General features: G+C 40.0%; 1 protein-coding gene and 1 long non-coding RNA gene across 3 annotated transcripts; one reads left to right on the forward strand and one right to left on the reverse strand.

Moving 5' to 3' along the window:
* Positions 1-3165: 3165 nt before the first annotated feature.
* EMB (embigin) lies at positions 3166-42382 on the reverse strand. Of its 2 annotated transcripts, none has more exons than XM_034440843.3 (10): positions 41984-42382; positions 31506-31586; positions 24826-24903; positions 20090-20285; positions 17741-17829; positions 11959-12098; positions 11370-11652; positions 8322-8355; positions 6513-6600; positions 3166-4751 (listed from the first exon to the last, which is right to left on the reverse strand). In XM_034440843.3, exons 1-9 carry the CDS (start codon positions 42060-42062, stop codon positions 6543-6545), a joined length of 1038 nt encoding a protein of 345 aa, XP_034296734.1. In that variant the 5' UTR covers positions 42063-42382; the 3' UTR covers positions 3166-4751; positions 6513-6542. The 2 variants fall into 2 exon arrangements, with proteins under 2 accessions (XP_034296734.1, XP_087741780.1); XM_087885654.1 differs by having other exon boundaries at positions 24826-24900; positions 41984-42141.
* Positions 41885-47148, forward strand: LOC148115051 (uncharacterized). Its single transcript, XR_015732075.1, has 3 exons — positions 41885-41979; positions 44674-44778; positions 47017-47148. It is a non-coding gene; the product is annotated as an uncharacterized LOC148115051 (long non-coding RNA).
* Positions 47149-72089: the final 24941 nt, after the last annotated feature.

Genomic DNA, 72089 nt, shown 5'->3' on the forward strand with positions numbered 1-72089 from the left:
CCTCTTAAGGTTGTAGAAAAAATGCTTTTAAAAGTAAAAAAAAAAGTTGGCCATGCCCACCATCACATTACCCCCCACCACCACCAAGCCACGCCCACAAAACCGGTAGTAACAAATTTTAGATTTCACCCCTGCTCTGTATTAATGTAACCTTGCAATAAATATACAGTAGAGCTTGTAATCCTTCACTTCTTGTCTAGATTGCATTGCAAGATGAACAGATGGTAAATTAGGCTTTGGAGAAAAAGACAGAAGGACAATTACTTTCATATTCATTTGTGTGTGTGTGTATAGAGAGTATATATACTGCTGTACCTTGCCCAAAGTTGTATTGCGATCTAGTGTGGCATATAAAAATGCAACCAATCAAGAACATGGATGTGTACAATGCAGTCACCAGCAGCTTCATGGAAGGAACATTTGTGACAGAAAAACTAGTACTGTACCCTTTTGGGAAACTTTACATTAGGAAAGGAGACAGGCTGCAGGTGGACAGTTTGATGAGTTTCTCCTGATTATCTCAACTGTTTTCCAGCTGCACGGATTTTTTAATGTTCCTATGATAATCATGGTTCCTGGCAGTGCCATTTCCTTATTATCCTTTGTCAAAGAAATCTCTAGATTTTAGGAGTTCCTGGCAATGCTACTTCCTTATCATCTGTCTAAGAAATCTCTAGATCTTAAGGAGTTTCCTCCCCTAGAGTGAGAACTGTAAAAGTGTCAGACATTGGTTTCATGATAAAGACAACTATCTTAGAACAGCATCAGGAAGAATGTCTGAAAATCTTATTTTATTGTTTATTTAGGAAACGTTAATCTCTGAATGTATGAAAGGATGTCATTATTCTGAAAACCTACACCAGGGGTCTGCAACCCTAAATGCTCAAAGAGCCATTTGGACCCGTTTCCCACAGAAAAGAAAACACCGGGAGCCACAAAACCCTTCCTGTGCCAGACTATTTCTTGAGCGGCCACAAAACTAACATTCTTCTTGTGCCATACCCGTCATCGGACGTTGGCGATCATGTTGGCAATCCTATTTTTATCAACAGCCACCTGAAAAAGTGCTGCTGAATTTTGTCCAAAACAGTTCCTTAGGTTTTGAAGCCATGATGTTCTTCTTCTTCCTGGAATTCATTTGCCTTCGATCTTTCCCTGGAGTGAAGGATGCCGTATTTTTCTGGGTGTCGCATGACATGTCCAAAATATTCTAACTTTCGCTTTTTAATGGTTTTGATGATTTTCCTTGGCTTTCCCAGGCGGCTTATCACCTCCTCATTTGTGATTTTGTTAACCCAGTTTATACGTTAACAGCCATCTGTAAATCCACATTTCAAATGCTTCTAGTTTCTTCAAGTGGTTTTCTATCAAGAGGCCAACTCTCTACTCCATAGAGCAGGATAGAAAAGATGTAACATCTGACAAGCCTGATTTTCAGTCTTAGGCTTATGTTGTGATTGCCGAAGACCTTTTTCATTTTGAAGAATGCTGTTCGAGCTTTCTCTATCCTTGTCTTTACTTTACTGATCATGTCCCAAAACTAGCATATGTAGTTGAATTAAACATTGTTTTCTTCTGAAACTTTTCTTTTCTTGGATTTATCCATGATTGGCCTATCAGGGGTTGAAATAAATCGCACGCTGGCGGGTTTTGCACATTAGTGGTTGTGACACATATTTTGAGTGACAGGGAGCTGCAGCAGAGGGGTGAAACAGCCACATGCGGCTTCAGAGTCACAGGTTGCCGACCCCTGACCTACAGACTATTGGTTTCCCACAGTTGTTATATTCACTGAATTCATTTCCATCTTTTTTTCCATAGGAGGGTCAGGCAATCTTACCATTTCAGAAGAAAGTCCAGGGAGAGTAGGTTTTCTCAGCTATAAAAAAAGGTTCTTGAGAAACTAATTCCTAAATTATTATATGATTCTGATCTATTTTACAGTTTGATTGCTCTTGTATTTCAGAAAAACGCTGGTCTTTTACTGTATAATTTGGCCTGCCTATTGTTTACCGATATATAAAAACGATCAAGAAGGAACAAGGCTATAAGATCTAACAAAAATTACAAAAAGGATTTGTAGGAGGTTGTCTGGTTGCATCAAGACAGGTATGATACAACAAACTCACATTTCTAATCCAGATTTGGTCATGTAATTTAATCCAAAATGGGCAGACTAAATTCAGAATTGCACTGGACCATGAATGCATATCTCCCTGCCCCACCTTAGTGAGTGGAATTGCTAATCAGAACCATTTCAGAATCCTGGTAATGTCATTCTCGCTTCCAAATAACAAAGACATACATGGGTGGAAACTAATCAAGGAGAGAAGCAATTTAGAACTAAGGAGAAATTTCCTGACAGTTAGAACAATTACTAAGTGGAACAACTTGCCTGCAGAAGTTGTGAATGCTCCAGCACTGGGAGTTTTTAAGAAGAGATTGGATAACCATTTGTCTGAAGTGGTGTAGGGTTTCCTGCCTAAGCAGGGGGTTGGACTAGAAGACCTCCAAGGTCCCTTCCAACTCTGTTATTCTATTCTATTCTATTTTTAAGAACAATTGCCAGTGGTTTCCAAAATACTGCAAATACCAAATGTGTGTATTACCTGTGTGTAGTCACAAACACTTATTTTTCTAGTTGTTTTTCACCCACACTATATACAATAATTCATATAGATAAACTGAATAATTATCTAAATCTATAGCCACTATCAAATTGCAGAAGAAGGGCAGATTGGATTTAGGAATAATAATCTCACAACTGCTTTTTACAGGATATTTATACAATGCCATTTGTCTATCCATTGCAAAGTGATGGGCCATGCATAAATGAAATATCTAATACACACGTTCTAGAGAAGCCATATTTTATAAAATGTGCAGTGCTCACTGTTCCTTAATTTGAAGATGGGCAGTAACCATTATATTGACTAATAAATTGTATAAATCAATTCATTTTTGTGATTCTCTACAAAGTGAGAAAATAACTTGGGCACTATCACCTATCCTGTTTATGGCACTTTAAATTTTAAAACGATACTCATTAACATAAAATCTTTAAAACAAATTTCCCCTAATTTTATTTTAAAAAACAAACAGCGGCATTATTCTTTTTCTTTCTTTTTTTGCCTATAATGTAATAATCATCTCATTACTCTATTCTATTGGTAAAATAAAACATCGTTTTTATTTGGTTCATATTGGGATACTCTGATGCTTTCGTTTGACCTCGTTTTCAAAGTTTAGAAAAGTTGTGATGCCAGATGCACAATTAAGACAATGTGTGTAAAAGGGGACAAGGTTTTGATCACATGCTTTGATAGTCACTTTACATTTTTAAAATCCTTTCTTGCCCTGTGCAGATTCCCTTAGGATATGGAAAGAGTAGTTCAGCCCCACTGTTGCCTGAAAAGGAAAAAAATCATTCTTTCAAATGTGTGGTTATAATTAGTTTGTGTTAATTCTTCATGAAAGCTTAACCACGTCAAACATTTGACAGTCATCCCTCTTATCTGGTGACATTTATTGTACAAACAACGGAAAGGATAAAGGGAATGCAAGGAACTGAAAATACAGTTACAACACATTAGAAACGTTATGGCTTCGTTAGTTATTTTAAAGGAAAATTTGTGTACTTTCTCAGTTCTTTGGTAAAGTTATTGATAAACCATGAGATTAACAAGGCATATCATTGAGTGTATTGCTATTGTCCACTTGTGGTACTTCTGGACAAGTAATCTAACCAAATCCAAGCTTTGAATATCACCATTTAGTATGTTTTCTATTTAGCTATCATATTTCTAACACCACCCTACCAGCCACATAATCTCTTCCAAGAAAACCAACAACTTCCTTTTTTTACAGAAGGAAAAGAGAAAATGCTTTGAGATTGTAAGGGTGACACTTGGTTGACATAAAATATTGGAGGCTAAAGATGTTTGCCATCTAAGTTAGAGAGATTAATTCTCAATATAAACGTTAAACCCTTTGCAATTTACTTTTCCTTGTAAATCTTGGCTTGTATGGCTTCTTCTGATAATATTACTTTACTAGCACTGACAAATCAGAAGAATACAGGTAGTCCTCGGCTTACGACTACAATTGAGCCCAAATGTTCTGTTGCTAAGTGAGACATTTGTTAAGTGAGTTTTGCCCCATTTTATGGTTTTTTTTCTTGACACAGTTATTAAGTGAATCATTGCAGTTGCTAAGTTAGCAACAGTTGTCAAGTGAATTTGGTTTCCCCATTGACTTTGGGACACTGCAAGCGTTGTAAAGTGTCAAGTGTCTGAATTGTGATCATATGCCCATAGGGATGCTGCAATGGTTGTTAAGTGTGAAAAACAGTCATAAATCACTTTTTTCAGTGACGTAACTTTGAACAATCACTAAATGAACTGTTGTAAGTCAAGGACTGCCTATATTTCCAGTAGGTGCTGATCATCATATACAAAAATGCACTCTATACATATTCAGATAAATGAGAAGTTAATAGTAGATTAGGGTTAATTGCAGCCAAAGGCTTAAACAGATATAAGAGAGTATAGTCTACAGCATAACTTTAGCTTTTAGGACAATATGAATCACATTAGCTTTTTTAATACATTCATTACTTTTTAAAAAGGCATTTTTAAAGCAGTATTTTTTAAGACACCTAGAAGTCCATCATTAGAAACCAAGTAGATACAGTTCCACTGTTCCAGCAAGTTTTTTATCCAGTGCAGTCTTGGCATTTCTTTTCATTTTACCTACATTAAAAAGAACAGAAAGATTAAAGAAGTGCAGTAATACCATCTAATACAAAGGAGTACTGCTTTCAGGTGTTGATTAAAGCTGATAGTTTTAAACATCCCACTTCCCATTCTACCAGCCACTGGCATTTTTTAAAAAATGTATGCAGTGCTATAAAAAAAAAACTTGCTCACCTGCAGTTGTCTGATAGAAGCCACAACGGCATCAGAACAGCTGTGATATCTTTTCCCCTCTTTGCTTGCCTTGCCAACACCCACGCACAGCTGCACATTAAAGCAATATCTGATACGCCTTTCACGGACTAATCAGAAGTCCTTCACTTGGTGTTATTCCTTGTAAACCTTCCCAGCCAACTTTCCAACTGACATGGCAAAAGTGGCTCACTGGCTAAGATGCTGAGCTTGTCGATTGAAAGGTTGGCAGTTCAGCGGTTCAAATCCCTAGTGCCGCATAACGGGGTGAGCTCCCGTTATTTGTCCCAGCTTCTGCCAACCTAGCAGTCTGAAAGCACGTAAAAAATGCAAGTAGAAAAATAGGGACCACCTTTGGTGGGAAGGTAACAGTGTTCCGTGCACCTTTGGCGTTTAATCATGCTGGCCACATGACCACGGAGACGATTTCGGACAGCGCTGGCTCTTCGGCTTTGAAAGGGAGATGAGCACCTCCCCCTAGAGTTGGGAACGACTAGCACATATGTGCAAGGGGAACCTTTACCTTTATATAACCTGTACTTCAGGCAGACATATTTGGAGACTAGATCTCGAAATCTGGTGCTCTTCAGACATTTTTGACTAATTCCCACCACACTTTTTTTTCAGTGTGAACACTGCTGCTGCTGCTGGTGGTGGTGGTGGTGGGGTGTGTATGTGTTTAAGACAGTTGGGTGAGAAAATAAAAAGGGAGTTTTTCATATATTCAAAAAGAGAATCAGTAGGCATCGTCTTCTCTCCATGTATGTCACTTCCCCGGTTTTTCCTGGTGTATACATTGAAGATAGTTTTTATCTTCTTACCCCACTGTCTTCCCCTTTTCAAGGTTTATCCAGTAGTCATTTGTAATTCAATACAGCGACCATTACTGGGGCAATTGATAAAATATTATTTCTCCTATGTCCAAAAAGACATTCCATAAACAATCCTTATCCTTCTCATTGAGGATGGTGGCCTGATCTTAATTCACTGCTTCAGTAGTTCTGTAGCATGAAAGTACATAAATTGGGGCATGAGGTTAGGTTATTTGAGGAACAACCTTACACCTTTGGTCACTACTTGAGCCATCAGTCTGGCCAAAAATGGTTCCCACCTACAGAACTAAAGAGTGCCATCTAGAGGGACACTAGAAGTTTGCCTTTTCTATCCCTCTGCCTGCCCTCTGGAACACCATTCCCTCCAACCTCCGCATTATTTTGACCCTATCTTTACTAGTCTTTTGAAGAGTCCTTAAAACTTGGCTAATTAGATAAACCTGTGAGATATACTTAAGTATTGTTGATGGCTACCCCAGTTTCCACTTTTTTTTCATTTTATTCCAGTCCATTCTCATTTTTAATTTTCAGCTTGTATTCTTACGCCAAATGTTTTTGATGATGATCTATGTTTCCCACCCAAAGCTGCCTCTGTGAGATGGGTGCAAATAAATTGAATAAAATAAACAAGCACCCCAACATTTCTTTAATGTTTGTTCAGCCTGTTCAAACCCAACAGTCCCAAAATTTCAACAACCTGGACACTAATAGATACAGGATCCCTCAGATTTACCTTCTAACTAAATCCCTTTTAATAAGGGATTTAGACATTCCTGTGTCGGGTAGTACTATTTTCCACACCATTGCTGTCTTCTGATTTCCTGTACAGAATAAAGAAAGATGGGTTCAGGTTTTTTCCCATCATGGATTAATTTTTATTAAATTCAATATGGACATTTACACTTAGATAGGTTTTCCCATTTGTTAACACTTGCTTGGCTAAATGTCCCCAGCAATAGAGCAGAATAGAGACATAAGATATGGTTTAAAAAAGTAGAAGCTAGCTATCAGTGAGGCTTCATATCTTCTAGAACAGGGGTCTCCAACCTTGGCAACTTTATGACTTGTGGACTTCAACTCCCAAAATTCCTCTCTGGGAGCTGAAGTCCACAAGCCTTAAAGTTGCCAAGGTTGGAGACCTCTGCTATAGGTGACCTTTTTCAGCCTATGGAGAAACACAAAAATGAGAGCTTTTTATTTTGTTTATGTATTTATTTAGTTCATCAAACATGTATAATAGATATAAGTATAAACATGATTTTGAATACAGGAAATGGATACAAATAAATGGGGACAGTAGGACAGGGATGTAGGCACATTGGTGCATTTATGCACACCCCTTACACACCTCTTAGGAATGAGGTGAGGTCAACAGTAGACAGTCTAAGGTTAAAGTTATGGGGGTTTGGGGAAGAAACCACAGAGTCAGGTAGCGCATTCCAAGCTTTGACCACTCTGTTGCTTCAATGTTCTGAACAAGCTAGAAACCCTGTGGTTTCATTACAATGCGTATGATAAAATCTGGTGGGATTTCCCAGAATACTGTTGTGACGTATGGAGTGTTCTATTCTAATTTGGCTAGTTTGTAGTATGTTTCTATTTAATGCATTGATTTGAAACAAACCCAGTTGATGGCTGAATTATAAATTATCTCAACATCAGCTACCCAGCAGAGGAGGGTCTAGATATGGGACTGACAGAAGTACAGTATATTCGGTTAAATAGGTTGTTGGGGTTTGTTTCCCTGGGTTGTCCATCCTAGCAACTAGCTAGTTCACAATCACAGTAAATTAAAACCTAAGTATTATTAGGCTTTGTATTTAGGAGGTTGCCTGAGTGAGTGGTTGAACATGGGAAAAACCTGAGAGCCTAGCATAACAAGAGGACTAGAAGAAAAACCACCATTTCCTGTAACAGTTTTGTTCTCAGTAAATCTCTGGTCTCTTGGAAATGTGTACATTGCAGATATGAGTTTGCAGTATGGAAGCAAAGAGTGGCTTTGCCTATTCAACTGCTTTGTCAAAAAATAAAAATAAAAAAATCTCCTTTTTGAAATCATTCCCTATCACTTTGGTTGGACGATGGGGAGAAACAGTCTGATACGACCATTACTATTTTTAAGCAGAATAGCATTTCAGTGAATGTCTCTTACGAGGTACATGTGAAAAAAGATCAAACTTCATTACATTAGAAGAAGCTTGCAATTTTTTTCTTCCTATTTTGCAAGTAGAGTCAGCAATGTTCAAACACAACAATTCGTACTCACTTTCATTAGCAGACAAATAAACAACTTGGCATTTTTACATTTAATAAGACTTGGCATATGTTTGAGGCTCAGTGGGTTTCCTGCCAACCACCCTCCATTCTACTACTAAACAAATGAGACAAAATTAATCCTTGACGTGCAAACCCCCCCCCCCCATTACAATTGAATGGTAATGGTGTTGGTTATCACCTGTTATTGTTTCAACTTTACACTACTTTTGTAGTGTAACATGAAACAGTATTGCTTTAACTTTACAACAAGAACATTATTACTTACAATGTTTCTACTTGTTCGAATTCTTTTCCAACTTCTGCAAAGAGAAAAAAACCAATGTGATTTGTATTTGCTGTTGGTATATTTTACTCACTTACTTATTTATTAATATTTCAAGCCTGATCTCAAGCCTTTGAGTCAGTCTTGGCTCCTGATGACTGTCTGGACTAAATGTTTCCATTTTTTGGAAGTAGTTTGCCATTGCCTCTTTCTTAGGACTGAGAGAGAATAACTGGTCCAAGGCACACAGTCAATTTTCAAGGTGGAACTAGAACAAGAACAAGAACAATTTCCTGGTTTCTAACATGGTGCCTTAACCACTAGACCAAACTGTATATAATTTTGTTTGTTTGTTTGTTTAAGGGATTCTATAGTCAATTGTATAGTTAATGTAATGGATTAACATGACTGCTTACAAAATCTTTCTACAAAAGGAATCATGCCTATTGACTTAGTTGAAAATATGGAAAGAGCAAATTTCCAAAAATGGAATACTGCAGCTGGAAGCACATTACATTGCGTGAAATACTTTTCGCACTAACACTGCAAGATAAAATGCTGCTGTTTTTTCCTTCAGTGTGCAAAAGACCTTTGCCCATTTAATTACCAGTATAATTAACAGCCACATTAGTTTAATGTCAATACATTTCCTCTCTTATAGTGCGACTAGGTGATTTTACTTCCTATTTACTTAAATAGTTATTTTTTTTAATACTGCCAACTACTGAAATCTCCTGGCTGTATGTAATAAAGACATAATAACATACAGTAATAAAACATAAAATAAGTAATTAGTGAAGTAATAAAATTAAAAAACAAATTAAAACTCTTGGTAAGTAATACCAATACCAAGTAATATCACGATGTAAAAAAGAGATTGAGACTTTAGAAAGAGTGCAGAGAAGAACAACAAAGATGAATAGGGAATTGGAGGCTAAAACATATGAAGAACAGTTGCAGGAACTGGGTATGTCTAGTTTAATGAAAAGAAGGACTAGGGAAGACATGATAGCAGTGTTCCAGTATCTCAGGGGTTGCCACAAAGAAGAGGGAGTCAAACTATTCTTCAAAGCATCTGAAGGCAGGACAAGAAGCAATGGGTAGAAACTAATCAAGGAGAGAAGCAACTTAGAACTAAGGAGAAATTTCCTGACAGTTAGAACAATTAATCATCACAACTTGCCTCCAGAAGTTGTGAATGCTCCAACACTGGAAGTTTTTTGTCTGAAGTGATGTAGGGTTTCCTGCCTAAGCAGGGGGTTGGACTAGAAGACCTCCAAGGTCCCTTCCAACTCTGTTATTCTATTCTAATAACTCTCCCCATAAAAAGGGGGCTATGTATTGAACCTCTTTTGGAAAAGTTTCAGTTCTTCCAATGTGATAAGAAGCACACATAGGCATTTGGCCCAAGATACAAGGACATCATGTATGTCATGAAGTCATCTCACAAATGACACAAAATATGCAGTTCTTATGCAGGATGAAGTTATGATACACATGGGATCATTTCCTACTCCCCCACCCTGGATATCCATAGCCATCAGACACAACTACAAGAAAGGTGCCTGAAGGGGAATCTCTCCAGGTGATGCTAAAGAACATGGGTGATGCAAGGTATGTATGGAGAATAAAGTGTTTTGCTACACTGTAATCTGGAACCAAGGCACTTTCAATTTCTTAGAGACCAACTGGAAGACATGAGTTTTCCCTTTCAGTGGCCACAGATATTATTTTAGGATTCGCAACATTTCTCTCCCAGTCCACCACATTCCTTTCTGATAGGGCAACAAAAGCACAAAATGAAACTGCAGCTCAACCTCTTTGTCGAGTTCAATTTTAAAACATGAAATATTTGAATCACATACAAAATCTTTTATTTATCTTGTTCAAAAATATAGCATCTGCGTGATTCCACTCATCATTTAGCTTTCTACTGAATAGCAAATAAACCCAGATACTTTGAAGTAAGCACCATTTCCTTAGAGATGTTTTGAGAGGCAGATGTATCCAGTTACTTGTGCCCTGATTCTATGAATGGCTTTCAAAAGAAGAAGAAAATCCTCTGGTAAAGCTACTCTTTGTTAGTTATAATAAAGCAAGGATGGCAGTCAAGGATTTATGGGCATCATGTACTGTCCGACTACAAAAATTGCTGGGGGGAAAAATCAGCAAATTCAGGAACAGAATTTGCTAGCGACACATGCTAGCAATTTCACAGATGGACAAAATGAATCATTTTGCTTGCTGGCTCAAAATTGAAAATCATTTTTATGGGAAAATCATTTTGTCCTGCATACACTAGTAAGGTCAGGCTTTACCTCCTAAAAGGAGCCCTGTCAGCAACATCTGCATTATGCAGCAATGCCAAAATGATAACATGCACACAGATTTTTTTTTCTTTACACTTATGTTTTGATGTCTGGTGCATGTACCTAAACCATGCCATTTGTCTCACAGTGTAGTCACATTTTGTTGTGTGTGCCCTTCTTACTCCCAAGAACTGTGTTCACTTTTTAAATGTAGCCCTGGATCCATCACATGAAGCTAAAATGCAGTCCTCAGCCAATAAAAGGTTACTTGACCCTATAACTTTGTTCTTAAATTCTAATAACAGAAAACTACCAGAGGAAACAAGGTTTACCTATCGTTATGGTTTAGTGCAATCTTTCCCAACTTTGCATGCTCCATTCAAAGTTGGACTTGTTCTTACAATTCCTCTTACATTATGTATCTTGGCTCAGGAATTCTGGAAGTTGAGGTCCAACACAATGGGAACATATCGACACAGGCTACTGGTAGAAGCCATATTGATGTTCCACATGTCATACATCATGATACAAATTATAGCTCAGCAAATTAGTTTATCTGCATAATTTGTGTGATAACATAATGACATAATGCAAGAAATTAATTACTCTTCCTTATCCTCTGAGATCCCCAAGAAGCTTCAGTCATAAACAGAGGTTTACCATTCATATCATCCCGTTGTTATTGCACAAAAACACCAAATAAAAGAAGCATATTTGAAGATGTTATTCTTCCATATCTTACCAGTATTAGCTTCTTTCTTTTTGGAAACCACTTCAAAGATAAAAATAAGCGCTACTAAAATGATAACTTCAGCAGCTATTACAAGAAATGGTTTGAGAGGTGTCAGATATGTCAGGACTTTGAGAGACACTTTTCCTTTGCTTTCACCTAGTAGAAATCCAGCTTTGCACCAGTATGAACTGGTGTCTAATTCAGAGAGATCAAAGATCTTCAGTTTGGTTGTGTTTGCAGGTGTCTGGATAAAGCTGTACTTCTCTGGCATCAGGGTAGAATTAATAACCACCTGATAGAAGAAAAAAAGAGTAAAGAATCTTCATCATACACCACTCATAAATCATTCTAAATTCCAATATATAGATATTTAAATATATAAATGAAGATTCTGACACAAAAATTATAACAGTGAAATAGAAACATGAAAGGGAAATTAAAAAACAAACAATCTTTGGAAATCTATGAATATTTGATTCACAGTCCAGCTGGGGTAAGATTGGGTCTACATTACAAATACATGTCTTGAAAAGTATGTCGAAATGATGGGGCAAGGGGATAGGATAGGATTCCTCCTGTAAATGAAAGAGAACTTTACCTCTCCACTTCCATTATTTGAATACCAGATCCAAAAACTTGGGTTAAACTGGGTTTTCCCATTGCCAATATCACAAGTCAATACCACGGTGTCACCCACATAACTGATTATATGGTCAGACTTTACATGGACTTGAGGCACTAAGGGAAAACAAAAACAACAAAAAAAGAACTGAATTGCCGTATGAGAAGAGCACATCTTCCTTCCCCCATCGTTCCCATTTTCTATTCAGGGATGATCAAAAGAATCCTGTTGTATTGTAATCCTGTATGGTTTGGAAGCATTATTGCTTCACACACAAAAGCTGCACACACAGTGGTGAGGACAGCAGAAAAGATTATTGGAAGTTCGCTTCCTTCTATCCAGGACATAGCCCAAGACATAGCATATAAGCAATGCTTGACCAGGATCCACAGTATTGTCAGAGATGCTACACATTCTCTCCATGACCGGTTTTCTTTGTTACCTTCCCGGAGGAGGCTTCGTGGTTTCCGAAGCAGAACAACTAGATTATGTAATAGCTTTATATCATATAGAATCAACCTTGTTAATTCTCAAGACACTTTTTTCCGCTATGCGTTAAAAACGGACTATGTTTATGTTTATCCAGAGAAAGAGCGAGCGCGAGATAGAGGGAGGGAGGGAGGGAGGGAGGGAGGGAGGGAGGGAGGGAGGGAGAGAGAGAGAGAGAGAGAGAGAGAGAGAGAGAGAGAGAGAGAGAGAGAGAGAGAGAGAGAGAGAGAGAGAGAGAAGTCTGCTTGCTTGCGGTGGGGCAGGAGGCCACACAGCATGCTAGCGGTGCCGCCGTGAGGTGGGGGGGTGGAACTGCCCCATGCGCCCTGCACTGGCTTACCTCAGGGACATGAAGGGACATGACACTCGACTGAAATAGGTGCCGAAATTTGTGCAATTTCAATTGCCTCCTCCTGAATTCCTGAAGGCAATTCTAGTAAAGTATAATTAAATGCATTTCCAATTTAAAATGATAAGATTATTCTAGGGACTGATGCTTTCAGGGATCAGGGAAGCAACCCTTCTCTCCCCCCTGCCCTCATTCTGTGGAACAGGATGGTTTTTAGGAGGGCCTTTAAAACATGGCTATTTCATCAGGAAACCATTTCTGCCTCTTCCTCTTTCTTCTGAGCTATCAAGATGTCACCCACTCATCTCTCCTTCCAACTCTGAGTCAGTACAAGTTAGAATGGAACCAGAGAAGCTACCTTTGTTCTTATAACATTCTGTGGGGGTTATGGGTACATTAGCTTTGGGCTGCCTATCAGCTTCTGGCTCAACTTTTGCAGAAATAGAATATGGTACTTTATAGGCTTTCAGAAGACTAATATGGATCTTGGCATATACAACTGATAGTTTGCTCCCTTGACACAGCTAGAATTGAGAGGAACAGAAACAAAATGTCACTTGCAGAAGTGAGGGGAGTTCAATATAGTATTATGAGAAAAACTGTTTCTGCAGCTTCCTGAATCCACCAATTTTGTTTTGAGCCCCCAGAGATTCTCTCATATGGATTATTTCCCTTCTCTGTTGCATTTGGAGAATTTGAAAGGATTTTATATAGAGACATTGAAAACCCATGAAAGTTTTGTGGGGGTTTTTTTTGTATCAAAGCAATCCTCCAAGCAGGCCAAAATAATTAGCAAACAGGCCCTGGCTGCATGAAAGTTGTCCATTCTGCTCTAGATCATAAAATACAATTTTAAGGGTGAAGGTTTTTTTTTATTTATTTATTTTTAATTTGATTTATATGCCGCCCTTCTCCGGAGACTCAGGGCAGCTTACAGTGCGTTAAGCAATAGCCTTCATACTTTTGTATATTTTATACAAAGTCAGCTTATTGCCCCCACAAACTGGGTCCTCAATTTACCTACCTTAGAAAGGATGGAAGGCTGAGTCAATCTTGAGCCTGGCGAGATTCGAACTTACTTTAATTGCAGACAGCTGGTGTTAAATTGCAGTGCCTTGTCTGCAGAGCTATCCAGGCTCCTAGAAGGTTAGAATGTTCTTCAGTGTATTTTGTTTTACACCAACTTCTAGCTATTGGCAGTAGGCTCAAGGTAGATTTTGTCTTCCATACTTAATGATTTATATGGAAATAATGTCCCTGGTTACATCTATAAATAGCTATGGTTCTAAACATTCCTGGGAATTAAGTCACATGGAAATAACTTACTCAAAATTAACATGATTGCTAATTGTTAATTGTGTCTGGACAAACATGATTGGCTGTGGGATACATAACTGCAAATGAGATTTATGTGCAAGTTCATATATCATTTCCTACTAAGGTAGAAATTTGCCATTATATGCAGGGGTGGTCTTAAAAAACTTTAGCAAGGGCTTCTCTGCCCAGTTGTTGGGTGGGTGTGGCCATGGTGGGTGTGGCCTAGTCAGACTCCTGCACCATGGCGGGGGGGGGACATTTTTGCCCTCCCCGGGCTCCAGAGGCTTTCCTCAAGCCTTCGGGAGGGCAAAAATGGCCTCTCCAGGCTCCGGAGGCCCTTCCCAAACTTCCAGGAGGTCCGTTTTTCACCCTCCCCAAGCCTCTGCGCACACCCTGCACTTACCTGCATCTAAAACAGGCCGCTAGAGCAGGGGTGGGTTCTAAATTTTTTTACTACTGGTTCTGTGGGCATGGCTTATTTTGTGGGCGTGGCTTGATGGTCATGTGACAATTATTTAGGATTTAGCAGAGGTACTGGTCTACCAGGCTTTTAACTGCTTGCAGAGCTGTACCGATCTACCTGTTTATTTTTGCAGGCACTGGTCTATCCATTTATTTTTGCAGGCACTGATCTACCCGTTTATTTTTGCAGGCACTGATCTACCCGTTTATTTTTGCAGGCACTGGTCTGCCCATTTATTTTTGCAGGCACTGATCTACCCGTTTATTTTTGCAGGCACTGGTCTATCCGTTTATTTTTGCAGGCACTGATCTACCCGTTTATTTTTGCAGGCACTGGTCTATCCATTTATTTTTGCAGGCACTGATCTACCCGTTTATTTTTGCAGGCACTGGTCTGCCCATTTATTTTTGCAGGCACTGATCTACTCATGTATTTTTGCAGGCACTGGTCTACCCATTTATTTTTGCAGGCACTGGTCTACTCATTTGTTTTCTTTTAATGCTGATCAGCTGTAGAGCGGCCCTTTGAAGCCCTGCGGCAAGAGTTTAAACAGTTTTTTTTCCCTCTAGCCATCAGCTGGGACTCAGGAGGCAGCAATAGATTGGGGGTGGGGCCAAATAAAAAGTAAGAATAACGTGGGGGGGGCGGGGGGAGAACCGGTTCGGTGACATCATACCGACACTACCAGCTCAGCAGAACTGGAAGGAACCAGGAGGAACCCACCACTGCGCTAGAGGTTCTCCCAAACCCCTGCAAACCCCCAGCAGCCCACCCCTGATGTAAGAAAGGATCATGCTTGCAAGTTATGTTTCATTCCCAGTTAAATGGGGTTTTCCTACAATGGCCTGAATATTTTCACTGTTATGCAGATAATCAAATTTAACATGACCCAAGCTTTTCGTACCAGAAGCCAATAACTGTGGAAACCTAGTTTCTGCTATTTTTCTCATTCAAAAACAAGCAAGCTAAAAGAAAAAGCAGTTTTTGCAAACTAACTGTTAAAATTCCTGACCAAGGGAAGAAGAAAAAAACCCAAAAACTTGAGCTTGCCAAAGCCAAGTATGAGGAACCATTTAAAACATTCTGGTTTGAGCAAATTTATTTTGCTCACACCATTACCCAGCCACAAAACATAGCGGTGTGAAATATATTGCTCGTGTCTCACTGATAGATTAGAGCTGAACAAATACGCCATGAAATAAAATGTATCTAATCATTACCACTTTCCAGTCTGATTAATGTTTGTCTGCAGAGTGTAATATATATTTTTTTTATCCTAATGAAATTTTCCTTCTAAAAGTGCACTATTTTATGACTCACAATAAGCAATGGCTTATTATGACTCACAATAAGCAAATGCCTATGGAACACATAGTCATAATTATGTGAGGATGATAGATACACAACAATCCATTATATTCTTCTTGATTTAGCACTTTTGCAGCAGTTCTACTGCCAAAACTACAGTATATAAATTATTATACAGATGGGCAATTTTAAACATCCCTGATGGTCAGGGTTGATCTTTAATTCTTCCATACTCAAATTTTCTATTTTTAAATGCCCATATTATCATGCAAAAGCAATTTTCTTAGTGATAGAGCTTTTCCTATCAGGATACTGCAAATGAGTTTGGAAATGTTTAGCTGTTTCTGCATATGAGTTGGGCTTTGTAGGAGACTACTCAGTTCAGAAATTCCCTTGGGGTTGTAACAACCTCAGACTTCAAAAACTAACTAAAAGAGCAGTGAAGCTGAATTCTTTTGGGTGTCTGATGCTTGATTAGGTCTTAGATTTACATTTAAACTGTACAGGGCCAAAAGTCTAATCCTAAAAAACATCATTTTTGAAGTTTGAAAAGAGACAAGTGGAATAATCTTTCTCCCCACTGAAAGGGAATATATTTACAGCCCCAGCAGTGATTCTTCAAAATGCACTTGTTCGGTTTTAAAAATCAGTAGCAAGTGGGTGAATACAAAAGGCAAGAAATAATTAATATTTAATGGATATAGTCCATTAATCTGCATCATCGTTCTATGTTTAGTCATCTCAATAATTCATCACATTGCATCCTCAGTGAAATATCATTTTACATCAGATGATACTGCATTATCGATAAAAAGGAACAGCAACAATAAAAACTGCTGTGACATTCCATGCAGATTTGAGGAGAGGCAGAAATAATCTTAAAATGAAGAACAAAAAGAAAAGAAATTAGGTTTAAAGGAACCAGTCTTGATATGTTTTAAGTTACGTCTTAAAAGAATTTAGTATTTTGATGGTGTACAGCAAAATTCCTCCTTCGTGGTAATGAGAAAAATATATTTTTTTAGTTTGATTTGCCATTGACAACTACTGGGGTTGGTCCAGTTTTTTCCATGTTTTCATTTTTAATTGGGATGGTAGAGAGCTAATAACATTAATACAGGTAGTCCTTGACTTATGACAATTAAACTCAAATTTTTTGTTGTTAAGTAAGATTTCTTAAGTGTTTTTTTGCCCCATTTTATGACCTTTCTTGCCTCAGTTGTTAAGTGAATCACTGAACTTGATACATTAGTAACCCTGTTGTTAAGTGAATCTGGCTTCCCCATTGACTTTGCTTGTCAGAAGGACATAAAAGGAGATTTACATGACCCTGGAACACAGCAACGGTCATAAATATGAACCAGTTGCCAAGCTTCTGAATTTTGATCACCTGATCATGGGGATGCTGCAAAGGTCAGTGAAAAATGGTCATAAATCACATTTTCACTGCTGTTATAACTTTGAATGGTCACTAAATGAACTGTTGTAAATCAAGGACTAACTATCTGATAGTCTATGGAGAATCTCAATCATCCAGGTCATGGTTATCCCAAACATGCTTTTTTCAAAAGGCAACTGGACTTTCCTGTTTCTTTTTTTCCCTTTGAAAACATTTTGCTTCTCATCCAAGAAGCTTCTTTAGTTCATGAAGCTTCAGGAGAACTAAAGAAGCTTCTTGGATGAGAAGCAAAATGTTTTCAAAGGAAAAACAAGCACCTTTGGGACGTTAATATGCCAGAGCAGAAAACATGGGGTTCAATTCTCTGATTTGCTGGTAAATGGTGTGATTTGGGAAGAGTTGAGTTTTTAAAGGGTAAATTCTTGGATCTTACCTTGTAAAACAAATGTAGCCTTTATTTCTGGTGTAGTTTTATAAACACATGTGTAATTCCTCATCTGGTCTTCATTTCTGACTTTTATCCTTAAAAATAGTTAAGCAATTCATACATAATAAACACTATCGAGCTATAAAGTAAAAAGTAAAAACAAAAACAATATGAAAACAGCAATTGAAAAATATGTAACAGTAATGTTCTGGATTGATAAATGATGACATGCAAGCAGCTTGATGAAACATACAAATTTATGATAGTTGAAATATTATGAATATCCAAATGGAACATCACAGTTCAGATAACTACCGATGGAAAGGACCTCAGTCATCCTCTAATCCAGGGGTGTCAAACTCAAGGCCTGCGGGCCAGATCCAGCCCTCAGGGTGCTTAGATCTGGCCCACAGGGCCACCCTGGAAACAGCAAAGGACTAACCCATGGTGACTCTGCCAGTGAAAATGGAGCTCAGGATGCCGCGCACGGCCTGCCTGGGTCCTGTTTTCAGCTGCAACGGCCTCCTGCAGCCCTCTGCCAGAGAAAATGGAGCTCACGCCCCCCTCCCAAGTTCCATTGTCACTGGCAGAAGGCTAGCAAAACAAACAAAAGGAGAAATGTTTCCCCTTTTGCATTTGAGCATGCAAGAAGGGACAGGAAAAGAGAAAGGGAAAGATGAAGAAAAAGATGGGAAGAGTGCAAGGAAGGAAAAATAAGGAAAGAGGGGATGGAAGAAGAAAGGAGAATGAAGAGGAATGGAAAAAGAAGAAAAGGGAGGGAGGGAGGGAGGGAGGGAGGGAGGGAGGGAGGAAGGAAGGAAGGAGGAAGGAAGGAAGGAAGGAAGGAAGGAAGGAAGGAAGGAAGGAAGGAAGGAAGGAAGGAAGGAAGGAAGGAAGGAAGGAAGGAAGGAAGGTTATAATGAGAGTGAGAGAGGGTCTGAGGGAAGTCGTGCCTTAGGACTTGGCTACCACAAGGTCTGTCCCACCCTCTCCCGCCCAACATGAGTGACATCAAGCTGGCCATGCCCACCCTGGCCACGCCCATCCCATCCCCCCCCACCCGCCAAGGTCAAACACAACTGTGATGCCGCTCTCAATGAAATTGAGTTTGACACCCCTGCTCTATTTTTTTTTTTAATTTGATTTATATGCCGCCCTTCTCCGGAGACTCAGGGCGGCTTACAGTGCATTAAGCAATAGCTTTCATACTTTTGTATATTTTATACAAAGTCAGCTTATTGCCCCCACAAACTGGGTCCTCAATTTACCTACCTTAGAAAGGATGGAAGGCTGAGTCAACCTTGAGCCTGGCAAGATTTGAACTTACTTTAATTGCAGACAGCTGGTGTTAAATTACAGTGCCTTTGTCTGCAGAGCTATCCAGGCTCTTAATCCAAGCACAGCCCCCTGCAGGAATTCAGTACAATACAAGTAGTCCTCAATTTAAGATCATAATTGAGCCCAAAATTTCAGTTGCTAAATGAGACAGTTTTTAAGTGAGTTTTGCCCCCTTTTACAACTTTTCTTCCCCTAGTTGTTAAGGGAATCACTGCAGTTGTTTCTGGGGTTTTGGAAAATAAATTGACCCACTCTTCTTTGTGGCAGCCTCTCAAATAGTAATAGACCTTAGCAATAGCACTAAGACTTATATACCACTTCACAGTGCTTTTACAGCCCTCTCTAAGAGGCTTACAGAGTCAGCATATTGCGCCCCCCCCCAACAATCTGGGTCCTCATTTTCCCCACCTCGGAAGGATGGAAACCTTGAGCCTGGTGAGATCTGATCTGCCAAATTGCAGGCAGCTGGCAGGCAGCAGAAATAGCCTGCAATATTCTACTCTAACCCAGGTGTCTCCAACCTTGGCAACTTTAAGCCTGGGGGACTTTAACTCCCAGAATTCCCCAGCCAGCAAAGCTGGCTGGGGAATTCTGGGAGTTGAAGTCCCCCAGGCTTAAAGTTGCCAAGTTTGGAGACACCTGCTCTAACCATCGTGGCTCATGCAAATATTGGAAAACTGCTGTCACGTCACCCCTAGTCCTTCTTTTCTTCAGACTTGCCATACCCAATTCCTGCTGTTCTTCATATGTTTTTGTCTCTAGGCTTTAATCATTTTAGTTGCTCTTCTCTGCATTTTTTCCAAAGTCTCAACATTATTGTTGTTGTTGTTTTTGGTAACGTGGTGACCAAAACTAAATGCAGCATTCCAGGTGTGGTCTTCCTAAGGATTTATAACGTGGTTCTACATGACAGTCTTCTAGCCACTGCAAGTACCCCTCCTAGGGTGACCCTCCGTACTAAAAGATTGTTCCTCTCTACTTTAAACTATGTCAGCATGTAACAGAAAAGCCACTTACAGATATCGAGTGCACCATTTGGAGTGAGTTTCATTCCTCCTGATGGTCTCCGGATTGAAAGTTGCATTTTCTGAGTTCCAAACAGTCTCCATTTTTGCCGCATTTGTGGCGTTGCTGATGACCAAACTACACATTAGTTCAAGTTCAGCTGGACTCTCTAATGTGAAAGTTTTTGTTTGAGGAACTTTGGAAAATCCTATGGAAAATAGTTAGAGGAGATAACACTTCCCTGATTAAAAGAAAATAATTGCATATAAATATATATATATGAGTGTATTACTCAAGGAATTTTTTGGTCAACTATTAGCTTCAAAACACTTAGCACATTCAGATGAATTTGGCAATTAAAAGCTTTAGCTTTCTAAAATATTGCAGTCTCACATGCCACACGTATGTCAAACTTTGTTTCAAATACTCTAGAAGTTGAATTTTAGACATGGCTCCTAAAAAGGCCTTAGTAAGACTATGTAGGAGAATATCATACACCTAACATTTCATTCATAGAACTGCCTTGGCTGTTTGATAATCCCTTGATTTCTAACTAGATGCATTATTATGCTACCTTTTAGCCTGTGCTTAACAGTGGACATAACCAGTGGTGGGTTTCAAATTTTTTTACTACCGGTTCTGTGGGTGTGGCTTGGTAGGCGTGGCAGGGGAAGGATACTGTAAAATCTCCATTCCCACCCCACTCCAGGGGAAGGATACTGTAAAATCTCGATTCCCTCCCCAATCCAGGAGAAGGTTACTGCAAATTCCCCATTTCCTCTCGATCAGCTGGGACTCGGGAGGCAGAGAATAGATGGGGGTGGGGCCAGTCAGAATTTTTACTACCGGTTCTCGGAACTACTCAAAATTTCCACTATCGGTTCTCCAGAACTGGTCAGAACCTGCTGAAACCCACCTCTGAACATAACCTATGCTGTCATCAGAATCCAGATGCATCAGAATTTGCTATTGACTTTGAATTTGGAAGCCTGCCACAACTCAAGGAGAACCAGTTTGAGATGAATCCAATCTAATTCTTCTCTCTTAATACCCAAACTTAGAAGAACACCAAAAATGCCATAGCAATGTAGCTAATTTTCCAAAATGAATGACAGCTGAAAAAAATCTAATCGTTCACTGATTAATTTTTAAAGATGTATTTACTTTCAGAAATTCAGAATCAAAATCTTGTAATTATTGCTTTCGTTTCAGAAAGAAAACAACCAAACTCAGAAAGCAACAAGAACCCCCAGTTCAATCCGGAGCTATAAACGTTGCTTTCTATTAGTTTAGATAATGTACTAAAATGAATAGGACTATGGTTGAATGATAGATCTTTTTCACTTGGGATACAACCTGACAGTCTGCAAGGAGGATGAATGATGCATATCATGAACTCACTGCTCCAATTAAATCAAATTACATAATTTGCATAATTTTATGATAACATCTAATGACATGCATGTCTACACGTCCATCACCAGCAAAGCACAACTTTATCCACAGCTATCTCTTTCCCATCTTCCATCACTGAACAGAAAATGATGGCATTTCTTTAGGGGAGAGAATACTCTTACAACATGAATCAACAGATCATTGGTGGGATATGTCAAAATAGTGCTAGAAAATGAGTACGGTGAATCATGAGCAATCAGAAATGGGATGCTGATGAAACAGAAGACACAGAAAGCAAAAAGGCTGTAATGGAGTCTATGAAGACAATAGGAAAGATTAGATTCTGACAATGGAGTCCAAGAAGGCAGAGCTGGGGGATATACCATATAAAGGAAAGGAGAAATCGATTATGCTAAGGAAACTAATTCAGAGAATCACTATAAGATTGCATTGATGTAATGGCTAGGTAAAATCAACCATAGAATAGTAGCAGTCAGTATGGTTCTGATCCACAAAAGATCTACTGGGAAGCTGTAACTTAGAGCCTTGAAGATTAAACTGGTGTGAGCAATGTAAGGTTAATCTGCTTTGGCTACTTTGGGCTTTGCTAAATCCTTAGAACGTGAAAAACAAAGGCTGAGTAGGAATCATTTCAAAACTGAAAACATTCTCTTCCAAGTTCAAAAGCAGCTACCTCAATCAGGGCGTTGGCCTCAAATGACTTCCAACATAAATGAAAACAGTGTTCTTAGCATCAGGCAAGAAATGTCAAATTCAAGATGATTTGAGTTCAAGGCACTATGCACAAACCTGCTAAATCCTATCCATATTTACATCTTTATCTATATATTTATATCATCTGTATATGCATACATATATGCATAGGCATCCATACCCATACCCATACCTATACCTAATTTCAGCTACCGGTTCTCCAGAACTGGTCAGAACCTGCTGAAACCCATCTCTGGTCTGTTCTTCAGGACAACATGGAGGATGTGGGTCTGTGCATTTTCTGAAATCTAACAGACAAGTATATAAGAAACAGGCTTCTTACTCAGAGAAGTTATGCTTTTTTAAACATAAATCTTCTCCCTAAAAATAAGCTATCCTGGCTACATGATTATCGACGCAAGGCAGACGTCGGGGCATGGGTGATCTGGATGCAGGAGCCCTGAGGTAACTCCCCTGCCTCATGGCGGCAGTAGCACATCATGCGGCCTCTTGCCCCACCACAAACAAGCAGAAGTGGGCCTCCCATACGTGGGACGGGGGGCAGAAGACATCCCTGAAAATAAACCCTAGTGGTTATTTTGGGGCCCAAAAGAAAATAAGACCCGGTCTTATTTTCAGGAAAATGCGGGATTTAGTTGTAGTCCTTTGATGAAAATATGTGACCTATGATACCATTTTTGAGGATGGGGCAATTCAATTATTTTTAACTAGTTTTGCAAAGTTTTATTATTTGTGATTTTTTTTTAACTTAGTAATTTTATTGCTGCTAATCTCTTTGGCTTTTCTTTATAGGGAAAGAGGAAAAATAGTTTCTATTAGTCAGATATTTTCCATACAAGTCATCCTTTTGGCCTGTGGAATTCATTTGTAAATATTCAATCTGAGAAACAGGAAAGTGAAATTCCTTTGAATCTGCCCTGGCAAAGAAGGGAAATTTAACAGGGTTAACAAAGAGATACTGAGTATCATGAAGTGACTCAGAAAATCAAAGCAACTTAAAAGTTCTTATGAATACAGTTTCCACATGGGAGAACAGAATTCCAGATAATCTCAAAGTGGAAGCAAATATAAGGAAAACTCTAAATCATGATGTCATCTAGTGTCTATCTGGATTTTTGCAGTCCAGAATCTGGATCTGGAGGTTTAATATAAAATAAAAGGACTGCCTCTTTTTAGTAGCTACACTATTGTAGGGGAAGAGCAGGCTGACCTGGAAGGCAAGGTTAAATGTGTCATCAGTTTAGAGTTATTACGTTGCCACAAGAGACCTACTAAGTCCAGCCTCCTCATGAATTCTGTTGACCCTTATCTAGCGTCAAGTTAGCTTTGATCATTAGTTGACTATATTATTGTACTAGTAGTAGCAATTGTAAACACTTCTGTGGTTTCCAACTCCATAAATGCTCCTGGTTATTTGCGACTGATTATTACACAGCTTTTGTTTGCATGCAAAATTTAAATTTTACAACTATGAAATTGAATGTTGCATGCTGATTTGACAACCTCTTGTGTAAGAACAACAACAACTGACAACCTACAGAATTAAATGCTCATCCTTACAGTTTTTTTCCTCATCAATTTCTGCCCAAGCTTTCAGCTAGTTAAACAAATTGAATCAAACACTCTTATTAAATTACCTTAAATTTTACTGTTGATTCAAAAATATAATAACTAGACATCCTATGACCCATTGGGTCCTCATTTCAGAGATATGAAATGAGCCTACACAGAGAGCCTTACCTACACAGAGAAATAAAAAGACCAAGGATAGACAAAAAAGCAATGGAAGTGGGGTGACTTCAGACTTCCTACTGGCTTCCCCATTGAGTTGCCTTGTGGGAAGCTGACAGGAAGCATCAGAAACCTCCCTACTTCCCTTGAATTCCTGTCCACTTCCACATTTATTTTGCTTTTCAAAGAGAAAGTCAATGATGTAGCCAGCAGGAGGTAACAGGCTGCTGCAGATGGAGAAAATGAGGGAAGAAGTGAGGGGGTGCAAGTCAGGAGTGGCATGTGGAGATATGAGAGAGGTCCAACATGGGTTGGGAAAGAGTGTGTGGGAATGGCCAGAGATGTCACATAGAAAGGGGAGAGTGAGTGGGAGGGTGGTGGAGGTCAGGTAGGGTGAAGAAGTGCTGCATAGGTCAGGTCAGGCACATGGGGATGTAGCGCAGATCAGGGAAGGCACACCTGAGCTGACCAAGGTTGGGGGAGCACAAGGCTTCCTTCCACCCTATTCTTCCCTCCCTCCCGTCATTCTTTGCAGGTAAGTGGCTGTTGCTGTTGGGTGAAGGAGGAAGAGCGGGATTGTGAGACTGGCTAGGGAACTGTCACAGAATGTTGAAAATGAAAATCAGAAGCAGAAGCCCAGGAGCACAACTGGAAGTACCCACAACGTTTCCAAATTTCATTCCCTCAAGCTCATAGATCCCAGATTTTGGACACATTCTATAAGTTAGCCCATTTGAGTAGCTTAGTTCAAAAATTGTTGCCCTCTGATGCACAGTTTCACACAGGTAAAGGTTATGACAACATAATCGTAATCTTTAGTAGTATATAGGTTAGCATACATCTCTCTCGTCAGTCAATATTCAAGTTAAAGATTAAGAAAAACATACCCTGTATGATAATGGTATCATTCAAGAAAGGGAGCTTCTCAGCTTCATCAAAAGTTGTCATGGTGGAAGAAGGACCTGCTGTAAAAAAAAAAAAAAGTGACTAGATTTATTTCAATGGAACATCACTGAAGACATATTATGCTGACCAGATTCATTTAGACCAGATTGGTACTGGCCTCCCGGGAGGTTACACGAGGCTGGCTCCAGGGGATTATAGGTGCTTCTCTGGGTGAGGGTGCCTTTCCTGTTGCCTTGAAAGAGGCAGTAGTGAGGCCCCTCCTCAAGAAGCCTTCCCTGGACCCGGCTGAATTAGCCAACTATCGTCCAGTCTCCAACCTTCGTTTTGTGGCGAAGGTTGTTGAGAGCGTGGTGGCACGACAACTTCCCCGGCACCTGGATGAAGCTATCTATCTAGACCCGTACCAGTCGGGCTTCAGGTGGGGGTACAGCACAGAAACGGCATTGGTCGCGTTGGTGGATGATCTCTGGAGGGCTCGGGACAAGGGTTGTTCCTCTGTCCTGGTCCTGTTAGACCTCTCAGCGGCTTTTGATACCATCGACCATGATATCATGCTGCAGCGGTTGAGGGGGTTAGGAATAGGGGGCACCGTTTTGCGGTGGTTCTTCTCCTTCCTCTCCGACCGCTCGCAGTTCGTGTTGGCAGGGGGGCAGAGGTCGACCTTGAGGCGTCTCGCATGGGGAGTGCCGCAAGGGTCGGTCCTCTCGCCCCTCCTGTTCAACATTTATGTGAAGCCGCTGGGTGAGATCATCCGTGGTTTTGGGGTGAAGTGTCATCTGTACGCTGACAATACTCAGCTGTACATCTCCACCCCAGACCACCCCAACGATGCCCTTGATGTGATGTCCCGCTGCCTGGAGGCCGTGCGGGTCTGGATTGGGAGGAACAGGCTCAGACTCAACCCCTCCAAGACCGAGTGGCTGTGGCTTCCGGCGCCCCGATATAGTCAGCAGGTGCCATCGCTGACTATTGGGGGTGAATCTTTGCCCCCCACAGAGAGGGCTCGCAATCTGGGTGTCCTCCTGGACGCACGGCTGTCTTTAGAAGAGCACATGACGGCCGTGGCCAGGGGGGCCTTTTATCAGGTTTGCCTGATTCGCCAGTTGCAGCCCTTTCTGGACCGGGACGCCTTGCGCACGGTCACTCATGCCCTTGTCACCTCCCGGTTGGACTATTGTAATGCTCTCTACATGGGGCTCCTCTTGAAGAGCACTCAGAGGCTCCAGCTGGTCCAGAATGCGGCCGCACGGGTGGTTATGGGCGCAACCCGTTATGCCCATGTGACACCCCTCCTGTGCGAGCTGCACTGGCTCCCGGTGGTCTTCCAGGTGCGATTCAAGGTGTTGGTTACCACCTTTAAAGCGCTCCATGGCATAGGACTCGGGTACCTCCGAGACCGTCTTCTGCCACCAATAGCCTCCCACCGACCAGTTCGTTCCTACAGAGGGCCTCCTCAGGGTGCCATCAGCCAAGTTATGTCGTTTGGCGACGCCCAGGGGGAGGGCCTTCTCTGTGGGTGCCCCAGCCCTGTGGAATGAACTGCCCCCGGAAATTCGTAAGATCTCTGACCTCCAGGTGTTTCGCTGCGCATTGAAGACCCTGTTGTTCCGCCAGGCCGGACTATCAACACAATAGTTTTAAATTGGGGTATTTAAATTTATTGGGGTTTTAAATTTGAGCCACTTATTTAATTATTTTAAATTTTATATCATTGTTTTGTCTGTGTTTTTAAATAGGCTGTACACCGCCCTGAGTCCTTCGGGAGAAGGGCGGTATAGAAATAAAATTATTATTATTATTATTATTATTATTATTATTATTATTATTATTATTATTCATATAAAAAGCTACTCCATATGTCTCTCAAATTAGTCCATGCTATGATTTCCTTATACTATGTGTTGTCCTCTACTCAAGACTATTGCTAATGGAGGTTAGGAGTCACACATAATATTAAGCCATTACATACTGTTACAAAGAGATCCACAAAGGACCTCCAGTTCTGTTGTTTAAATGCCAATAATTCTGAGGTCTCTTATAATTTTTTTTAAAAAAAATTCTAATAATTCTAATAAATCCTCCTCTAACCAATATTCCTTGGAAATAAGCAATAATCTAAATTATGGAGGAAATGTTGATTTAATATGCCAATATAGTGTGTGTGTGGGGAGAGAGAATCTGTTAAATCTAAAAGTCTACTAATGTTTAATTTACATCATTTATATCAATTTACATCATTTGTGGATTTACATTAATTCATGTAAATAGCATAGCCTCAATTTAGTGGATAAACCTTCTATTTAACAGATATTAGCCCATTGAAATATACCTGTTGTATGTGAAGTCTGCTAAATTAAAGCCCATTAAACTGAGCATTTATCATACATCTCTGGTGATCAGGCTATTTACAATCTTTCACTACAAGGTATTTTTCCTTCCATAAGCTGCAAAACACACTTATCAGGTCATCAAATAATAATAATTGCAACAATCACATCAACAATAATATATTAAATTTGTATGCCACTTGATTCTAAATGATTCTAGGCAGCTCACAACAATCAAATCAGCAAACAAATTATAATCAAATCAATGAAAGATAAAAATTGGTAAACAACAATGAAGTAAGTAGAATTGAATCAAGATGATCCCCCCCATTCAAACCTACCCAACCTCCAGACATTGGGACATTAATAATCTCTCACTTGACTACAAAGGGTCAAAAGATATAATTGAGTATCATCAGCATCCTGAGGAATCTGAACCCCAAACCAGCAGATGGCTTCACCAGATGACCTCACCCAACAGTTTCATGTAGATGTGGAAAAGCAGGAGGGAGAGAGTAGAATCTGTAGAACTTCACATAAGAGGGCCCTAGGAACTGATATATCTCTCCCCCACAACCACTGTCAACTGTAACTGACTCCAGAGAAGAGAACTTCCATAAAACGGTAAACCCAAACCATGAAGCCAGCTAAGAAGGACTCCATGGTTCACAGTATCAAAAATTGCTGAGAAACCAAAGAGCCCAAAAATGGATACACAACTGCCATCCTGGCCAAGATCATCAACAAGCATAACCAAGGCTGTCTCAATGCTAAATCCCCACCTGAAACCCAAGTGATGCATGAGAGGCATGGCAAGGTTCAGAGAGGCTGTGAGGAAGTGTTGAGAGGTGCAATGCAGGCCAGGAATGGTGTGCAAAGGTGCAGATCAAGGAGAATGCATGGTGTGCACAGGGGAGGGCACACAGGGTTGTAGCACCTGCCCAGTGTGATATAAGCAGAGAAGAGCTGGGGGAGGATATGAGGGTGAGGGAGACTTACTACAGTAACTTGCAACCATCCCAGCCGGCTTCCCTATTGACTTTCTGGGGAAGCCGGCAGGGGAAGGTTACAAAAGATGATTACATGATTGTGGGTACTGCAAATGGTCACCACCTTTAAAGCGCTCCATGGCATCGGACCTGGGTATTTGCGAGACCGCCTTCTGCCGCCGATAGCCTCCCACCGACCAGTATGCTCCCACAGAGAGGGACTCCTCAGGATGCCGTCAGCCAGGCAATGTCGGCTGGCGACCCCCAGGGGGAGGGCCTTCTCTGTGGCAGCACCTGCCCTCTGGAAAGATTTGCCCCTGGAGATACGAAGGATACGAGATCTCCGGGCCTTTCGCCGTGCCCTAAAAACTTTTCTTTTCCATCAAGCAGGGCTGGCGTGAACTCCCCCCCCCTTTTTAGCTCTTTTTAGCTTTTTAGCTTTTTTAAGTGTAAATTGGGTTTTAATTGGATTGTTTTAAATTGTGGGCCAAAGCTGTATAATTCTTTTAATTGATTTTAAATTTTGTATTGGTATGTTTTTTATCCTTGGCTGTGCACCGCCCTGAGTCCAATAGGAGAAGGGCAGTATATAAATTGAATAAATAATAATAATAATAAGTATGAACTTATTACCTAATGCTCAGACCATGATCTTGTGACCTCAGGGATGCTGGGAAAGCCAGAAATTCAAGGATGGGTCATAACCACCATTTGGTCAGTGTCACTGTAATGTCAATGCTCACTAAATAAATGAGCATAGGTCAAGGACTACCTGTATTGCATTAAATATGGATTCTTAAAAAAAAAAAAACAAGGAGAGTTTAATTCTTCCTCTTCACTGAAATCACTCCACCAAATTCTTTAACCAAATGTGTTTTCCTCAATTGGAAAGAGCACATTTATTGACATCTGACTAGGGTATGGAGAGTATAGGGAATGACTATGAAGGACAAACGAAAGACTCACTACTACAGCAACAATCATACAAGTATAGCTTGAGCCTATTTCAAGAAACTACTTTAAATAAAAGTCTCATAGAGCGGGGGTCTCCAACCTTGGCAACTTTAAGACTTGTGGACTTCAATTCCCAGAATTCTGGGAGTTGAAGTCCACAAGTCTTAAAGTTGCTAAGGTTGGAGACCCATGTCATAGAGGACTCTCCATAGTTCAAGCCATAATAAAGTGAAGGGGCAGGGGGAAGCACATTGACTTGTAAGATTATACTGCCATAGATATTTACAATAAAAGTAGTCTTGACCTATATGGCACTGATTTCTTAGTTGGGTCTACCTTATTGGGCTAATTCTGGAAATGCCATCTATATGGACCTCATGTTAAATCTTGGTGGTGGGCTTCCTCCTTTGGAGCTCCCAGTTATTCAAGCTATGCCATGTTTCCCCAAAAATAAGACCATCTTATATTTTTTTGAACCCTGAAATAAGTGCTTGGCCTTATTGCCATGCGCTCAAAAGCCCGATTGGGTTTATTATCAGGGGATGTCTTATTTTGGGGGAAAGAGGGTACTTGATTGTTGTTTTAATATTGCTCTTTATGATAGATTATTGTAAGGCCTTCAGAATCTCTAGAAATGAAACAGTATATAAATTAGAGCAAGTTTTTCCCACCTTGATCTACACCATTGAAAATAGAAATATCCTTATTTAGAAGTAATAACAGCATTAGTTTTTTTTTAAAAAAAAAGTTTTAACAAGCCTTCTGATTCTGCAGAAGTTGCACTCCTTTTAGTAACACATTGTCTATAGTATTTGGATATATACTCCACCCTTCCTGTAGGTGAAGTAAAATTAATGGGAACAAATGTACTTTATTTTAGAATATACAACATTGTTTGGCCAATGGTTCACATGGGAAGAGAAGCCCAGCAGAGTTGAAGGGTTTCAAAAGAACTCTGCTGGGTTAGGAGGAAGGCCTATCTTCAAGACCAATATCCTGTCCCGCCCAGTGGCCAACTAGGTACTTTCAGGAAACCTTTAAGCAGTGTTTGAAGACAAGGCACCTGGCAACTGACAGGAAATCTGCTCAGGAAACCATTCAGAGACATAAACATCTGAATTTCCCCTAAAAGTACCCAGAACCACATTATAAATGAATGTGCCACCAAATGAAGCACTTTTTGAATCTGTGCCACTTCAGTGAAATCACCTGCCCATGTGTTCAAGTTCTGTCTACCATGCTATAATAATCTCCTTGGTGGCTTGCAACTTTTTTGTACAACTTGATCACAAAGCGGAAAAAGAGCTTATGCATTGCTTCTATTTGACAGTGAACAATCTTATCCCTTTACAATCATATATCTCTTTACTTCAATTATATCACAAAGGAAGACAACACAAGGAAATTCCTTTCAAGATTTGAGAAGAGGGACAGCCACAGAAGTGACAAATGATGGAGAAATAATGTAATAGAAAACAACAAATAACAAAGCAAAAGAACCTTAACCTAGGAGCAAAAATATCTTAATTACTAAGTGGCATCACCCAAATAAATTCTTAAAAATTCCAAGAAGTTCCCTTTGTACAGAAAGAAGATGGAGGACAGATTTTGTAGGTTAAACTATACTAAATATGGACTGGCCAAAACTTTAAGGATAATAAGCTTTCTGGACACCTTCGGGAGTCCTTCAGACTCCTTCAGAATACTTTAAAACCTAAATACTTGTAAATGCATTCATCACATCCATTCAGCATTGATGGTATTTCTATATTTCATCAAGAATTTTTAGGCATGATGAGAGAAATAAGGAGAGGCAAATTCCTGCTTTCACATCATTGAGGATATGTTGCATCCTAGAAACATCCAAATCAGTAATTATCCAGTGAAAAAAATCTGGTTTTTCTACTCTAAGATAGGAGACAGACCCAGACAGCAGCACAGTCTGTCCATCAATCTAAATAGTGTATATTCTTCAACCCTCAGAATTTTGCTACGTGATATTTTAACTCACTAGAGGCTAATTCCCACGGTGCTTATGTCAAGCAACAAAGCTACTTCATATACCTGCCTGGACAGAAAAATGTAGGTCCATCCATACATGACAAACAGCATGCTTTAGCTGCAAGAGTGACAACATTTTTAGATCAATATCATACATCAATTTTAAAGGGTTTCTTTCTGAAAATGTATAAGAGTCTAAATTCCCAAGGATGAGGATCAGGTTAATAGAAATGGGGCTTAAGCACAGACACAGTCAGACATTATAAGAGGTGAAGTTGAGCCACATTTGAAAAGTCACAGGTTCTTTGACCTTACCTTACAATTGTCACTACAACTTGAATTAACACGAGGGAAAACTGAAAAGTTGAGGAAGAAAGTTACGGATTTTACCTGTGCTGGAGAATTCTAAAGTTGTAGGTGTAGAAATTCCTGTAGTTTTCTCACTGATACTTTCTGATGGAGTAGAAGTCTCTAGTTTTATGTAAAAATAAAATCCATAATTAGTTACAGCAATACAGAATATGTATTTCTTATAACAGGTTTATGGTAAAGAATAGGTGAGAACAACTTGGTGGTAATTGTTGCTATTCCTTTTATTAATTTCTTGCAATGTTCTATTGATATTTAATTGGTTGTTTAATAATTTTGGGAGATTTTCAACTATGCTTTAGTAGACATGGCAATTTTTCATCAATTTAATCAATTTAAATCCATTTAAAAGTCCCTGTTATTATGGGTAATGGATTTGTGTGTTACCAGAAGAAAAGCATTCACCCAATCTTAGATAATTTATCCAGGTTTGGGAAGCATTACCTTAGACCAAGAACAATACTTCCATAATAATTAATTAAATATCTCTATCCAACTTTACCGAGCCTAACTAAACCAGTTTTTCAACCATATATATGTTTGATATTTTTTCCATCATGGAAAGGAATTAATTTTGAAAGACTTCTCCTGTTCCTTTTCCAACTGACTTTTTTGGCAATTGTGTTTCAGGGCTCTTAAAATCTATTTGTAAAGTTGAAAAGTGAAACAATTAATGTTGCATTACTGATGACTCACAATATAGAAAATAGGGTATTGATGGCTAGGTGGGTGGGTATGTATGTATTTTCCTCTTGTTAATCAAGACTATAATAAAAGTCATTTTGGGAAGTTTCCATATTTTTGGTAAACTGCGCAAATTTGTCGAGAGATATTGACACAGAAGTTCCTATATTTAATCTTGCTATATAACACAGGACATAGGACATACAGTATGTAGGAAAAATCTTGAACCTTTCCTTCCTTTTCCACTTTGTCCTGAAAGGTTTCTTGAAAAGGTGCTGGGAGATTTTAAGAAGGAATCCTTAATATTCTTCCCAACCGTTTTGCATGACTTCTGCCATCTGAGCAGCCCTGAACAAATGTTCTAACTGAGAGAGATTCTGAACCTTTTGGAAGAAAGCAATCTGCGTGTTAACAAGGGTGAAATACTGATTTTGCCTGAGTCACAGAAGAGAGGAAATAATTCATTTCTGTTGTCTGGAGCCTTTTCGTCATGTAATGCCAAAGATCCCGTTTCTCTCTTCTTCGCCTTGCTGCTTGCAAATAACATTTTGTGCTGACACCAGACAGATGACCTCATTTCAGATAGACCCCAAAGTGGAATGAAGACAGAGTGTCTCATCAGAATCCATTATGCCTTTGTCAATAACTGACTAGGAAATTAAATCAAGTTGGTGCTCTCCACTGGACAAAATATGTCTTCTGGTTTCTAAGGCAAACCAGTGGCCTAGTCTCTATAGATCAGTTTAAGTTTGTATCAAAGCTTCCTGAATGCTCAGAGGTTCTCATTCAGAAAAAAAGTGACGAGCAAAGAATAGTTAGGCAAACTCTATCATAAGGCAGAGCCAAGCAGCTTCCTTTAGCATGGGAGGTACCTCTGAATTAGGGAGACTACAGATAGTCCTTAACCTACAATCACAATAGTGACCAAAAAAATTGTCATTAAAGAGTGTGGTTGTTAAGTGAGACAATACATGACCTCCACCAAATTTTATGACCATTTTTGCTGTGATCGTTAAATAAGACATTAAAATGACTGCAGCTTCAACCTTCCTTGCTAGCATCCCCACTGGTTTTGCTTGTTGGAAGCCAGCTGGGAAGGTAACAAATGGCGACCACATACTACAACAGTTGTGTGAGAACTGGTCATAAGCCACTTTTTTCAGCACTGTCAGAACTTTGAATGGTCGTATGTCAAGGAATGTCTGTATACAGACTGATCCATTTGTTTTTTTCTGAAGTGTTGAAGTAAGAAGAACAGTATTTCATTCTCCACTTCAGCCAACGTGTCTTAAGAATGTCGTTTGGAACAGGGTGGATTTGATTTAAATCGAGTTGATTTAAATCACAATTTAAATCATGATTTAAATCACTAGTAAAACGGCTTGATTTAAATCAAGTCGATTTAAATCATAATTTTTAAAGAGCAACTGTCATCTCTGCTACTCCTTTCACCCAGTTGACTCACCGATAGTCCCAGTGTTGCAGAATATACAGCCTCATGCTACATAACTAAGCTCCATTTCATGCTGAATAAACTAAATTATTTATGTATCTTAAATAGAAAACTACCTTACGATAGATTTTTACCCCAAAAGTTTTTTATTAAAATAAATTTGATAAAAATCAAAAAAATCCGATTTAAATCAAAAAAATCCGATTTAAATCAAAAAAGTCTGATTTTTTTGATTTTTTTAAAAAAATCATTGATTTTTATCCATCCTGGTTTGGAATGTTAACTGTAAGGATTTATCTTCTGTTACGTTGGATTCCATGATTTCTTAAACCGCATTTTGACTTTTTTTTTAACTTTTTTGAAATATATAAAAATGTTTAAGCCATTTACAGCCCACAATGCAAATGGGTGGTATATACCAGGGGTGAAATGCTCCCGGTTCGGACCAGATCGCCCGATCCAATAGTGATGGAGGTGGGTGGTTCGGAGAACCGGTAGCAAAAATACCTGCGCCCCCCGCCACATGCCCAGCTGAGCCCCGCAATCATCAGAGACTTTTTAAAATTATTTTTAAAAGCATTTTTTCTACAACCACTTTGGCCAAAAAAATGCTTTTAAAAGTAAAAAAAAAAACCTCTGATGATCGTGCGACTCAGCTGGGATCGTCAAAGGCTTTTAAAAGCCTTTTTTTCTTTTAAATGCCTCTGACGATCCAAGCTGAGTTGCCTGATCGTCAGAGCCTTTTGAAAGCATTTTTTTACAAAAATGTTTTTAAAAGTAAAAAAAAAAAAAATGGCCACACCTACCCAGTCACATTAACCCAACCACCGCCACCACCACCATCAAGTGACGCTCACAGAACCGGTAATAACAAATTTTAGATTTCACCACTGGTATATTCGCTAATGTAGTCATCATAACTGTTCGAATACTAGCACTATCTGATATGCCAATATTCACATGCTACATTGTGTGTGTGTGTGTGTGTGTGTGTGTGTGTGTATTGTGTGTGTGCGCTTGTGCTCAATATGTCAGTTTCTGAAGTTTGTGTTACATTCATTTCAAGTGAATTACTGGTCCCGGCATCATTTTATATGAAAGCACATACAATAAATAGCCTGTGGAACTCATTGCCACACATATGTTAATGGCCACTGACTGTTGGACAGCTTTAAAAGGATAAATTTCATGGAGGAGAGGTCTATCTATGACTTGAAATGCAACATTACTTCTGGTTTGGAGGCAGCATGCCTCCAAATACCAACTCCAGGAAAACAAGACCAAGAAAGAAAGTAATGTCTTAGTTAGTAGCTTCTGAATTTTGCAAGGTGTTTTAGCTACCTGTTGGACAAAGATTGGTGTTAGCCTGATTCTGCAGAGCAATTCTAGCATACATTTGTAGCAATGGAGACAGGCTACAAGAAGAAACTTGACCTCAAGACCCCGTGATGTTTTCAAACATTTGCATTTTTAAAAACCAGAAGAAAGCAAACCATCAATGGGTAACTGGAGACAAAAGGGCAAATTTCAAAAAATAAAAATGTTCACACCCACAAAACATGAAAGTATGTGAATACTTAGTGTAGTTGCTGCTAATGTGACAAAACAGAATGACAGAGGTGGGAATTCTCATGTCAAAAAAAAACAAAAAACAGGTGAGTTTCATAGATGTGGATCAGCAGCTTTGCAAAATATGTTAGCAGAGGGTTAGTAACCATGACTGCTAATCATGATGGCTATAGATAATCTCCAGTATACAAAGCCTCATAATTCTACGTAGTTGGCTCCTTATTCTATGAAGGGATATCAAATTAGATCGCGTCGTGGGCCAGATCGTGACATATCATGATATTTTCTGCCTTTGTGGAGCCGGGGTTGGTGTGGCCACCAGTTTGACAGGCCTGTATGAGATAGTAAGATTTCATCCTACCGTTTGAGGGATTTTGCTTGATGAATTCAAGAAAAGGCTGGAATAAAGAGGTTCCTGGTATGATTCAAGATAGTTTTTTTCCAACAGTTTTAGCCTATTACCAAAGCAGTGGCTGCAGCAGTGAATCAAATCAAGCAGGAATATATACCTAATAGTTAAGGCATCGGGCTAGAAACTAGGAGCTTGTGAATTCTAGTTGTGCCTTAGACATGAAAACCAGCTGGGTGACCTAGGACCAGTCCCTCTCTTTCCACCCATCATAAGGTTGTTCTGAGGAGTGGTGCGGTGGCCTAGAGGTGGAGCTCTCGCCTCACAATCAGGAGGCTGTGAGTTTGAGCCTAGGTAGAGGCAGATATTTCTCTCTCTGGGCACAATGGGAATATATCTGCTGAACAAAACTCCGCATTGGTGACAGGAAGGGCATCCGGCCATTAAACACTCTGCTAGCTCCATTCAGTTGTCCAGACTCCACCCCTCAAGGGATCATGGGGTCATTAAAAGAGGATGATAAGATTGTTCTGAGGAAAACAGGAGGAAGGAATATTAGGTATGTTCACCATCTGGAGTTATTTATAAAAATAATAAAAGTGAGCTATAAATAATTAAATAATAAAATGATATGTCAGCTATCTGTCTATCTAATATCTACTATCTATTATGATCTATTATCATACATACATACATTACATACATCATCTTCATCTTTCAAGTAAGTGTGTAGCTACAGATTTTTGCAAGAGGGAAAAAAAACCCAGCAAAACCCAACCCCAAATCTTTGACAAATATACCATTCATGTCTAATCTCTACAATTCTTACAAGTAAAGTGGGCAGGCTCACATTACTTATAACACATATAATGGCAAAGTAAGTTCTTAACCAATAAAAATGCATGTGCTAAAAAGTTCTGGTATTTTGCCCACACCCCCTTAACTAAACATACTGCACTTGGGAGTAAATTCTTTTCTTTTCCTGTAATGTGTTTAAACTTAAGAAATCATTTACACTCAAGGGATTATAGCATCTTAAACCCAAATACTTGACCAATTCATGGAGTGCAACCTTCACCTATCACAAAACCCTGGCAAAGCAAGGTGGGCAGTTTTCCTACCATTATCTTGGCCTTTCCTAAAGCTGCTAAAATTAATGTGTTATTAGAAGAACTTTTAAACCTGGTTTTGTTCAGTTTAATATTATTTAGCTTACTTTTGGTTTATTGATTAAAACTAAACTACTGAACATCAGAGAATATACCAATAAAGAGAGCACCAAGGACCCCACCAGAGAATGTTGCTATATTCCTGTTCAGCTTCTCAAAGGCACATGGTTGGGCCTCTGGATTAGAATATCTAACCATAGTTACTTGGGACACTTTAATGTGGATTCCTACATAAACTAGAATGCTTCACTTGATGGCTTCAGCTGCTCTAAGATAGACCACAAGCAGGATCTGATGCAGTATCTCTCCGTAGTTCTGCTTTCCAACCACCCGTTTTAAAAATAATCTGTTTCTGAACCAAGTGTTTCCTTAGGGTCTTAGCAAGTAGAAAATTACCAGTAAAGCTGAATTTTAAATCCATATTGTATGCCAGCAATAAAGCCCTTTTGTAGGTGTGAGATTTTATGAAACCAAAATCGAACCATCTCCACACAAAATTGTGTTATTCATATACATACATTCATGTTTCAACAGTTGAAATTCTTTAGGCTGTTGATGATGCTGATGTTTGTTACTCTTTAAGGGGAAAAAAAACTGCAACAACAGTCTTGTAAACACTGAACACCAGAAGGGGAAGTAAACAATAGCTGGAGGAACCATAGCAATGGCTGAATTTTGTTACATAACTAAAACAGTGGCTATCACCTCCTTCTGGGCAAGTGAATTTCATTTAAAAAAATAAAAAAAAATTTGCAACTTTGTTCCCAGAATAATTCTTGGACAATCCCAAAATAGGCATGAAAGAAGATGATGTTCTCTCTACCCAAGTCTGGTTTTATAACTTCTATCAAATGTCTCCGTGGGTTCCCCCCCCCCAACTCAATTGCACCTTAACAATTCCGCTAACTCAATTGCACCTTAGAATTTGCATCAGCAAATTCTAAATTAATTTGCTACCTAATGAAGATTGTTAAATCAACATTGCTTATCTTCAACTGCCATTGATCCTGGTTTGTGTTTCTATTCTGAAGAATGCTTTTTATCAAATGTATCTTGCAATGAATAAATATTGGCAATGTGAACTTGGTATAGTCAAGAATTCTATCAATGCTACTGACTCTTGTTTTAAAAGAATAATGGATAAATAGAATTACTGTCATACATTCTTTCTTGACCAATCTTATTCCACAGAATTTTTGTCACATACAATTCTGTAGTGGTAGTAATAGAGCTAAATAAAAATGTGGCCACTACAGAATTGGATGAGGCCTAAATCCAATTAAAATCAAGAGGATCATATAGTATATATATCTATTCGGAAATAACTCCTAAAGAGCTTCACAGTGCTTATTTCTAAGTATGTGGGAGGGGGGTATTGTTGTTGTAGTTTCTGCCTTTGAGTCACTGTTGACTACTGGAGGCAAATCCTGGCAGTTTTCTTCCCAAAATTATTCAAAGGTGTTTGCCATTGCCTGCTTCCTAGGGCTGAGAGAATGACTGGCCCAAGGTCATCCTGTTGGCTTTGTGCCTAAGGCAAGAATAGAAATCAGGGTCTCCTAATTTTTATCTAGAAACCACTAGGCTTCGGGTAAGGTTTAATTATATGATTATAACTCTAATTTAAATAACTTAACCTGAATTTTATGTGTGAGTTTTAATTTCTTAAATCAGCTTATTTTCCTATAAATTATTTTTGCAAAAATTGATTAAAAATATGCTAATCAAATATACTGTTAAAAAAGATCATGAAAAGAACATTTTTAATAATTATTATATATGCAATTAAATTAAAGAACATTAATGAATTGCTCCTTGAAAAGGTTTTTTTTTCTTGTTTTAATCACTTAACATAAAATTTAATGAAACATTATTTCCATTCATTTTCAGATGGAAACAATGATGACACTTTCTAAGAGATTTACTGTGATACAAACAGGAAAAGCAAAATGTCAGGAATTGTGTAAGTGTGGGTGTGCTTATTATGAAGCAACATTCAAAGGCACAGAAGATTTTGAAATGTGTTTTGTGCCAAAAGAATACTAATAAATATACAATACAACTAGCTGTATTTAAAAGCAACTAACTTCATAGATATTTGAGTGTAGAAAATATAAGGTGCTATCCCACAATTAAACAAAACACTTTATGATATAAGCCAAATATGAACTCAATCTTTCTGTGTCTAGCCCAAAGCATGTGGTTTCATGGGATTTTCAGTGTAATCTCTTATTGGGATAATCAATATATCATGTTTAAGCAAGTCCAGATTTAGCACAATGTGAGAATCAGGTCATTTGTGTTTTTGTGGTTACATCATAGCAGTTGAACTGAAACAATGCAACATATCTACATGTAGCTGGTTGCACTGGGAAAGAGGTAGTTAAATTTTTAACAGCACTTACTATGAAGACTATTCAAAAGATTAGAAGGGGTTGAAAAGATTCTCAAAAATATTCATTTTTGTCCTGAGATTAAGGCTCATCCCAGCCTTTGTTTTATAAAAGGGGAGTCTGGTTTAACTTTAAGGAACAATGTGGATAACCCCTGTAGTTTTTAAAGTAATAATATAGAAATAGCTTTCAATTAATTTTAATTTTCCAGCTTAAGCTACAACCCTGGGATATCCTTGTCTTTTATCATTCAAGTACTAAGATTTGCTTGGTTGGTTATTTCAAGATCAGCCAATGTCAGCTGGGTATTGCCACCTGAATTTTGGCTTTGTCTAGTATCCCCAATACAATCACAGAATTATTGAGTGGGGAGAGATTAAAATATTGTCTTGCTTCTACCCCAGTTCGAAAATACAAAATCTTGGTGCTTACTCTAGGACAGGGGTCTGCAACCTTAAACACTCAAAGAGCCATTTGGACCCGTTTCCCACAGAAAAGAAAACACCATTAGCCACAAAACCCTTCCCATGCCTGATTATTTCCTGAGCAGCCACAAAACTAGCATATGTAGTCAGTGGTGGGTTGCGCCCCCCCCCGGTTCGCACCGGTTCTATAGAACTGGTAGTAAAACCGGCGGGAGGCTCCGCCCACTAACCCCGACATCATAAAAACGCTTCTGCGCATGGCCCCATTGCAAACCCGTAGTAAAGGTAAGTAGAACCCACCCCTTAAATGTTCTGTTTTCTTCTGAAACTTTTCTTTTCTTGGATTTATCCATGGTTGGCCTACCAGCTTAATAAATCATGTGCCAGCTCAATAAAAGCTCAATAAATGCATGAATTGAAAAGCTCAATAAATCGCATGCCAGCGGGTGTCACACGTTGGTGGTTGTGATGCATATTTTGAGTGACAGAAGCCGCAGCAGAGGGGTGAAAGAGCCACATGCGGCTCCAGAGCTGCAGGTTGCTGACCCCTGCTCTAGGAAGAAAAGTCAATTCCCAAATTTCAGTCACACCTTCCCCACCAATTTCAAGCACCTAAATTTGTTGGCTATGACTTTCACATCATATCACCTATTAATTTTCGTTTTGCTGACCTAAATGTGCACAAGTGATGGATTATACTTCTTAGATTTTGGTTTCTCATCCAAGAGGCTGTGAGTCTCCCCTACATGTATGCCTGGTAATATCTGGTAAAAGGAATGTGTGATGAGATCACAGTCAGTCATTCTTCAACAAGCGCTAACCAATACAGTAGCCAAGAGTTTTCAGAATGCCTTTGCTTTTTGTCCCAATGTTGACTTTAGTCAAATAGTAAAAGTGAGGAACCTTACAAACCAGCAGGTTTGGGGAACATAAACTTTTATAGGCTAGAGATAAACTAGAGTCCATTTCAATAGTGAATTGAATGTTCTCTTCAACGGGAACATATACTGTGGAATAAAATGTCCAACAAAGTTCTAAACTGAAAAAAAAAGAAAGAGAGAGAAAGAGAGAGAGAAAGAAAGAAAAAGGAAGGAAGAAAGGAAGAAAGGAAGAAAGAAAGAAAGAAAGAAAGAAAGAAAGAAAGAAAGAAAGAAAGAAAGAAAGAAAAGGGGAGGGAGGGGAGAGGAGAAAGAGAGAGAGAGAAAGAAAATGAATGAAAGAAAGAAAGAAAGAAAGAAAGAAAGGGGAGGGAGGAGAGAGGAGAAAGAGAGAGAGAGAGAGAAGGAAGGAAGGAAAGAAAGATAGAAAGAAAGGGGGGAGGGGAGAGGAGAAAGAGAAAAAAGAAAAAGAGAAAGAAAGAGAAAGAGAAAGAAAGAAAGAAGAAAGAAAGAGGGAGAGGGAGAGGAGAAAGAAAGAAAGAGGGAGGGAGGGGAGAGGAGAGGAGAGGAGAAAGAAGGAGAGAAAGAGAGAGAAAGAAGGAAGGAAGGAAAGAAAGGGAGGGGAGAGGAGAGGAGAAAGAAAGAAAGAAAGAAAGAGAAAGGAAGGAAGGGGAGGGAGGGGAGAGGAGAAAGAAAGAGAAAGAGAGAGAGAAAGAGAGAGAGAAAGAAGGAAGGAAGGAAAGAAAGGAAGGAAGAAAGGGAGGGCAGGGAGGGGAGAAAGAAAAAGAAAGAGTGAGAGAAAGAGAGAGAGAAAGAAGGAAGGAAAGAAAGAAAGAAAGAAAGAAAGAAAGAAAGAAAGAAAGAAAGAAAGAAAGAAAGAAAGAAAGAAAGAAAAGGACTAATCAAGGAATGAGCTGCATAAGAGCTGCAGTCATTAAGACTAGTTGCCAGTGACTATCACAGCATGGCTAAGATCAAACAACAGGAAATGGTGCCTGGAGAGCACCATCTTCTATTCTCAGCAACTGTTACCCATCTTTAGGTACTTCATCATTGATTGGCGCGCGCGCACACAACTCCTCATTCAAGTAAAAACAAAACTAATACATAATTTCGAGGCAGCGAGCTTTGGGGACTAGGCTGATGTCTTACGCACCGTTACATAAATCCAAACAAAGTCTTCACGGTCTAAAATGCTCCCAACCACAATCTATTTCCCGGGGATCCAGCTCTTGGCCGCGAGGACGGGCGCGGGAGTCGGGTCCCAATGCCGCAAAGCAGGCAGGTTGGATGCACGGATACCCAAACGCCAAGGGAAGAGACCGGTTCTGCTCCGCGTCTTCCCCACCCGCCCCCTCCCCCCCCCCGAAGAAGGAGCCTTATTGCTCGTACCGGGCGCATACTTTTTTCTCTCCCCCCCCCGCCTCTTTTGCCGAGAGTGGATTCTACGAAGGTGACTTAGCAAGTCCCCTTGGAAGACGACCCAAGGATGACTCCGCCTGGGTCCCTGCAGAGCCTCCCAACCGCCCTCCCACTGAGGGAAAGAAAGGGCACCCACGAGCGGGCGAAGGAAACGAGGTACCTGAAGTTTGAGCCTCGGCGGGACCCCAAAGGGCCAGGAGCAGGACCAGCGGTAGCCCGTTCGCGCCTGAGCCCCTCATGGTGCAAGCAGCCTCCGAGCGAGGCTGTGCGCGGAGTTTAAATCCCGCAGCGCCCCTAGCGGCCCTTCTCGGCTCCTGCAACCCGGTTCTCGGGTTTCGGTGCGCCAGTTGCCTTGGCGCGGCTCCAATAACCGGAGCCTGACGTCAAAGGGGAGGCCGGCAGCGAATGGGTTGCTGCCTTCAGCGGTGACTGAGAACCCGCCGGCAAATCCCCCGCTCCGCTCGATCGTTTTCACGTGGCGCTCTCTAGGCTGCAGGGGCTGCGGCTCCCGTCAATGCCAGTGAGGGTGGCCGCTGCCCAAAACCTTGACAAACCTTCTGGGGTGGGGGGGGACCACTGATAGGCAACAGCAAGAGAGCAATTGGTGCAGGGTGTTTTCACAGTTTATTTCTTCACCGAATTTATATCCCATATTTTCTGTGAGAACTTAAGTGGAAGTGGGACGGAGGCTCATATTTGTGAGAAATCAGGCCATCGATGGGAGGCGAACACGTGCTTGGTCCAAGCGGGGCATCTTCTGGCATTAAATAGCGGAGGGTGAAAAGTCGTCAGAACTGGGAAAGTTGGACTCGTAACTCGACTGGCGCGCGATTTTTGGTTCGCGATTGTCTGCAAGGAAGACGACGTTCCCCGGCCTCCCCCCCCCGGTTTGTTTGTTTGTTTATTTTATGTGTCCCATGAATACAGCTGTCCTTCTCAACGAATAGAATAGAATAGAATAGAATAGAATAGAATAGAATAGAATAGAATAGAATAGAATAGAATAGAATAGAATAGAATTCTTTATTGGCCAAGTGTGATTGGACACACATGGAATTTGTCTTGGTGCATATGTTCTCATTGTACATAAAGGAAAAGATACGTTCATCAAGAATCATAAGGTACAACACTTAATGATGGTCATAGGGTACAAATAAGCAATCAGGAAACAATATGACTTTGGGTGGCTTAAGTTACAAAAAGAAAAAAAAAAAGGTTCAAAACACACCCACGGGGGAAAAAAAGAAATACCGGACCCCAAATAACCAAAGACATGACGAAAATCAGGAAACCATGAAAGAGCATGGAAATTATAAAAACAGAATCAGCAGGACAGCACAGTCCATTTCCTAAACAACACAGCCCATTTCCTTACAGCCACTTTGCAAGTTTCACACCACTTTAATTAGGGTTAGGGTTGGATCTGTTTTTACCATATTTATTTATTGTTTTAAATTGGGAAACTGATTTCTAAGCCTTTTGGAATTCTAGATTTGAAGCAAAACACCATCCCTATCAGGGTCCTTTTGTTTTGTTTGTTTTTTGTTTTTTAAAGAAAAAGCTCCTGATCTTACATATTTTTGGTCAAACAACAAACAATCCAAGTAATGATTGACATGGACAGTGATTGGAGACAGGAAGATTCTTTCTTTTTATGGGAGGTAATTGTTGCCCCATAAACCAGGAATGGAAGCAATGATATAAACTCTGATTTAGGCAGTCAACGGTTTAGTCTCATCAGATCATTCACTGAGAGCTGCAGAGGGTCAAAAAGGTCAAGATTACAGATATAACCATGTGATTGAAGGCCCACAATTTGTATATATACACAGTGAAAAGGGCAGTGCCTCAGTTACATTTTTAATTCATTTATTTTTTACCCTTTCATTATTATTTTTTAAAAAATATTATAAATAACTCAAGGTGACAAACGTACCTAATCCTCTTTCCTCTTCCTATTTTCTCCACAACAACAATAATCCTGTGAGTTTGGATGGGTTGAGACAGAATGACTGGCCCAAAGTCACCCAGCTGCCTTTCATGCTTAAGGCGGGACTAGAACTCCCAGTCTCCTGGTTTCTAGACTGGTGGTTTAAATTGACTGTTTTGACGTCCTCCCAACAGAAACCCCTGGATAGTTTTATTATGTGAAGTGCAGCAAGCACAGTGCAGAATAAAGAGGACATGCACAATAAGCACAATGAAGAAACAACAGCCAGTAATGTGTGATGATCCAGAAACAAGAAGTAGCTATGGCAGAGCTTGCAGTGTTTCTAACTTTAATCTGATTTTTTAAAATGGCAAATCTTCTGAAAACATGGTTATTATTTATATTGTTCAAAAGGCAGGATGTTTTTAAAATGTGGGAGACTAACATGTGCCTTAATAACCTATTAAGTGTTATTATCCCACAGGTGGAATTCTATTCTACACAATGCTCCACAATGTTGTCCTTTTTCTCTTGTAGTGTTAGTGGGTGGGGTGACTTTCAAAAGGCTGGAAATACAGAGGGAAGGAGAGATTAAAGTTGATTTTAGTAGCAATGTAACTTATTAATGATTTTCATTGTTAAAGGCAATCTCAAAAGGTCTCAAGGAATACAATGTTTTTTATAACTTCTTACAATTCTTAATTGATAAGGCACTTGTAATATATCTTACACATAACCTGTATCTGTGTTACCAACCTGTCTTCCTCTCTTTTCCTCCTTTCTCCTCCCTCCCTGTTTAAACCGTACGTCAGTGTAGCCACTCTGAGCATCTGACCTCATGAATGCTTGGGTCTTTAAATAAAAAACTTAATAAAGCTTTGAATTATTTAATTCTATAATTCCTCTTAAATGGACTCCAGAGGATGGTAGAGGACAGGAAGGCCTGGAGGACCGTTATCCATGGGGTCGCGATGGGTCGGACATGACTTCGCAACTAACAACAACAATTCCTTATACAATCTTAAGTAAGTCTGTAAGACTTTTCATTTACCTGTGGGTATGGGTGTGGATGTCTTTTCCTATTGTCTTACAACAGGTCTTCATTTTGAAACAGAGTTTAAGACTATACTACAGAACTGTTTCCCCTGTATTTTAAGTGTCACCATGATGTAACCATCACAATAAAATAAACTGACCTAACCTCTCGGCTCAGAATGCCTGTTGCTCTGTTTCAAGGCCTTAAATTAAAGTGTTGAAGCCGACTGACATGTCCTTTCCTTGGCTATGCATCCAGCACTTAAAAGGAAAATCTGGGTCAAAGCTTAACTTTGAGCTGCTTCAAAGTTCCAAACACTCCTCTCAAGCCTAAATGAGTGCATCTTGTTTCAGCATACCTCAGAATAACTAAATAGATTCAGTTGTGATTTGATGTCAAGTGAACTGTTTGGTTGTGTCCATGAAGTCACTAGGAATCAGGTTTGGATAAAGAAACTTTGCCCTTTATCATTAGACAGAAGAGCCTAGCACAGTGGTCACCAACCAGTGGTCCGTGGACCATTGGTGGTCCATGAGAAAATTTTGGTGGTCCACAGAAAAATTATTTCCATTTTTTATATTGCCCTAAATACTATTTATCTTTAAAAAAAATTCGTATTAGTGGTCCACGGGATTTAAAATTATGAATTTAGTGGTCCCTGAGGTCCGAAAGGTTGCTGACCCGTGGCCTAGCATGCATCACAAGCCAGACCAAGAGGTAACCAAGCAGAGTACATTAGCGTTCATTTCTTTGATATATATCCTGTTTCCTCCTAAAATAATGTTCATAATGGTTATCATTTCCTTGATTAGCCTTTTAACCCACCAAGAGAGATCTTTGGATTTTTAACCCTTCAGGAATTCAGCCAAAAACAGAAATACATTGGCTGGATTAACTTTTGTTTTTTTTAAGTGGGGTGTACATAATATAATAATTTCTCAAGATCAGGCTTGATAGAACTCTTGCCAAAGCTTCTCCACACCTGAACTAAAAATGGCGCCTCTTTTTTTTTTCTCAAATTAAATGTACAACAGGCACAACATTTGCCATTCCAAGAAGAAATATGCAATTCTACATGGCAGTATAGTATAGGATTCAAGTAATGCCGAAGTGTATTGTGTTAGTTGTTGCTGTTTTTTTTTTAAAGTAAAATCTACAGTGAGAAGGTAAAAATAAATTTAAATGCCAGCCAAGTGTATTAATTTCAAGATTAATCCCTGAGAAGTATTCCAATCTGAAACCTGTAGAGCTGGTGCCAATCGGCTGAGGCAGTATTAAACTTGATGGGCAAATGTCCAGCTCAATATAAGAAATCTTCTCGTATTACTATTCTAGAAAATAAGAGTATTATATAAAATTGTCAAGCTTATAGATCAGGTGACCAAAAATCTTCAATATTCTTAAGGTGGTTGTGCTTGATTTCAGTTATGGGAAATGACACTGAAGACAAAAATATACATAGCATAAGTGGTATAAAGTATGCACACAAATCCCAATTACATCCCAATTACAATCTATTTTGGGACCTCCACTGCCTTACCAGCATTGCTGCAAATGCTTGTTTTCCTGTGTTGCATTCATATGCATATTTACCCGGATGGGACCTTAATTGTGTCAAATTTGGGGGAATGGGAGAGGAGAGGATTGCTATTTTGTAATGGGAAATAAGACATTGTTTATTTTATTGTTTTATTAAAAGGTACTACTAAAAAGATTTGCCAAGTGTATAAAAATGAAAAAAAAACAGTAGAAAGTACAGAAAAGAAAAATAGAGAACTAGCAGAAAAGGAAAAAATGAAAATATAGTAAAGAAAAAGAAATATATAAATTTCTTCATCACAAATATAAACAATTTTAATACCTTATCACCTTCTTTTAAAATACAGCAAATGCAGCCTTCTTCCCCTATACCCTCTCTTGTGGATCTTGAAAAGTTAAGCATTGTCTGGTCTGATTAGACATGACTTAGACTTACCATAAGCAACATTACTTGCGAAAAGCTTTAGACTAGATTGGGAAGTTAAAAGAAACCAGTAGCAAACCACTTCTATAAATGGCATGTATTTTTGCATGAAGTTTTTGAGGACTAATTGAGGAAGTAATTATGTTTATATTGTCAAAATAGTTTTCAGGGAAAAAAAATGCTCCTACCTAGACCACTGGCTATTTCTTTGCTTTCCTCCCAGCAATTAACCTGGATTAAAACACTACCTTTCTTTTTTGGCAGCCAAGCTCAAAACAATATGCATGCTGATTTCTGACAAAGAACTTCTCTACACTGAAGCCTTCCATGACCTGTCTCCCATACAAAAGCCGGATGCAAATCAGGCCAACTTAAATTCCTCTTTGAATTTCAACCCATTTCTTTATTTTTACTTGATGTTTTGTATGCACCATGCCTTCCGTGGAGAATTCTCCAATTGGAATTCTCCAATTTCCTTACCTGACCTGGGAAGAAGAGAAGAGACTAAAGAGACTATTACCATTTGTGGCTAGAGCTTAGAAGGAAGGTGGCAGACTTTCTTTCAATTTCACTGGTTATAAAAAAAAATCAAGACCAACACATTACACCAAGGAACTTGTTCATTGGGGTATTTTGTTTTTGTTTTGTTTTAAATGGACGGCAGTGACTAGTGACTGAAAAGTAAGGGGCATTTCTACTACAGCAGTATTTCCTAAGTTTGGCCATTGCCAGGCATGTGGACTTCAAGTCCCAGAATTCTATAGCCAACATTGCTAGTGAAGAAAAGTTCTGGCAGCTAAAGTCAACATACCTGGAAATTGCCAAGATTGGGAAACATTGCTGTACAAACACCAACTGGAGTGCAAGAGTTTGCTTACAAGGAATTAAGGTGCGGTACACAAACTATGTGGACCTGGACAACACAGGCAAAAACTGAGTTAAGGATTTGTTGAAGATGATGTGATATGTCCCTACTGTCCAGAAATGGTAGATGTTTCACTGTCATGTTGGGATAAAACTGGAGGCATGGATCGGCCCAAAGATGGAGTCCTTATAGCATGTTTAATTCATTCTGGCAACAAGACCAACAAAAAAGTCACACTTTGCTCTGTTGAATCCACACATTTTATTAACCATGGTTTATTGAAGGCTGGATTTAAACAAAAGTCAAAACCACATAATGAGTTTCTCGGTTTTGTAAGCACAGTGAAGATTAACGCATAGAAGTATTTGTCAACTGTTGTTTATTGACAACAGGATTGAATAGCTAACAGAAAGTATTCAATAGACCTAGTTTGCAAAGATGCTGGCTGCCCTTTCTTTTCATAGCCAGATTACTGATTAAGAGTCAATGGGAAACTGTTAGGTTTTAACAATGGGAGATAATGGCTAAGAGATAGAGTTCTTAATAGCTGTGGATTACCAGAGAGATACCCATCAGAGCTTGGAGAAGGCACTTCCTTCTAGCATTTTTTTTCTGCCTGTCCTTTGCTGCCAAGTCTGTGAATGACTCAAATATTAGAAAGTAATTTTCAAACTGCAATTTTGTCTTAATCTGAAGAAACAGTGCTGTCTTTAGAAAAAAAAAACCTCTTCTTAATTATCTTGCCAGTGGGGAAAAAGCAACATAACAATCCAAACATCTATCAAAAAAAAAAAATTGCAGAAGATTTTCTCTCGAATAGATAATCAAGAAGGAATTAATTGGCACTTGCTGCATTTTGCAAACTCCAGCAAAAGCACCATAAAATAATGCTTGCCCTGTTAAATGATACCAATTTTCTAAAGCAGGAGGTGAATCCTAATAATAATTTTCATCATTTTTTTTTTATTTCAGGATAACTGAACACAAGGTGCTTTCCTGCCTCCTCTTGTACACATGGTTAATTATTAGAGCATTTGGGTGGAAAAGATATAATTGTAGTCAACAACACAGTTCGAAATAGGTGGGGAAACACTCCTGGGGGAACAAAATTATTCTTCCACAACAAAAAAAAAATGGTTTAATGCTGAAACAATGAACTGCAGATAATTAGAAGTATATGCAGCCTAAGGAATAAAAGATAATCAAAGAAAGGCATTAAAAACAAAAGGAATACATACGAAAAGGAAGGTACAAGTACTAGAAAACATATTTCAACTGTTAATTCTGTTTGCCTGCCCGCCCGCCCGCCTGCCTGCCTATCTATCATCTCTCTGCCCTCCCCATGTATGCATCCATATCATCTAGCCTCCCTAAAATTCCATACCTTACTACAGAAACTAATGCATATATTCCCTATTCATTTTATTTATTTATATTTTTATTTTATTTTATTTTATTTTATTTTATTTTATTTTATTTTATTTTATTTTATTTTATTTTATTTTATTTTATTTTATTTATTTTATTTTATTTTATTTTATTTGTATACTGCCCTTCTCCAACAGGACTCAGGGCGGTGAACAGCCACGGTAAAACACAACATATAAGATTTAAAAGCAGTTTAAAAGACATTAAATAATTTTGGCCATCAATTTAAAATAACCCAGTTAAAACCAATTACAAATTAAAACTGCAAGGATGGGGTCAAGCCAGCCCAGCTAGATGAAATAGATGTGTTTTCAGGGCCCAATGAAAAGTCCAGAGGTCTGGTATCGTGTGTATCTCTGGGGATAGGTCGTTCCAGAGGGCAGGTGCCGCCACAGAGAAGGCTCTCCCCCTGGGGGTCGCCAGCCGACATTGTCTGGCCGACAGCACCCTGAAGAGGCCCTCTCTGTGCGAGCAAACTGGCCGGTGGGAGGCTATTGGCGGCAGAAGGCGGTCTCGTAGATACCCTGGCCCTAAGCCATGGAGTGCTTTAAAGGTGGTCACCAACACCTTGAAGCGCACCCGGAAGACCACAGGAAGCCAGTGCAGCTCGCGCAGGAGAGGTGTCACATGGGAGCGCCCCGTCGCTCCCATAATCCCCCGCGTGGCTGCATTCTGCACCAACTGGAGGCTCCGGGTGCACCCCAAGGGGAGCCCCATGTAGAGAGCATTGCAGTAGTCCAGGCAGGAAGTGACGAGGGCCTGAGTGATCGTGCGTAGGGAGTCCAGATCCAGAAAGGGACGCAACTGGCGTATCAGGTGGACCTGATAAAAAGCCCCCCTGGCCACGGCCATCATATGCTCTTCTAAAGACAGCCGTGTATCCAGAAGGACGCCCAAGTTGCAAGCCCTTTCCGTGGAGGCCAATGATTCGCCCCCAATAACCAGCGATGGCACCAGCTGGCTATATCGGGACGCCGAAGCCACAGCCACTCGGTCTTGGAAGGGTTGAGTTGGAGCCTGTTTCTCCCCATCCAGGCCCACATGGCCTCCAGGCACCGGGACATCACTTCAAGGGCATGGTTGGGGTGGCCTGGGATGGAGATGTACAGCTGAGTGTCATCAGCGTACTGATGGAACTCCAAAGCCACGGATGATCTCACCCAGCGGCTTTACATAAATGTTGAACAGAAGGGGCGAGAGGACCGACCCTTGCGGCATCCCACAAACAAGGTGCCTCAGGGTCGACCGCTGCCCCCCTGCCAACACAGATTGCCACCGGTCAGAGAGGTAGGAGGAGAACCACCGCAAAACGGTGGCCCCCACCCCCAACCCCTCCAACCGGTGCAACATGATACCATGGTCAATGGTATCAAAAGCCCCTGAGAGATCTAACAGGACCAGGATAGAGGAGCAACCCCTATCCCGAGCCCTTCAGAGATCATCCACCAACGTGACCAATGCTGTTTCCGTGCTGTACCCAGGGCTGAAGCCGGACTGGAGCGGATCTAGATAGACTAGATCTAGATTTCAGAGTGTAGGAAGAAATATCCTTCTGGGTTCTGCTCCAAGTGGGGAAAAAGACACTGGAAACATGGAAACTGCTTGGAAAGATGGTTTAATGGTGGACAGGATCACATGGCTTGAGTTCCTGAACAGAAAAGGGATGAGATACAGCGAGCCCCCAGGTTTTATACTTTCTCTGGCTTTGAACTTCCTGGGGCCCCGAAAGAGTATCCTGATTGGTTGTCAGACTCCCAGGGGGTGGGGGTCTTAGCTAGCCTTGATGGCTGATGTAATCTTCCCAGGTGCCATGTGGTGAGTTTCTGTCCTAGATGGGTCCCATTGTGTTAGTTTCGGTTGCTATTGTGTTGCAGATGGGTCCTATTGTCAAAGATTGAGGTTCTGCCTCTGGCCCATTAACAAAGGGGGGGAGGCAGGAAGGTGGGAGTTGCTTTGTCTTTAAAACATGTTTCTCCATTTCTCAACCAGGGAAACATAATATTCTGCCTTTTTAATATTTCCTAAAATATTTCATTCTTCCAGGAAAGGGGTGGGTGCTAACTTCCTACAAGAGAATGCATTAAAGAGCATTAAATAACCTGGCCAAAGAAATCAAGGAATACAATATGAAAAAAGGAAAGGAAATATTGCTAAATTTAGTTTACGACACTACCATTCATTAAAATCTTCAATAATATTCTTTCTTTGCAAAGTATTCCTGCTTTTATCATATTCATATATTGCTGTGTGGGAAGTGTACCCCAGGGGGACAGTGCCAGGGACCTAATAGCACCAGAAACCTCAGAAAACAGTGCCAAGAGACTCAAGCCAGCCCTTCCCCCTTTAAGAAAACCAAGAAGCACCAGCTGAAAGAAAAACACAGAGCAGCCCTGCTAACAGAGCTGACAATAGAAATACTTAAGTAGAGCCATTAAAATAAGGGGAATCAGACTAAAAATAATTCATCTGAAACTCCCCTTTTCCTCTTTCCTGGCAGAAGTAACCCCCAGGATGAGAAAGACAAAGCCCCAGGAACAGGAGAAACTCAAACTGAACATTATCATCATCATCATCATCATCATCATTTGAATTTATATTGCTGCCTATTCGCCCATGGCGACTCAAGGCAGCTTACAAAATATAAAGCCACATTTAAAAACAGTAAAACTAATAAAACTAATAAAAAATCAAATAAATTAATGTAATAAAAGGCAGGAAGACAGGATCCAGGGCAATCACTTTAACTAGAGGCACACAAATAAACCCATCAAGGTACAGGAGCTTCAAAGGGGAATTAAGAATAAAAGGCTCAGAGTCACACTTCCAAGTTGGCTTGCAACCCAGGAATGCTTGAACTGTGTCTCGCCTGCTTTTTTGCCTTCCTTCATTAAAGAATCCCACTTTCTGGCACCTGCTTCAGAATTCATTTCTTTTCAGCGTCCATGTTTTTTTCCAGCTGGGAACGAACTCAGGAAATTTCTTTCAACAGCTGCATATATTGTCTTTTGTTCTCTTAATGACTCACCTCTCTCTTTTTTCAGGATTTCCTCCAACTGCAAAAAGATCCTTTTTTTAATCATGCAGTCTTTTCCAGAATCCTATTCCCACTGCACATCTTATTTTGCCATTTATCTAATAAAGCCAACTCTCACTAGCATTCAACAAAGTGAGCAAAATTACACTCTTATAGACAGAAACTGTTGCTTCTTTCAATAAATCTTACTTGCAACAGATCTGATATCTATTTTTTTGCTAATATCTACACCATCTTAACATTTCTCCATCCTTTTTTCCTATCCCATCTTGAGCAAATATGTCATGAAAGTATAGATTCATCCAATTTATTGCCATTTACATATAACTTGACTAGTTCACTCTTTTTCCCATCAAACACTGTTAGCTTTCTCTTTCCAACATTAATTTTTAGATTCACATTCTCCTCCTGCATCATAATCAATCAAACCAACCAACCAACCATGCTTTTAAATTTATATTATTTTCTCTGCTATATGTACAAATGACTAGACTTACATTTAAACTATATGCTTGAGTTAAATAGGTTTTTTTTTCCTAACCAGATACTCGCCATTCATCATTCTCATTTGTTCTTAGAGCAATAAATGGCCCAATCACTTTTTCTGTCTTGCTTGCCTCATTCCCACCCATGCATTCATTTCTTCTAGCATAACAACTTTTCTTCCTTGATCACATTGATATAGAATGATTTTTTTCCTCAAAACTCATATCAGTTTCTTAGCTTATCAGCCTTCACTTGAGTGTGACTTGTAACTTTCACCAACCTATCGATTCCTACTTTCATAAAGACATAGCCTCAGCCATAAAAGAAGCTGTCCTGGTGCTGACCTGTTTATCACTAACCCTTATCTGCTGCTACTTCCTGACTGATCAGTGTCTGCAGGTGCCCAGGAGATGGCCCTCAGGTCTCTTCCTATTCTGTTGTGTTAAAATAGTTACCTAAGCTGCAATTATGAGCCATAAAATTCAAATTTTCAGGCTTTCAGGTTTATCTGTTGGATTGTAAAATTTTATTCTCTAAGGTCAGAAGTTAGAACCTATTAGACAAGTTAAAATGAGGGATGAGAATGGTTTGGTGTAGTGATTAAAGCCCAGACTTGAAATCCAGGAGAGGGTGAGTTCTAGTACCTTCTTAGACAGGAAGTCAGTTAGGTGACCTTGGGCCAGTCACTTTTTCTCATTCCTAGGAAGAAGGCAATGACATACAATTCTCAGGTCTTGCCAAGAAAACTACAAGAACCAGTTCAGGCGATCACTAGGAAACAACAATAATTTAAAGACATGTGTACGCATATAGTCACACTGAGATGTTAGAGTCGAAATTGATTATGCAGTTAGTCCATATTTATACATCTCCTTTGTTATGTTTCTCTCCCAGCCTAAAGCTGGTTTAAAAAAATCATGTTTCCCCCCAAATCTTGCACTTCCACAGCTTTCCCTTACTATGTATCTAGATATATTGTCCATATAGCTTTAAGGGTCATAATTCCTGCTTGGGGCCATGATTGAGGGTTTCTTCAGGTAAAGTTGTCCAACACTATGCAACATCATCTTCCACGTGAAAAGTCTCCTCCACTTGTCGTGTTCCCTTGTCTGGTTGTTTTGTACATTGCATTTTATTTTCTTTGTTCTTTTGCACTGATTATCCTTCTCCAACTTCTTATTACTATGGGCCAATCTTTTGGCGGCAAAGAGTTATATTGTTTTGTATATCTTGGTGGCCGTCTGGTGGCTGGTGTATCTGTGTGTATATACAAAAGGCAGTTAGAGTATATGCCTTTGAACAGTTGGATTTGAAAAAGAGGTTTTGCTGTAGGGAAAGTTATAGGAACTGTAAACCATCCCAAGGACATAAGATAAGCAGGGAAAGTGAAGGTTTCCCCAGAACAGTGGCCTTTCAGAAGACTATTTCCTTCCAAATAAGCTATAGAACCACTAAAACAAAATCATTTCAATTAGATTTGCAAGAGTTTCGTATTCTTTGATTTACTCTTTAACCTTTCAATTCCTAGGTAGTAGCAACAAATTGTACTGTATTTATTTTTTATTTATTTATTTTGTTGCATTTCTATGCCGCCCAACTCCCAAGGGACTCTGGGCTGTGCCTTATTTATTGACTGTTTGTTCACCTTCTCATTAGGTTGAAGGGTCAACTCATGATGAAACAAAAATGTAGAAACAACCCAGGGGTGGGTTCTACTTACCTTTACTACCTGTTCACAACGGGACCACGTGCGTACTTGTTTCACATGTGTGCACACGCTTGCTTCTGTGCACGCTTGCTTCTGTGCATGCTTGCTTCTGCACATGTGCAGAAGCTTCTGCACATGCACAGATCACCCATGATGATGTTGTGGCAGGTGGGTGGAGCCTCCAGCCAGTTTTACTACTGGTTCTATAGAACCGGACCAAACCGGGAGCAACCCACCACTGAAGTAACCCAAAGAAACAGGTTTTCAGCCACACTTCTCAAAGAATTCATATAATCAAGGACAGTATATTCAATGTCAGGAACGTGTGCTCCTGCACATTGACTGAATGATTGCTCCATCATCCCATTTACAAAGGTTCCCTCTAGCCTAGGGAATCAACAAAGGGTAGAAGGTTATTCAAAGAGGATGGGGAGAATAGGTAGAACCAAATGAACCTGTAAGATTGATGGCACAGAACACATTATTTCAGTCTGCCTCCCTGAAGCATATCATTACCTGCATGCAGTGACTTGGATAGTAGGGAAATGCCACTTCTGGAGCATAGCCCTGAAGTTATTTTTTGGTAATGGGAACAATCACCTTGAAGCCATCATCAGTAATAGGAGGACACTAAGTACAGGTATAGACAGGAAGGCTTGTGCCTGAACAACAGTTAATGGGCTGCCTTTACAATGAGGTAAGGAGTCTTGGGTTGTTCATAGAATAAAACCCTGGAAGAAGGCAATGGCAAATCACTGTATTATTGTTAGCAAAACAATATGATCATGAAGTCCAGAAGACTCCAGTTTGACACGAGGAATTTTTGTGCTACCACTGAAGTAGATACTGGAAACAGCCATGGAGGAAGTTAGTTACATATTCTTTAATCTCTATTTAGCTAAATAGCAATGGTGGGATTCAGCCAGTTTTGTCCGGATCACGCAAACTGGTAGCGGTGACTGCGGGAGGCTCCACCCACCCACCCAGATGTAATGCGCGACTACTGTGCATGCCCAGAAGGCCGTGCGCATGCGCAGAGGTGGTGTGTGCGAACAAAGTGAGCTACCTATATATTCCGCTAAAGGCATCGTATTTAAACATGCCCTTCTGCAACTTAAAAAATATAGATAGTCCTTGTTTGGCAATCACAACTGCAACAGCAACTTCATCATTAAGAGAAGTGATTACTAAGTGAAACTGCAACTGTACTTATGTGATGACCCGGGGGGGGGGCACAAAGGCAACACAGCCAGAGAATAAGTATGAGTCCCTTTATTAGCTCCAACTTTGCCCCCGACATCCCGTTTACTCTCGGGTCTGGAGAAAACCTCTCCCACAAACTGTAACAGCCATTGGCTGAAAATACTCCAGTCCAGGCATTATAAACAGAAAACTTCCAACTATAAATCCAACAAGGCAAGATAAGGTAATTAATCTGCAGGGCAAGCAAGAAAAGGAGTTCCAGAAGTGAAGTAGCATGGCAGTAAATCAAACCAGTTGGGAGGATGCCAGGAACTCAGATAAAGCAGTTAACACAAGATGAACTCAGTGTTTGTTCACAACAACTGCCCCTCCCATTTGCTTCTCCTTTAAACTCCATCCCCAGGTGTGCCTTATGAAGGGAATCAGGGCCCTTTCCTCCCTTATAAGCCACACAACCTACTTTGCTCTCTTCTCTGTTCTTCCCTGCATGCCCTAGGATGAGGAGGGGGTGGGCCTTGGTCTTCATCTGAACTCCCTCTCCCTTGTTCTACCTCTCCCCTGCTTTGCCCAGCCTCACTTTGCCCTTCCCCAGTTTTCTCCACAGCCAACGGAGCCACTCTCTTGCTCTCTGTCAGCTGCTTGTCTTCCCCCTCGGATTCAGACTCTGACGGGGGCATGACAACTTATTTCAGATTTCCTTTCCTTTCCAATAGAGGTATCAAACTGGCGGGCCGCAGGCTGCTTGCATCATGCGCAGGCCACACCCACCCCAGCTCCACAAAAGGAAAAAATGTCGCAAAATGTCATGTGACGGCAACATGATGCTGTGAGATTGACACCCGTGCTTTACAAACTCGCAAGGTTGCAAACATGACAATTGGTTTCAAAGTTACCTTTTCATCACTGTCATAACTGTGAATGGTCACTAAACAAGGTGCCCCTAACCAAAGTCTAACTGCAGATCAAGATTCTGTAGAATGATTGTTTGGAGGTGTGTGTTTTTTGTTTTTTGTTTTTTTGCTATATCAGTCAGGGATACATTATTTTCTTAGTAAGTTTTTGAAGTCATTCTGACACTTATTCAAAGGCATATCAATTAATTATTTTTCCATTTTTGGAGTCAGAATCTTGTGTTCTCAAATATATGAGGGAAATAGCAGTAAATCAAGAAAAAAGCAAAATTGGTTGTGGGATGGAAAAAAGAATAATCAGATTAAAAATAGCTCATATTCAGATTGAAATGACTGCAGTATTAAAAGGCTGGAAGTTCTTTCATACTAACAGGTTAAAACCTCAATTAGAGAATAATAAAAAGTTGTATATAGCCTATACACAAATATATACTAATTTATTTATTTACTTATTTATTTATTTGTTTGTTTGTTTATTTGTTTATTTATTTGTCAACAAGTACAAGGAAACAGGTAACAGTATAGACATAGACATGGACCCATGAAAAAAATTGGCACAAATAAAAGGATATAAATAGGCAAAACATAGCCATAAACACATAAAATGAGTACATATAAATGGGAATAGTAGGACAGGGACGGTAGGCACGCTGGTGCGCTCATGCACACCCTCTTAGGGATCTCTTAAGAAACATGAAAGGTCCACGGTAGACAGTTTAACGTAAAAGATATGGGGATTAGAGAGACTAACAACAGGATCCGGTAGAGTGCTCCAGACATTTACTCCTCTATTGCTGAAGTCGTATTTTCTGCAATCTACAATAGAGCGAATTACATTGAGTTTGAATCTATTGATCCTTGTGTTATTGCGGATGAAATTAAAGTACTCATTTACAGGTAGGACTTTTGGGTAAATAATCTTATGAACTAAGCATAGGTCGGAATGTAGACGGCGTAGTTCAAGGTTATCCAGGCCTAAAATTTCAAGCCTGATGGAATAGAGAATTTTATTTTGAGCAGAAGATTTGAGTACTCTTCTAGTAAAATTAATCATAAAAAGGACTAGGGTGTCTTATTCATGTATCTATGATCTTAATATAAAGTCTTTCCAGTGAAAGAAATATACTGCTTTTATCACATATGCATCCCTTTCACTTTCAGAGGAGAAGAGATTCCTTAGATCTCATTAAAGATTATGGGTGAAGGTTTGTGTGTATGACAATAAAAATGGATACAGTATGAAGAAGGTTAACGTCCCATTGTTATACTGTAATGTTTGTTATAAGGTACAAAACCAAGCACTTAAAATGTTCAGCATGATTCACATTTATGCCACCTAGGGGCCAAATGGCACAATTAACAGAAATCTCAAATTGCTTCAGATGGAGGCAAGAGGATGCATCTGCTAATTTATTTTGAAAAAAGGTTTTCTATCTTTGGAATGCTTTTCTTATTTCGTGAACATGTAAATAATTGTGGTGGATATAAGTACTGTACAATGATTAAGGGTTTGAACTTAAGAAAATGCAAATTCTAGCCTTCATTTGACGATGCAGCTCATGGTGTAATTTTTGGGCAGACTCTTTCACTTAGGCTAAGTCTCAAGACTGAAACATTACAAAATTATGAGGATTCTCCACCTTCTGCTCATAAAAAGGTACAACATAAATGCAATAAATAAACATGGTTGTTCTTACAATCTTAGTCAATATCATTTCAGCTACAATCCAGTATTTTGTTTAGGACAGAAATCCAAATTAAAGCAACCCAGGGATAGGTGGCTCTAGTCTCTGCCTGGATTATACAAGGAAAGAAAGTTCACCATTACTCCAGTAATTGTTTCTATTGTCAAACTGCTGTTACTTCTAAGAATTTTTTTTCCTCATATTTAAGAAGAATCTATATTCCAATATTGCGCATCTTGCACTCTGAACAAGAAAAAGCAAGCCTTTACTTTTTTCTATTGTAGGAAGTAAGCACCCACCCCTCTCTTAGAAAAATGACATATTCTAGGAAATATTAAAAAGGCAGAATATTATACCTCCCTGGATGAAAAATGGATAAACATGTTTTTAGGCAGGAAGCAGACTCACTCTTAATAGCCCCCCACCCTCCTCAATAGCCCACAGCAAATGTCAGCCCTTAAGAGATAAAGAGATAGCTAGGTCTATTCATAAGCAAATGCCCTCACCCAAGATCCAACAAAGATAGGATTAGCCCTCTACCTATCTAGTAATAGAAATCACCACATGACACCTGGGGAGATTGCATCACCCAGTAAGACTCAACCAAGCCTGGGACTCAAAAGACAACCTCCAAAGTTACCCCTGCATGGCCTCATGGGAGTTTGACAACTAATCAGAATACAAGCTCAAATTCAAAGCCCAACAGAGGGTATAAATCTCTGTCGCTCTCACACCCATGTGCCTTTTGGCCCAGGACCTCAAAACCATGTGGTCCTGTCCACCATTAAACCATCTTTTCAAGGAGTCTCCATGTTTCCAGTATCTTTCTCCCCACTTGGAACTGAACCTAGATGGACATTTCTTCCAACAATATCTAACATCTTTTTAGGCAGTAGAAGAGTTATGACTCCAGGTTCTATGTTCTGTCTTCACAGAACTTAGTTTCAGTTCTCTTCACCACCTTCGTTCCCTTTTCTGAACTTTTCCCAATCTCTATGAATCCTCCTTAAGTTGTGGAACTAGATACAGTTACACACTGGAATGTGACCAAAACCGAATACAGTTGAATAATTAATTCCTAAGATTTGGAAATTATCCTTGCGTTAAGGCAACCTAAAAACTGTATTTGCCTTTTTTGCAGTCAAATCTCTGTGCTGATTCATATTTAGTTTACAATCTGCTATTGTTCCAAGTTTTTTTATATAAATGTTTATTGTCTGTCTTGTCTGTTGATCTCCCATTTTTATGGCCATCCAGGAGAACAAAGGAGGAGATCAGGAGCCATGTTAGTTTATGATGGCAAAAAATCTGGAGAAGTCCAATAGCATCTTTACTGACTGGCACCTTTTATTAAAGGTGCAAGCTGTGAGCCAGGTTAAGTCACAAAGGTTTATGCCTTTTAATAAAATTGGATAATCAAAAAACGTGCTACCAGATTCCTTCTGATATTTTGCCATTCCATACCTATTTGATTTTCATTTCATTTATTAAGTTTATTGGGTACCCATCTTTACCATATATGTTTCCTTGGTGAAATATGCTGCGTTTGCCACTGTTAAATATCAGTGCATTTCTCCAAAATATTCAAATCATTTTGAATTTTATTTCTATCTTCTATTCTATTAGCTACCCCACTCAATTTTGTATTATCTTAAAAACTGATGTGAATCACCTCCAACCAAAAAAGGGCCTGGTGGCTCAGCAGACTGATAGCATTGTGATTAACACCAGCTGTCTGCAATTACTGTAAGTTTGAATCTCACCAGGCTCAAGGTTGACTCAGCCTTCCATCCTTTCTAAGGTAGGTGAAATGAGGACCCAGTTTGTGGGGGCAATAAGCTGACTTTGTATAAATATACAAAAGTATGAAGGCTATTGCTTAACGCATTGTAAGCCGCCCTGAGTCTCCGGAGAAGGGCGGCATATAAATAAATAAATAAAAAAAACTCTTCCCCCAAGCAAGTAAAAAACTAAAGGACCCAGGATTGATCCCTCTTAGAGTAATTTCATTAAAAGATTTTTATTATCATAGAATTTTCTATCTAAACTCTATAGAGCAGTGGTTCTCAACATCAGGAACTCCTAGAATTACCCAGCCAACACCCAGAATTCCCTGCCTCTGATGTCTGAGGAATTCTGGAAAATGAAAGCCATACATTTTTAAAGTTGCTAAGGTTGAGAAATACTGTTCTAGATGCTTATGTAGGGTGAAAGATGCATGTCTCCCACTTCAATACCTAGACTCTCTGTATCCATCACATATATCAGGCTATGGAGCTTTATTTGGCATAGCAATCACTATATAGCAAGATTAATACTATCATTGTGAGTAGGCAGATCCAGTAATGCTTATCTGCTTTGATTTGAAAATGAATGATAGAGATGTCTTGAAATTTATCTAAAAGTTATCCATCTTTGGATGATTCAATAAATCATATCTAATATTCCTATGCAGAAAAACTGGCCATCTCTCTTAATTCTGGGAACACTGAGACCAATTCTTCCCATTCTATGTCCTTCAGTGAATGACGTGAATTAAAGAAATGTTGCAGCCTTTATTTTAGCTAAGACAGACAGTAATGACTGATCAATAGGGATGAGCAGATTTCTTGTAATCTCCTTTGATTTATTGTACAATCACCTTTGATATATTATATAAAGAAGAAGGAGTCAATCTATTCTCCAAAGCATCTGAAGGCAGGGCAAGAAGCAATGGGTGGAAACTACCATAATCAAGGAGAGAAGCAACCTAGAACTAAGGAGAAATTTCCTAGCAGTTATGAACAATTAATCAATGGAACAACTTGCTTCCAGAAGTTGTGGTACTTCAACTATGGAAGTTTTTAAGAGGAGATTGGACAACCATTAGAATAGAATAGAATAGAATAGAATAGAATAGAATAGAATAGAATAGAATAGAATAGAATAGAATAGAATAGAATAGAATAGAATTCTTTATTGGCCAAGTATGATTGGACATACAAGGAATTTGTCTTGGTGCATACACTCTCAGAGTACATGAAAGAAAAGATACATTGGTCAAAAATCATAAGGTACTTAATGATAGTCATAGGGAAACAGTCAATATAAATCTTAAGGATGCTAGCAACAAGGTTACAGTCATACAGTCATAAGTGGGAGGAGATGGGTGATAGGAACGATCAGAAGATTAATAGTAATGCAGACTTAGTTAACTAGTTTGACAGTGTTGAGGGAATTATTTGTTTAGTGGAGTGATGGCGTTCGGGGAAAAACTGTTCTTGTGTCTAGTTGTTCTGGTATGCAGTGCTCTATAGCATTGTTTTGAGAGTAGGAGTTGAAATGGTATATTGTCTGAAATGGTATAGGGTTTCCTGCCTGAGCAGGGGATTGTACTAGAACAGGGGTCCCCAACCTTTCGGACCTCAGGGACCACTAAATTCATAATTTTAAATCCCGTGGACCACTAATATGATCTGCCTAATGACCAGCTGGGTGGGCGTGCTAGGTGGTCATGTGACTAGGTGGGCGTAGCCAACTCAATGTCACTCATGTCAAGGGACCCCTTGACGGCCTCTACTCGCCTCTCCCCTCCCAGCCACTCCTTGCCTGCCCGCCCTGGCTCCTTAGGGCCCCAATAGGAAGCAGTTGTTGGAGCTAAGCAGCCGCCATGAGAAAGATTTGGCAAAACAGCTGGCTCAGTTCAAATTGGATCTCACCAAGAAGGAGGCTCAGCAGAAGCACCTCACTGAGGACTAGGATCATAGGCTTTCCAAGCAGAGGGAAGACCTGCAGGAGTGCAAGGCCAGTCCCGACACCTGGAGGCTAAGTGAACTGAGATGGTCAGCCAGTTCCAGGCCATAAGACAGTCCCACTGGAACAAGGCCCTCTGGCTCTTCGCCACCAGCAGTGCTTCCCTCCAGCCCTCACCCAAAGCCCCACACCAGGAGGCTGAAGCAGACCCCAAGACAGAATTTCTGCCCCCCTCCGACCCTCAGAAGAAGACCCTGAAGGGGGAGACTCTCTGCAGCAACACAAACATTCATTGCACATATCTGTCCCAGGGCCGTAGTTTGAGGGCCCCTGATTTAGTGCAATTATAAAAAATGCAAATAATTTTTCTGCGGACCACCAAAATTTTCTCGCGGACCACCAGTGGTCCACAGACCACCAGTTGGTGACCGCTGTACTAGAAGACCTCCAAGGTTCCTTCCAACTCTGTTATTCTGTTATTGTCTGACACTGTGATAGAAGAATGTCATTTTGTCTTTTTGCAGCAAAGCAGGCAGAGCCAACCTACTTCATTGGCTAATATGCTTAATTCAGAGATCTCAGCATGCTGAAAAGTCTAAGTACAACTTCAAATATCTGTGCAGCTCTTCTGATCAAGGGCAGTCTGGTCACATAAAGCCCTCCATGAAAGTGTGAAAAGCACCAGGTAAAATAATGTTTTGGTGGGTATGAAATAGTGGCACAAAACTTTTAAATCATGGCCTGGGGATGAAATAAGATCAGTATCCTGGACTGAAACAATACTTGGGTTGCCAGGGGATTTTATAATTGGGAAAAACTGCAAATGAGAAGTGGGATAAAGATAGGAATTATATTCCAATGAATCTGGAGGGTTGTTGTTTGGGAAGGCTGCAAGCAATACTGGAATTGGGATTAAGGCCCCTGCAATTAAGATTCCAAGGGTCTGGAGCTGTAGATAATGATAGGACTCTTTACAAAGAGACACATTCTCTGAGAGTATCAGAGTCATCTGCCTATCTGACTGACAGCCAAAGTGGTGCCTTCTTTATGACTAACAGTTATCCATTAGGCAGACAGATATTAGGCGGAACAAATTAACTTGGTTAATTTATCCACAGCCTTCATGCAGAAATGAGGAAGCAAATATCAGCATAAAATAAATCACAGAGGTCATGTTTTGGATAACTTAATAAAGCTTTACCTCAACATACTGGATTATGCTAATCCAGTTGTTTCTGGATGGTGGTTTTCTGGAAGGCAATTCATCTTCTGGACCAGAATCTTCCGTCTTTCATTAACATGACAAAAGCAGGGTTGTACTGTCACATCACAATGCTCTATCCCTTTAAAATATGTATGACACACTTACAAAAATGGTAGGGCTTGTAGCATAAAAAGGCTTTCATCATTTGACCTTCCCTCCCCACCCTCCATGGACGCTACATTTCAATATGGCTATGGATTATTAAAAACCCAAAAACCCAAAGTCATCTTAGAGTCTCACATTTATTGCTGCATAATATTTCACGATCTGTAAAAGCCACCTTGGATTTTGCTTTAGAATAACCTAACTTATCTAACCCTCTGAAAAACAAAGAATTAAGCTGCATTAGAGTATGTTGGTGGTCAGGTAAAGATGCCTCAAGGTAACCTTTCAATTACCCCAAGCAGCTATTAGAAGATCCTTTGTAGTCAAACTTAGGAAACAATGGTCAATTAACAAGAGACAGAGAAAAACAATGCATTCTGCTGACATGCAGCTTTACATATTAACTTGACAAAACCAATGGAAGAATCCTCCAACTTCTTCAATTAGCTAAAAGAATCCTAAAGCAATCATGTCTTCCTTTGATCAATATATGACCTGAGGAAAGTTTGGTCTTTTTAAACAAAAAAAAATTTGCAAATCAATCCAATAATCTATTTTTGCAAGCAAACAGTATCCTCTGGCAAAATTAATCCTATTTACAGCACACCCCATAAGACTTTCAGTAAGCAAGACTGAGAAATTCTGGTTTTCAGTCAGGCTGAAGTCAGGGAGTCAAATTCCTTCACTGCCAAATATAATACACAAAATTATGTGGCTAACAAATATAAACTTAAATCCAATCCACATTTCCCCAGAGTCAAGTAATCCCAGCTCTTCTTCAGAAATCTTCTCTACATATTGGACAACATCAGACAGACTTCAAACATTGAATTTGCTTTATTTGTTAAACTGAAGCCCACATCTCCATCAAACACAACAAGGTGGTGTAGGTATCTACATGCATCCCATAAGCTGTCCATTGTCTACATCTATGGGTGTCAAACTCACGGTGTCACATTGCCATCACGCGATGTTTCGTGACATTTTTCCCATTTGCAGAGCTGGGGTAGGCATGACCAGCATGTGACACATCAGGCCCGAGGGCTGCCAGTTTGACACCCTGGTCTACATCAGTGCTGTCTTTAGATTGTAAAGCATTTCCTGCAGAGGAAACCAAGGTTTTCAGTGAAAGCCAAGATACAAATCTTTTGAAGCCAAGCCATCTTACTCTTGTTTATATGGATCTGAAGCAGAGACTCTGAAAAATAGACCTACATATTGTACTGTAAGGTTGCTGTATTCCTAATGAAGTGTCTATTGCATATCCTGGAAATCTTCCTATATGAACATCTCAAGAAAGATACCATCAGACAGAGATGCAGTGAACAACCTACATTTGAGGATGAAATCCAAAAGCACATATCAAGGTCACATTCCTTGATCTTTTTCCTATCCTTTAACAGGGGTGTCAAACTGGCGGCCCCCGGGCTGGATGTATCATGCACAGGCCATACTCACCCAAGCTCCGCAAAGGGGAAAAACATCACGATACATCACATGACGGCAACGTGATGCTGCAAGTTTGACACCCATGCTTTAAGATGTTCACTGAAACTGACTGATCTGTAGTTACTTAGTTTTTTCTCTGTTTGAAGATAGGACATTTGTCCTTCTCCAATCCCTTGGCACTATTGCCCATCTTCCATTCTTTTTCAGAAATTATACAAAAGGGCCCCAAAATAAGCTTCTGAGTAAGTTTATCCAAACTTATGGATGTAGTTGGCTTGGTTCTACCATTCATTCATGGCAGGGGTGAAATCCAGCAGGTTCTCACAGGTTCTGGAGAACCTGTAGCGGATATTTTGAGCAGCTCAGAGAACCAGTAGCGGACGCTTTGAGTAGTTCAGAGAACCAGCAAATACCACCTCTGGCTGGCCCTAGGGGTGGGAATGGAGATTTTGCAATATTCTTCCCCCCAGGAGTGGGGTGGGAATGGAGATTTTGCAGTATCCTTCCCTTGCCACGCCCACCAAGCCACACCACACCCACCAAGCCGTGCCCACAGAACCGGTAGTAAAAAAAATTGGATTTCACCACTGATTCATGGTAGTCTGATGTTCCCTCACCACCTCTTTCTTTTCTTTGGGATGCTACTCCCCCCCCCACACCTTTGTTAATTGTTGTAGTTGAATGAATTTAAACCCCTATTCTCCTCTGAGGAGAAGCAAAGTATAAACTGAGGAGCATTGACTATCACCTGTTAGCATTCTGCCATTTGTTTTCATGGCCACCTGTTACCTTCTGCTATTTTTACTAACAAAATGAAATAGATTTAGCATGATTTTGAAAAAGAAGAGTTTCCCTAACCTGTTTTTTTTTCTATTCAAACAGGTGGTAATGGTTCAAGCTTTAATTAGAAGTGGCAGGACAGTGCCCCACCTCACAAATTCTACCCTTTTATTATTTCTCCAAGTCTCAGCAGCTTTCACTGAAGGCTCTTCCCCAAAGAGCCTTGCTGCGGTAATGTGAGAATTATGTTAACTGGAGGAGGAAGATGTTCTTATAGCAGGAGTGGGCAACTGTGGCCTTTTTATGACCTGTGGACTTCAACTGCCAGAATTTCTGAGTCAGCATGGCTGGCTCAGGAATTCTGGGAGTTGAAGTCCACAGGTCATAAATGGGTCTTAGTTGTTCACCCTTGTTCTATAGCAGGGGTGTCAAACTGGTGGCCCGTGACCTGGATGCATCACACGCAGCCCACACCCACCCCAGCTCTGCAAATGGAAAAAACTTTGCTAAATGTCACATGACAGCAACGTGACATGGCAAGTTTGACAGCCGTTTGAGTGCTCCGTAGGAAGTATATGACAGATCCCACAGTTAGTAAAGACAGTTCTTATGAGTGTGCAGAGTGTGCAGTAACCAGGCATTATTAAACAATATGACTATACAGACTATTCTTGCACATTAAACAAAAAAGATGCAACAAAAAAGAATAGTAACACAATGGTCCAAAGAAAACAATAATAGAAAAACCCCAAATTCATCTTCAATAATATACAAATATGGACAGCCAATTAACATAAAAAATAAAAAATATGTGTATAAATGAAAGCAGCACAAAAATTGGGAATAATTGCCACAAGATGGCAGAGTAGAGGTGTAATTGTGCTGGCTTGTAGGAAGTCTTGGTTACTTACAGCTGCCCTCTTCCCAGCATAAAAAAGTGTTTCTATTGAAGCCAGAGGTGATACTGTAGATTAAGGATGCATTTTCTCCTTTGAATATATTGTCTCTTGCAGACTCATGCTTCTTCCTTTCCCCTTAAAAACTAGAATCAAAAGCACTGTTCCAGAATCTTGCCTGAGGACAGTTTATCACTGCCTATGGAGGTCTGCAGACTTGCAGGTTGGCTCAATTTGCTATGTCCCTATATAAGCATCAGTCCTTCTCTGACTGAGGACAGCAGTGGAAGATTTATGTCCTGCTTTTATCTTCTACTCTTGAGCATCTTCGGAATTTCATACTTAACACACCTCTGTAAATCAGTTCTGTTGCAATCTGAATCACCAGCTTGCTTAGAAAATCAAGTTGATTGAAATAATTGTTTTGATTTAGAACAAGCGAAAAGGTTAACACAACTGAAGAAGCCCATCAAATTGATTTGTAAGTAACCACCTCAGAATTAATTTGACCATTACATTTGATGGTCCATTCCAACCATTAATGCTCGGGATTAATTTGACCATTAAACTTGAAAGTGATTTGATTCGGGAATTGTCTGCAAACTGAACTTTTCAAGTGAATCTTACTCTTCCAACTGGAGAAGTTTGCATTTATGAGGCATTATAGAGGTGGTGACAGAGTGTGATGCTGCCCTGTCACCACCTCTTTATATAATTTCTGAATTTCTTGAGCCAGAAAGGCTGTCATGCAAATTCAGGAAAAGACATGACCCCTTCAAGTTGCTGCAGACACTGGGTCAAGAGAGGGCACCTTTGCTACATCAGAATCACCTTTGTGTCTGCTTTAGATTTGAATGCTGCATAACTATAACGTCTATTGTATATGCTTAGTATTCGTGCCTGATGATATGTGTTTGTGTGTGTATTTGTGAATGATTAGTTAAGCAAAATTATTTAAACAAGGCCCCAAATATGAACCAAAAATCTTTGTAGAGAATAGAAACTATGACATAGTGACCAAATTATGCAAATTAATTGAATTGGGTCTCGAATCTTTGTCAGGGAATCGCGCAGCAGGTGTCCAAATGGAGTCGGAGACGCTGACACAAACTTGGAGTTTTATATAAATAAATATATTGTACATCTATATATACACCACCAAAGAATTGAGGCCTTTGAACTATGGTGCTGGAGAAGACTCCTGCGAGTCCCTTGGACTGCAAGGCAATCAAACTGGTCAGTTCTAGAGGAGATCAACCCTGGCTGCTCTTTAGAAGGCCAGATCCTGAAGATGAAACTCAAATACTTTAGTCACCTAATGAGAAGGAAGGACTCACTGGAGAAGAGCCTAATGCTGGGAAAGATTGAGGGCAAAAGAAGAATGCATCTCAAATGATCCATCTGTTAAACTACTGAAGTTCGAAGATGACACAACAGTGATCGGTCTCATTCGAGACAATGATGAATCTGCATACAGATGGGAGGTTGAACCTTGTGGTACAACTGGAACAATCTGGAACTGAACACATTCAAAACCATAGAAATGGTGGTAGACTTTAGGAGAAACCCTCCCATACTCTTACAATACTAGACAACACAGTATCAACAATAGAGACCTTCAAATTTCTAGGTTCTATCATATCTCAAGATCTAAAATGGACACCTAACATCAAAAACGCCATCAGAAAAGCACAACAGAGAATGTTCTTTTTGCGCCAATTCAGGAAGCTCAAATTTTCCAAGGAGCTGCTGATACAGTTCTATAGAGAAACTATTGAGTCTGTCATCTGCACCTCTATAACTGTCTGGTTTGATTTTGCAACCCAACAAGACAGACACAGACTTCAGAGGATAATTAGAACTACAGAAAAAACAATTACTACCAACCTGCCTTCCATTGAGGAGCAGTATACTGCACGAGTCAAAAAGGGGGCTGTGAAAGTATTTACAGACCCTTCACATCCTGGACATAAATTGTTTCAACTCTTACCCTCAAAACGATGCTATAGAGCACTGCACACCAAGACAACTAGATACAAGAACAGTTTTCCCCCGAACTCTACTAAACAAATAATTCCCTTAACACTGTCAAACTACTCACATTAGGCTGCATTACTATTGCTACTGGTCTTCTCATTGTTCCTGTCACCCATCTCCTCCCACTTGTGACTGCATGACTGTAACTTTGTTGCTTGTATCCTTGCGATTTATATTGATATTGATTGTTTCCTAGTATGATTTGATTCAGTGGTGGGTTGCTACCGATTCGCCACAGATTGGGCAAATCAGTAGCAGCGGCGGCAGGAAGCTCCGCCCATTCACCTGGTGGCTTCTGCACATGCACAGAAGTATCACGTGTGAGCGCACCCATGAGCGAACGAGTAGCATTTGCTACTTTGAAACCCACCCCTGATTTGATTGCTTATTATACCATATGACTGTCACTGGGTGTTGTGCCCTGTGATTTTTGATGAGTGTATCATGTCTTTTTATGTACACTGAGAGCATATGCACCAAAGACAAATTCCTTGTGTGTCCAATCACACCTGGCCAATAAAGAATTCTATTCTATTCTATTCTATTCTATTCTATTCTATTCTATTCTATTCTATTCTATTCTATTCTATTCTATTCTATTCTATTCTATTCTATTCTAAAAAAGAAGGGGACGACAGAGAATGAGGTGGCTGGATGGAGTCACTGAAGCAGTAAGTGTGAGCTTAAATGGACTCCAGAGGACGGTAGAGGACAGGAAGGCCTGGAGGAACGTTGTCCATGGGGTCACGATGGGTTGGACACGACTTCGCAGCTAACAACAACAACAATGTATACACCAAACAAGAAAGGCAAAAAGGAGCATCACCAGGTAAATCACAGAGCACACATAAGAAAAAAAGGGAGGGAGGGAAACTCCCCCTCCACAGCAGCCAATCACAGAGCAGATTACCTCATGCAGGAGCCAGCACTGTCCCATCAATCAGCTATAACTGTGTATTCTGGCTCACTGCACAACCCCACTCTCCAGCTGCTAAAGTTAAATAACATCTTCAACCAGCATCTTCAGGATCTCCAGAAGATCCAAGAATTGTCTTCCATTTTGAAAACACCAAGGTTCTCAGATCTGGGCTGAAAAATCTGGAAAACAACTAGATGACTGCAAAGTGATAGAGAAAACTCACTCCATCCTACTACAGTCTCCTGGCTACCCAGAGCTTTGCAATCTAGAAGAGTTAGCTTGAGAAGACACAAATTTAAATTTCTCACAGGGCTCCTGAGTCCATATCACACAGTGTGCCTGGAGGATAGTATTTTTAAAATCTTTTGTTTTGAATAGGAGTTTTAATTTACTCCAAATGCTTGGAGCAATACTGACTGGTAGCTTTGTTTTCACCAGTCCTTAAAGATACCAGCCAAGAACCTATCTCTGGAAGAAGTAATCTACGAAACAGCATTTTCATCTGGGCCCTGCCCTCTTTAAGTGACCCTGAACAGAATCAACTGAAAGCTTCTCAGAGACCAAGCCATACTACAAAGCATAGTTCTTACTAGCATCCACAATTAATAGGTCACGTAGATGCTGTAAACAAAGGAATCAATAGCAATCAGGGTGAAATTAGTTATACAGGACCTTCTTTTCTTACAGCTACTGTTCTGTGTCTTTGACAGTCAATCTCCCTGGTCACTTCACTGCAAACAAATTGCTTTGACCATGTGCGGGAAAGAACCCAGAGTTGCTGTCTGCAGTTGGGAAAGCAGCTGCAGACAGGCAGATTTCCATCCCCATGGATGGGCTCAGCTCAGGTTTTCTCTCAAAGAGCTGTAGGAAGTTAGCACCCACCCCTCTCCTAGAAGAATGAAATATTCTAGGAAATATTAAAAAGGCAGAATATTATACCTCCCAGATGAAAAAAGGAGATACATGCTCTTGGAAAGCAGCCCCCACCTTTGTTAATAACCCCAGAAAGACTGGGCCATCCTATCTACAAGATAAAAGGCTGGGCCAATTTATCTACAACAGAAAAGACCTTCACACTCAGGACATAATAGGATTAGCCCTCTACCCATCTCACCACATAACACCTGGGAAGATTACATCACCAAGCAAGATTCAACCAAGCCTGGGACTCAAGACAACCTACAAGGCTACCCCTTCATGGCCCCATGGGAGTCTGACAACCAATCAGAATACATTTCTTTCACAGGAGCAGGAAGCTCCAAGGCGGGGCCTAAGAGAGGGTATAAATCTCTCTCTCCCTCTCTCTCTCTCTCTCTCTCTCTCACACACACACACACACATACACAAACACACACACAAACACACACATACACACACACACCCATGTGCTCATTCTTGCCCAGGACCTAAAAAACCCACGTGGTCCTGTCCACCATTAAACCATCTTTCTAAATAGCCTCCATGTTCCCAGTGTCTTTCTTCCACTTGGAACTGAACCCAGATGGACATTTTTTCCAACACGGCCATAGAGGTTCACAGCCACAGAAACTGGAGAGAAGAAACATGAGAGAGTAAACTCTGAAAGGGGGTGGGATGAATAAGTTCATTCATTCAATTATTCATCCCCCCCTCCTCACTTTACTCAAACCAACAATCCTGGCAAGTTCCAAGCATCTTGTTAATTGAGCCACACGTCTTTAGGAAGATGCCAATTCCATAGGCAGCTTCACCCACCCATCCAGGCCTTTTAGCCTACAAAAGTGTGTGTGTGTGTGTGTGTGTGTAGAACATGAGTGGGTGGGGCTCTTTTATGACTTGTGGACTTCAACTCCCAGAATTCCTGAGCTAGCCATGCTCAGCAGTGGTGAGTTTCAAATATTTTTACTACTGATTCTGTGGGTGTGGCTTAGTGGGCGTGGCATGGATTGGTGAGCGTGGCTTGGTAGGCGTGGCAGGGGAAGATTACTGCAAAATCCCCATTTCCTCCCAATCAGCTGGGACTTGGGAGGCAGAGAATAGATGGGAGTGGGGCCAGTCAGAATTTTTATTACTGGTTCTCCGAACTGCCCAAAATTTCCGCTACCGATTCTCCAGAACTGGTCAGAACCTGCTGAAACCCACCTCTGATGCTCAGAATAAAAGGACCAAGTTTCCCCATACCCTGTTGTAGAAAAAGGAGATAAGAAGATGACATGCAGAGGAGGAAGTGATATCTGGAAATGTATAACTTGCAGGCAAACAATAGAGCTATCAGCTAATTGCTAGGACCGCAAATTAAGGTAAGCAGCCCATTGTGATGTATTTTCTCCTGATTTTGACTTAGAACTTGGCCTGGAGTTTGATAGCAACTAGAAGATGAGGCAAGGAACAACCCCACCACCTACACAAGAACTTTTTTGGAGGGAGGCAACAGTTGTAGGCTACTTTAAAGACTTTGAGACATTCGTTTGATTTAAGGACTGAGTATTAAAGGTGCATTTACATATATCAATTTGCAAAGCCTAAAAGGTGACGTTACCCAGAGGAGCAGCCTTTTATTTGGGAAAGGTGTGTGCCACAATAAAGCATTGTGTACAGCTACGGTGCTACACTATGGTGCGTCCAGTCTTTGGAAAACAAAGAACCCTCACAGATCTGTTGTTTCTCAATACCAACATTTTGCTTGTCTACAGAGTTCCATAGGAGGATCAGTGAAAGTAACCATAGCAAAATATGGTACAATTGCTTTACCTGTTGCAATAACAAGGCAGTGATGGTTATCACTATTCCCACCCAAAAACATGAAGCCTCCAGACCACTGTACTATACAAGAAAGGAGCAAAAGAATAGAATCCT

Source organism: Pantherophis guttatus, chromosome 2, assembly GCF_059756535.1.
Source record: "Pantherophis guttatus breed Tessera chromosome 2, ASM5975653v1, whole genome shotgun sequence".
Classification (NCBI taxonomy): domain Eukaryota; kingdom Metazoa; phylum Chordata; class Lepidosauria; order Squamata; family Colubridae; genus Pantherophis; species Pantherophis guttatus.

Bases quoted from the DNA above. Each gene is read 5' to 3' on its own strand.
- EMB (XM_034440843.3), bottom strand. From the start codon at position 42,062: ATGAGGGGCTCAGGCGCGAACGGGCTACCGCTGGTCCTGCTCCTGGCC. The intron at 31,587-41,983 runs GTACCTCGTTTC...ACATAAAACTAG, and splicing joins CGCCGAGGCTCAAACTTCAG to AGACTTCTACTCCATCAGAA. The intron at 11,653-11,958 runs GTAAAGTTCTCT...TTCTTCTATCAG, and splicing joins CAAATAATGGAAGTGGAGAG to GTGGTTATTAATTCTACCCT.